General features: G+C 40.0%; 3 protein-coding genes across 3 annotated transcripts; 2 read left to right on the top strand and 1 right to left on the bottom strand.

Annotated features, from left to right (window-relative positions):
• Window positions 1-1,378: 1,378 nt before the first annotated feature.
• LOC111171388 (lysine-specific demethylase 4D) lies at window positions 1,379-3,408 on the top strand. The gene has a single exon (XM_022566950.3). The coding sequence runs from the start codon at window positions 1,435-1,437 to the stop codon at window positions 3,406-3,408; it is 1,974 nt and encodes a 657-aa protein (XP_022422658.2). The 5' UTR covers window positions 1,379-1,434.
• An 18,021-nt stretch (window positions 3,409-21,429) lies between these two features.
• TRIM77 (tripartite motif containing 77) lies at window positions 21,430-28,863 on the top strand. Its single transcript, XM_089915388.1, has 6 exons — window positions 21,430-21,840; window positions 22,539-22,634; window positions 24,904-25,134; window positions 26,158-26,180; window positions 26,906-27,003; window positions 28,341-28,863. Exons 1-6 carry the CDS (start codon window positions 21,430-21,432, stop codon window positions 28,832-28,834), a joined length of 1,353 nt encoding a protein of 450 aa, XP_089771514.1. The 3' UTR covers window positions 28,835-28,863.
• An 8,911-nt stretch (window positions 28,864-37,774) lies between these two features.
• LOC149748757 (uncharacterized) lies at window positions 37,775-54,760 on the bottom strand. The gene is given in 6 exon segments (XM_089915869.1): window positions 37,775-39,024; window positions 40,806-41,065; window positions 41,317-41,614; window positions 41,926-41,988; window positions 53,929-54,274; window positions 54,277-54,760. Coding segments are annotated over 6 exon segments (1,278 nt in total). The 5' UTR covers window positions 54,361-54,760; the 3' UTR covers window positions 37,775-38,797.
• Between the last annotated feature and the right edge of the window lie 17,329 nt (window positions 54,761-72,089).

The following is a 72,089-nucleotide window of genomic DNA, read 5'->3' as shown; positions in this document are numbered from 1 at the left end:
CTATTTCATTCCTAGTGGTTTATTTTCCCCTTCTTTCTTAGGCTCAGTTATGCCCATGTTTTATTGCTATCCTTAATTTCTTCCAAGAATAATTTTGGTCATCAGTGTTTGGTGTTGTATGTGTTTTCTTTCATTAACTTTGTCTTTATTCTTTATTTTTTACTCCTACCCCTTCTTTCTCTTCTTCTATTTTGTAGCTTCTTCAATTGAATGTTTAGTTCATATATTTTCAATCACCCTTCCTTTTCCTTTTGGTACAATGAAAGATATCTGTCTCCTTTAATGCTTTTCACCCTAAACTATATTTTAAAATTTATTTAAATAATTTAAATAAATTAAAACAAATTATTTCACAGAAATTTGTAAAAATCATCATAACGTGATGATTTATGACAGTGAGCCATTCTGATGGCTGTGTAACCAGCACCTGCCTTCAGGATAGAATATTCACATTATTCTAGAGACTTCCTCACACCCCCACTCACAACCTCTCTCTCTCACAAAGGTAACCACTACTCTGACTTCTAACATAGATTACGTTGCCTCCTTTTTCTCTTTATATGAATGGAAGCAAAGAATAGGTATTCTTTTGGGTCTGGATAATTTTGCTCAGTATTCTGTTTATAGAATTATTCTTATATTTTCATGTAGTTCTTGTTTATCTTCATTGCTGTATTGTATTCCATTGTATGAATACACTACAATGTACTTAACCATTCTAATGTTGACTGGCATTTGAGTTGTTTCCAGTGTTTGGCTACTGAAATAATGTTGTTCTGAACATTCTTGGACTTGACTTTCATTGCACAGATATACACATATCCTAGGCATGAATCATAGCACATGGGTAAGTTCAGTTTTAGTGGACACTGTCCAAATAGTTTTTCAAAGTGAATGTAATGATTTCCGTTCTCCTTACCAGAGTACAGGAATTTCCAGCGTTCACAACAACACCATTTCTTGTACTGTCAATCTTATGACATTTTAGCCTTTCTTTGAATATGCAATTATATTCCATGGTGGTGTGTTACTTGTAGTTCCCTAGTAACTATCTCCAAACGTTAGTTTGCAAGCTGTCTGTATTGTATTTTTTCTTAGGTTTTGTTTCCAATACTGCCCTGAAGACACGACATTTGGGATACCCACCCAGGGCTGGGTGGTGATTCACTAGAGCTCAAGAGGCCAGAGCCAAGTGTCAACCAAGGACATCACAGACTTGCAGGCTCAGCCAGCATCAGTCCTGAGCAAGGCTTCTGCCCAGCGTGGAGTCCCCTGCAGAATCAGCAAGCCTAAGAAATATTATCAACTCATTGCACTAAAGTCTACTGGGGGTTCCTGCTGATATACTCCAACCCATTTTTGAAAAAGTAGTGTTTACCAGCATCCTCACCTGTCCAGAACATAAGTAAAAACTTGGGAGTGTCTTGCTTATTAATGAAAGCTATGAAGTCTAAGTCCACCTGGGCCCAGAACCCAAGTTGTAGCATAATGGTATTTCGTCCAACCAAAGAAGAGTTTAATGATTTCAATAAATACATTGCTTATATGGAATCCCAAGGTGCACACCGAGCAGGCCTGGCTAAGATAATTCCACCCCAGGACTGGAAAGCCAGAAAGACCTATGATGACATCGATGACATCTTAATATCCGCTCCCCTCCAGCAGGTGATTTCTGGGCAGGCAGGTGTGTTTACTCAGCACCACAAAAAGAAGAAAGCCATGACCGTGAGAGAGTATCGCCGCTTAACAAACAGTGAAAAACACCAGACTCCATTCTACTCTGATTTTGAGGATCTGGAGCGAAAATATTGGAAAACGCGCCCCTATGGTTCACCAGTATATGGTGCGGACGTCAGTGGCTCCTTATTCGATGAAAACACGAAGCAGTGGAACCTTGGACATCTGGGAACCATTCAGGACCTGCTGGAACAGGAGTGCGGAGTGGTCATCGAGGGCGTCAACACCCCCTACCTTTACTTTGGCATGTGGAAGACCGCCTTCGCCTGGCACACGGAGGACATGGACCTTTACAGCATCAACTACCTGCACTTCGGGGAGCCCAAGACTTGGTACGCGGTGCCCCCGGAGCACGGCCGGCGCCTGGAAGGCCTGGCCAGGGAGCTTTTCCCGGGCAGCTCGCGGGGCTGTAAGGCCTTCCTGCGGCACAAGGTGGCTCTCATCTCGCCCACGGTCCTCAAGGACAACGGCATCCCCTTCGGTCGGGTCACTCAGGAGGCTGGAGAGTTCATAGTGACGTTTCCCTATGGCTACCACTCCGGCTTCAACCATGGTTTCAACTGCGCGGAAGCCATCAATTTCGCCTCCCCGCGCTGGATCGATTATGGCAAAGTGGCATCGCAGTGCAGCTGCGGGGAGGCCCGGGTCGCCTTCTCCATGGACGCCTTCGTGCGCATCCTGCAACCGGAGCGCTACGAGCTGTGGAAACGCGGGCAGGACCGGACCGTGGTGGACCACACGCAGCCCACGGAGCCCAGCAGCCAGTTCCTGAACGCCTGGAGGGAGGTCCGCGCTCCTGGGGGACCCGCACTCCGCCGGAGGCACTGTCCGTCCCGCAGCGCCTCGCACCGCCGTCCGCCCGTGGCCGCCTGCCATGGGACCCGCTGTCGAGCCCCTGTGGATCCTGCGTCCCCGCCCCCCTCGCCGGCCCGGGGTTCTTGCTCTGCTGCCCAGTTCGGGGCTGCGGCTGCCTACAGCTCCGCGGAACCCGGCCTGACTCCGCCGCTGACCGCAGGTCCATCTGCTGCGGATCTCCACCTACCTGGACGATACGGTCCTCGTCGTCGTCCTCGGGAAGAGGGGACTCAGGATCCGACTGTCCGGGCCCGGACTAGGAGGCGCCTGTCCTTAGACACAACACACCCATCATGTCTGGACTTCGAAGCTCAGCTCCCGTTTGCTGGCGGTCCCTTGATGGACAGCCCTGCATTGCTGAGCCCATGGCTGCAGCATCCTTCTAAGCCTTCCGGGTGCTGTTGTGCCCCTGACCTTCAACCCTTGGGTCCTCCATTGGATCCCGAAAATCCGATGCACCCTGGCCCATGCCTGCCATCTCTGGAGGGTATTACATCCAGTGTCCTTGACAGCCTCCCTTTGATTCCTCCCTACGTCCCTGGGACTGTGAGAGTGTTTCCCAGGGACGATGCTGGGAACTGCAGGGCCCCCGTGAGCTTCTGTGAGGATTTAAGTTGGGACCAGTCTTATGCATCTAAGAGCCTTGTCCCAGCCGCAGAGACCAGTCTCCCGCACACCCTTGACTGTGATCCCCTGGGGCTAAAGCTAGAGGCACCTGCATCTCTTGAGTCCTGCGAGGAATTCGTCGCCAATGCATGGTATTCAATCTGTGAGCCCATGACTACTGAAGAATTTGCTAAATGTGACTTTATCTGACCCTCCACCCCAGAAACCACAGAAGCTCTTTTTTTTAAAAATAAATGTATTAATTTTTGGTTGCGTTGGGTCTTTGGTGCTGCGTGTGGGCATTCTATAGTTGTAGCGAGCAGGGGGGCTACTTTTCATTGTGGTGCGTGGGCTTATTGCAGTGGCTTCTCGTTGCAGAGCATGAGCTCTAGGCACACAGGCTTCGGTAGTTGTGGCACATGGGCTTAGTAGTTGTGGCTCGTGGGCTCTAGAGCGCAGGTTCAGTAGGTGTGGTGCATGGGCTTAGTTGCTCCGTGGCATGTGGGATCTTCCTGGGCCAGGGCTCGAACCCGTGTCCCCTGCATTGGCAGGTGGATTCTTAACCACTGCACCACCAGGGAAGTCTCTAAAAGAATAATCTTTAATGGATATGGGCTCAGTCAGAGATTCTAAAACTATGGTCCAGCACCAACAGCAGCATCTCATAATTTGTTAGATGTGCAAACTCTGTGGCTTCACCTCAGATCTACTGAATCAAGAATCTTTGTGGTTGGGCTTCCCTGGTGGCGCAGTGGTTGGGAGTCCACCTGCCGATGCAGGGGACACGGGTTCGTGCCCCGGTCCGGGAAGATCCCACGTGCCGCGAAGCGGCTGGGCCCGTGAGCCATGGCCGCTGAGCCTGCGTGTCCGGAGCCTGTGCTGCGCAACGGGAGAGGCCACAACAGTGAGAGGCCCGCGTACCGCAAAAAAAAAAAAAAAAGAATCTTTGTGGTTGAAGCCTAGAAAGCTGTGGTTTGACAAGCCCTGCAGGTGATTCTGATGCACCTACTAGGCTAAGTCAGTCTTGATAATTAACATCAAATCTGACTAGGATCCCTTCTTATAAAGGAAACAAAGCACAGCTGGGAAGGGCAGCTTCTTTTGCCCTCTCTCGTCTCCTCCCCTTCCTGAATGTGGACAGTGGGCAGGGATACAGAGAATCAGTTCCTGGTGTTGGGGACAGACAAAATCAGGCAACAGGGGTTCCTTGAGACGAAGCATCAACTAGAAGGTGAGAAAAGTGAGTTGTATAAAACAAAATTACCTTGCTTCTGGTTACTGTTAGTTTGTCTTTCCCTGTAGTTTGAATTAAGCCTTTAATCAAAGTTCCAACCTCATCTCTGCCCCTTGCTTGGATAAAAATTAGACCAGGACCATATTATGTGGAACAAACCCACCTGTGGTCACCTTGATGATAATCCAGAAAACCTTCAAAGAAGTGGAATTGGAATGAGAACTGGCCTCTGCACCTGGAGACTCCCCTCCCCTCTTTGGCAGGTTCTGAGTTTGCTCCTATTAATGAAAGAGGCTTCATTATAGTTCATACAAATGTCTGTGGGTACCATAGGGATAACCAACTACATCTCCTCTTCTAATACAATCTTGCACTCATATTTTTGCTACTTGAAAAAAATTTGTAAAGTACAAAATAACAAAATTAAACTATTTTAACCCAGAACACATAAGTAGCCTTTATTAATGATTTTGTTAATATTTTTGTATACTTTTTTTTTAAATTTTGTGTTCCATTGGAGAAAATTTTATTAAGAAAATTAGCCAACAAAATTTACTGGTAAGATTGCTTTTATCTATATTGAAAGAAGGATTGAGGGGAAGAGAAAGAAAAGATCCACATGGTGTGATATCAGTTGCAGTGTTGATATCCTTCTTGGGAAAAATTCAGAAGCAAATCTTCTAGGGATTAGATGATGTTTTCAAATGTATTTCACATATCACAGCAATTTCTGTATATTTTTGAAAACCTCTGAGTGTGTGTGAGCTTACAGGCACACATGCAAATGAGAAGGGGAGAGAAGAAAGTCAGATATTCCCACTCTTCTGAAAGACTTTTTAATCTTTGAGGGGATCTTGTCTCTGGAGAAAAATAGCAAGAAAAAGAGGCCACGTTTTTCAAGGATAAATGAAATTGGGAAATTTTTTTTCTCTTTTATCTGCTTTTTCTTTTTTTTTTTTTAATTGTGAGAAGCTGGTTTCAGGTAAGTGATAGGCTAAGCAGGGGTGATTATTGATGAAAGATTTCATACAATGGCTTTGAAAGGAATAGTACAGATTTTTTTTTTACTGTTATTGTTCACTGAATTGGTTTGTATAAAGGAGGAAATTCATCCAATTTGTTCTTGTGGTTATTCCTTCCCTGTTTCTGTGAGTTTATTACTTATTTCAAGGAACAGAGGGGAGAAGAGCCCCACTTAGAACCTTTGACACCGGGAGGCTTCTTAAATGTCTATTTTCATGTAAACCCAGGATGGGGCTTGTGGACATTCCCATCTAGGAATATTGTACTCATGCTGCAGTGGCCAAATCTCTAAAAGAATGAGGAATGGGGAGAAGCTATGAGAAGCTCTGCTCTGTGTAATAGTAGGGTGCTTGTTCTCAGTGCTAGAACGGCGGCTGTGATGCAGAACTCCCTAATCTAAGGGAGCTGTATTCAGAGACAATTGGCAGGCTATGGCATGATCAAGCAAAAGGAAAGTTGAGTCCTGGTTGTGGACTGAGTTGGGTCTCTGGGGGAAAAGAGGATCCCAGGACTCATGAACTCACTTCTTCATGCTTTACTATGCCTAGACTCCTCACACAGCTTCAGTATGTCTCCCATCTCTTTGTGGCTCCACTAGGAGCCTAAAGGGATCCTGATGTCATCTACCTCTAAGGGCAGCTGAGACCCTCTGTGGCTCTGAGAAACTCTTATTAACAGCCACACCAAGGTTCAAGAGCGTGGTGGAGCAGTCTAGGGATTCATTTTAGGAGGTGTGGGAGCAGGAAAAAGCGTTTTACTGCTACCCTACAAATTGAGAACTAAATGAAAGAAGGTCCAACTAACTAAAGCCCACCTCCTTGATTGTGAGTTCCTTAGCTGAGACCTTTGGCCGTTTCCTACTGTGTCTTTTAACCCAGGTTGAAGGGCTCCAAGTAGAGATACTTGCGATCTGTTACTGTTGTGGGTCATGATGTGGAGAGTGGGGTGGGCCTTAGAGTGCTGAGTGTGAAAAGCAGATGAAATCTCCACTCTGGATAACACACAGATATGTCGGTTTTCCTACATCATTCTTCTACAACAAATTTTAAAGTTTTGAAAATCTTTTGAATGCTTTCCCTGTTTCATCAACTACTGTCTCACATTTGGGTTTTCTCTCTCTCTCTCGCTCGATTTTTATTACCTTTCCTTCAATTCCTGTATTTTTGCTTTTCTCGTGAGTGAGCTCCCTCTCTCTTTTGTTGTCATTTTGTTTATGTACTCAATAATAGTAGTAATTAAACTTCTGCAAGGCACTGATCCAATTACCCCCCTTTGAGATAGGTACCTAGTTTGTTTTACAAATGGGAACATGGCCGCATCTCATCTCAAGTTGACCAGGGCTAGTGAACAATGGGTCTGAGAATCAAACTCAGCATTTTAGCTTCAGGGCCTGTGCTCTTAACCACAGGCCACAGTGCTCTCCGCTGTCTTTTTCACTTTGAGTGTTAAGAAACAGCAGAAGCTTCATGCCAACTCCTTGAAATGGGATTACCACCGAGAATAATTTTGAAATGTGCAGGAAGTTTTGCCTGTTGTCTCCTGTATCCGTATCTCATATTCTCTACAATCCTGCTGATATTCCCCAAGGATTATCTTTCTTTTGGATTTGTTGGCACATCTATTAAAGTAAGGACAGTTTACTTTGATCCAGGCACTGTTTGAACCTCTTTTTCTCTATATCTGCCCGCAGGGTCACAGTAACCCTTTTATGCTAATTTCTTTACAAATGCATCTCTTCTTTTGCACTGCTTTCTCTAAGTTCCTCTCTACTCCTTATGTCTCTATTGTTCTAGTCTCATCTCTGATCCTTTACCTGGACTTTACTTTCCTCTTCCTCTCTTCCTATTACATAATCCCAAATACCCCTTGTCCTGTTAGGCATGACCTCCTCACATGTTTGTGGAATCAGTCAGGACAGGAGAACCTTCACTCCAGCTTCTGGAAATGAGGCCACATCACAGGAACGTGACTGAACATTCTGGAAAACTTCTTTTGCCACTTCCTCCCTTTGATCCTACATCTTTATTGCTGGGTCTCAGGTAAGAACAAGCAGCAGCCATTTCTCACTCTGGGATATTTAGATGATCAACACATCTTTCGTTATGAAAGTGAAGAGCAAGGGCAGAGCCCTGGAATGTGGGTAGAGACATTCCAGACTTTTGTACTGAGATCCGGGCCAGACAGAGGACTGAAGGAGAAGGAGAAAGATTTCAGAGTGATTTTGTCAGACATCATGGTTCAGTAGGGCCAGAGGAGAGGTGCATAAAAGAAGACAGTCAAAAGCCTGTGGCAAGGACAGGGCCTGTTCCTTCACAGCAGAATGGTAATATAGACACTAGATTTTTGCAAAGAGATGCCATGTCTCAGAGCCAACATCAGAAACTTCCACAATCCAGAAGAGTGGGAGGTCACAAGAACTAGCCTGACTGTCCCTTCAGAGTATGGGAGGCACGGGGACTGTGAGAATAGAACAATTTCTGTCTGAGAGTGGGGGCAAGTTTCAGTCTCTTCGGGCCACACTTACTGGTAAAGTCCAGTGGATGACTCAGCTATGGGTTTTTAACATCTGTCTATTAAAGGCAGGATATGCCACCCTCTACTCAGAAATACTCCCATGGACAGAAGTCCACAAGGCCCATATTAATAAGACTTTCAATGAAATATGGAGACATCAGAAGGAGTTTCCTACAGAGGAGAGGTACTGACCTTCTTCACCACTCAGTCCTAGAATCACCAAGTCTTTTCCTGGTGCTCTATGAGGAGATGAACATCTCTCCCACTCAGTATTGTGCATATCTGTGTCAACACTCTTTTACTATGTTGTATTCAGAGTAATTGTCCAGTTGTCCTTGAAGGGCCCCACAACAGAAGAAATATTTACTGTGCCAATTTTCCAGAGAACTAGAGATGCATTTAATAGAAATCTGGAGCTTGAAGTGTGGAGTTATCTCATTGAATCCACTATATCCAGGGCCCTCACTCTCTGGATGCAGATCCCTGAGATCAGCTTCTTAGGAAGAGCAGATATAGCGGGTTTTATTCCTCCCCTCCTTACCCCCAAATAGACTCAACAATATATCCCATCCCTCATTCTCTTCCTACAACGTAACTTCAATACTGCTCCCCGTTGAAAGTGTTCCGTCCCTTTGAACATGGGTAGGGTTGTGGCAATAACAGATAAGGCACTCTGTGTTGCACAAAAAGTAGAATAACTTCCATCTGACAGTAATGGTATCCTTGCTCTAGGAAGCAAACTACTATGCTGTGAGGAAGCCCCCAGGCAACTACATGAAGAGGTTATATGAAGATATTCTGGGCAACAGCCCCAGCTGAGGTAACTCAGAGAGCGTCAACTGCCAGACTAGAGAGTGAGGTCTTCTGTGTTTCCAGTGCATGTTCAGTTACCAAGAGAATGACCACTAGGTGGGTCTACAGACCCAACAGTCTCACTATGCTCTGGGATTTTCCAGAGCTGCATTTCTTACCTGATTCTCATTAGTTCCCAGTCTAACATGAGGTGAGGGTTATGCTTCAGGTCTCCAGGTATCGATTAAATCTCATACCCTGTGTGAAATCTAAATGTATGCATCTTCCCATTTTCCTAATGAACAGTCACTTGAGTTATTAGCCATAGGTCCCTTTGGATTAGGACTGGGTAATCATTACAGTATAGAATACTGTGTCATGGTGTCACAGGGAACTTATGCCTAGGGATGTGGTCACCTCATCAATCAAGGAGTTCTAAGTCTGAAAATTGTCTCACTCCTGGGAACTGGAAAAAAGGATCATTACATTAATTGGAGAAAACAACCGTCTGCCTCCTGATCACATTTTCTTGATTTCTTTTGATTATATCTTAAAGCAGTATTCTTGGCTTCTCTTGTATCTATTCTGCCCCTGGGAATCCTATTCATTTTATTAACCATCTCTGCAATTCCATGTGGGCCAAGCCATCTTGGTTCCTGCTCAATCCTTTCTAGTCATTACAAAAATGCAGTCTGCTGGCATCTGGCAGTTAAATGCCCTATCATCTGAGTGATATCAGTAGCCAAGCTCTGTAAACACTTTTATCATCCCAATCCTGGAGAGGATAGCTACCACTGAACTTCTTTCTGATGCTAGATCCCTCTCACCAGCACATTTGTGATAACCTTGGTGAATAGTGTATTCTCTTTATTGACAAACACAATGCTATGGTTGACCTTCTGACCTCATAATATATCCACTCCAAGATACAAATGCCCTTTTGCCTTTTTTTTTTTTTTTTGCGGTACGCGGGCCTCTCACTGTTGTGGCCTCTCCCGTTGCGCAGCACAGGCTCCGGACGCGCAGGCTCAGCGGCCATGGCTCACGGGCCCAGCCGCTCCGCGGCATGTGGGATCTTCCTGGACCGGGATTCGAACCTGTGTCCCCTACATCGGCAGGCAGACTCTCTACCACTGTGCCACCAGGGAAGCCTCTTTTGCCTTTTAATCCCGTCCTGTCCCATCTTACAGAGCAATTCATGCATTTCATTGTTACTAAGCATGGGCCATTGCTTTTTCCAGGCTTGTAGGAGCCTGCAAGCCACAAATGTTCTAATCTTCTAATATCCTTCCAGAGTGTTATATCCTATATCCTGAGAAGGTGCTCCCAGACCAATAAACTCTCTCTTATCCTGTTTTATGTTCTAGCCCCCTTGATCAGGCATGCTCAAAATCCAGTCCTAAGGGGACTCTCACAATTTCTTCAAGTACATGCTGGATAATTCTCCCAGCTTCTTCAGGATATAATATCTTAATTCTCAGGCTACATGTCTTCATGATTAGGCTTTGCGGAGACTTAAGGAAGCCAGGAGAGGAGGTGGGGAAAATTTTGAGGGGGTTCCCTATTGACTCGTAGGGGAGAAACCTCTGCAGTGTCTCCTTTCATAGTAGTTCCAGGTTTAATAGGAAGAGTGAGACATTTCTGTGATCTTTGTGGATCCAGAGAAGTCTTGTCTTCTGTCTTGTCAGGCTTTTCAGTTCATTTGGATAAATATCTCGGAGTGAAATTGCTGAGCTGTGTGATGATCCTTCGTTTAGTTTTATAAAAACAAAACAAACAAACAAAAATCAACTGCCAAATTGTCTCCCAGAGTGACTGTGCCATTGTTCACTCCCACCAGCAGTAAAGGAGGGTTCTTGTTGCTCTGCATCCTTACCAGCATTTGATGTTGTCAGTTTTTAAAAATTTTATTTTAGCCGTTCTAACAGACATAGAGCAACATGTCATTGTGGTTTTAATTCCAATGCCTCTAATGACTAATGCTTGAGCACATTTTCATATGCTCATTTGCCATCTAAATATGTTCTTTAGTGAAGTTTATATCTCTTGCCCATGTAAAAAATTGGGTTGTTTGCGTTCTAAGTTTTGAGTTTTAAGTGTTCATTTTATATTCTGAATATGAGCTCCTTATCAGTTGTTTGACTGCAAATATTTTCTCAGAGTGTGGATTGGTTTACATTCTTATAATTATATCTTTCAGAGAGTGAAAGTTTTAAATTTTGATAAAGTCAAATTTATATTTCTTTCATGGATTGTGCTTTTGGTGTTTTATCTAGGGCTATTCTTTCTCCATTGAAGTGCCATTACACTTGTAAAAAATCAGCTGACTATATTTCTGCAGGTCTCCTCTGTACTTTCTGTTTAGTTCTAATGATCAGTATGTCTATCCTTTTCTCAATACTGTGTTGTTGTAATACTGTGGAATTCCACTAAGTTTTAAAATCAAGTAATGTGAGTATTCTGATTTTATTTTTTAGGATTGTTTTGGCTATTCTATTTGTTTGGTATACCATAACAAATTTTAAAAACATCTTGTGGATACCTACAAAATTTTTCTAGAGTTTTGTTAGAGATTACACTGAATTGATAGATCATATATAGGAAGATTACCACCTTATCAGTATTAAATTGTTCAATGTATGAACATGATATGCTTCTCCATTTATCTAGATCTTTCTTTTCTTTCATCAATGTTTTGTAGCTGTTGCCATGCTGATCCTGCACATATTTTGTTAAAAATAACTAGTTAATTCACTTTCTTAAAACTTAAAATTATGTGTTCAGACATAATTGACAAAGAATAAACTCCACATACTTAAAATGTACAATTTGACAAACTTTTGATATATGTAAATACTTACAAAGCCGCCATCACAGTCAAGACAATGAACATATCAATACATTACCTGCAAAAGTTTCCTTTGCCTCTTTAATTTATCTTCTTTTTGTAGTATAAAAAACACTTAACATGAGATCTACCCAGTTAACATATTTTTAATTATATAATACATTATTGTTAAGTATAGCTATAATGTTCTATATCAGACCTCTAGAACTTATTGCATTTTGTTAATTCACTTTTTCAAATTATTATAAATATGAGGTTCAAAAAAATCAAAATACAAGTTTTTCATTACTTGTATATGGGAATGAAATCAACTTTTATATATTGACCTTTTATTCTCTGACCTTGTTAAACTTATTACTTCCAGGATTCTTTTAGTAGATACTTTGGAATTTTCTACACTCACAGTCATGTCATCTATGAATACATATAGTTAAAAATATACTTCTTTAAATAAACTTCATCCACCTTCAGTAATACTATATTACTTTTCATGTAATGTAAAATCCTTATAATATTTCCAATTCCTCTTTTCCATTTCTTGTGTCATCGTTGTCATAAGTTTCATAAACACATACATTGTTAAACTATTGCTTTAAACAGTAAGTTATCTTTAAAAAAAATTAAAATATAAGAGCATATGTTTTGTCTTTATTGAATTTCCAGTGTTCTTCATTTTGTAGATCAGTTTTCTTCCCAGCATCATATACTTTTGTCTGAAGAACTTCACTGTGTATTTCTTACAGATTAGGCCTGACGGCACTGAATTCTCTCGTTGTCCTTTTTTGGAAAATTCTAATATTTATTTTACTGTTGAAGTATATTTTCACTGGATATAGAATTGTGGGTTGACAGTTGTTTTCTTTCAGCAATCTAAAGATGTCACTTACCTGTCTTCTTGCCTGCATGGTTTCTGATAAGGTTTCTGCCATAATTTTTATCTTTATTCTTCTGTATATAATCTTCATTTCTCTTTTTTCTATTTCGGTGGCTCCCTTCAAGAATTTCTCTTTGTTATTGGTTTTTATTCAGTTTGAATATGACTTGCCTGAGGGTGTTTTTTGTTTGCTTATTCATTTTGTATTTTTCTGTTTCATATTCTCTGAAAATCGTGGATCTTTTTTTTCTTAATTTATTTTATTTTATTTATTTATTTTTTTCATTCCTTACTTTTTTTTTTAACATCTTTATTGGGGTACCATTGCTTTACAATGGTGTGCTAGTTTCTGCTCTATAACAAAGTGAATCAGTTATACATATACATATGTTCCCATATCTCTTCCCTCTTGCGTCTCCCTCCCTCCCACCCTCATTATCCCACCCCTCTAGATGGTCACAAACAACCGAGCTGATCTCCTTGTGCTATGTGGCTGCTTCCCACTAGCTATCTATTTTATGTTTGGTACTGTATATATGTCCATGCAATTCTCTCACTTTGTCACAGCTTACCCTCCCCCCTCCCCATATCCTCATTCTCTAGTAGGTCTGTGTCTTTATTCCCGTCTTACCCCTGGGTTCTTCATGACCTTTTTTCTTTTCCTCCCTTAGATTCCATATACATGTGTTAGCATACAGTATTTGATCTTCTCTTTCTGATTTACTTCACTCTGTATGACAGACTCTAGGTCCATCCACCTCACTACAAATATCTCAATTTCGTTTCTTTTTATGGCTGAGTAATATTCCATTGTATATATATGCCACATCTTCTTTATCCATTCATCCGATGATGGACGCTTAGGTTGCTTCCATGTCCTGGCTATTGTAAATAGAACTGCAATGAACATTTTGGTACATGACTCGTTTTGAATTATGGTTTTCTCAGGGTATATGCCCAGTAGTGGGATTGCTGGGTCATATGGTAGTTCTATTTGTAGTTTTTTAAGGAACCTCCATACTGTTCTCCATAGTGGCTGTATCAATTTACATTCCCACCAACAGTGCAAGAATGTTCCCTTTTCTCCACACCCTCTCCAGCATTTATTGTTTCTAGATTTTTTGATGATGGCCATTCTGACCGGTATGAGATGATTCTCATTGTAGTTTTGATTTGTATTTCTCTAATAATTAATGATGTTGAACATTCTTTCAGGTGTTCGTTGGCAATTTGTATATCTTCTTTGGGGAAATGTCTATTTAGGTTTTCTGCCCTTTTTTGGATTGGGTTCTTTGTTTTTTTGTTATTGAGCTGCATGAGCTGCTTGTAAATCTTGGAGATTAATCCTTTATCAGTTGCTTCATTTGCAAATATTTTCTCCCATTCTGAGGGTTGTCTTTTTGTCTTGTTTTTGGTTTCCTTTGCTGTGCAAAAGCTTTTAAGTTTCATTAGGTCCCATTTGTTTATTTTTGTTTTTATTTCCATTTCTCTAGGAGGTGGGTCAAAAAGGATCTTGCTGTGATTTATGTCATAGAGTGTTCTGCCTATGTTTTCCTCTAAGAGTTTAATAGTGTCTGACCTTACATTTAGGTCTTTAATACATTTTGAGTTTATTTTTGTGTATGGTATTAGGGAGTGTTCTAATTTCATTCTTTTACATGTAGCTGTCCAGTTTTCCCAGAACCACTTATTGAAGTGGCTGTCTTTTCTCCACTGTATATTCTTGCCTCCTTTATCAAAGATAAGGTGACCATATATGCGTGGGTTTATCTTTGGGCTTTCTATCCTGTTCCATTGATCTATGTTTCTGTTTTTGTGCCAGTATCATACTGTATTGATTACTGTAGCTTTGTAGTATAGTCTGAAGTCAGGGAGCCTGATTCCTCCAGCTCCATTTTTTGTTCTCAAGATTGCTGTGGCTATTCGGGGTCTTTTGTGTTTCCATACAAATTGTGATTTTTTTTTTTTCTATTTCTGTGAAAAATGCCAGTGGTAGTTTGATCGGGATTGCATTGAATCTGCAGATTGCTTTGGGTAGTAGGGTCATTTTCATAATGCTGATTCTTCCAATCCAAGAACATGGTATATCTCTCCATCTATTTGTATCATCTTTAATTTGTTTTATCAGAGTCTTATAATTTTCTGCATACAGGTCTTTTGTCTCCTTAGGTAGGTTTATTCCTAGATATTTTATTCTTTTTGTTGCAATGGTAAATGGGATTGTTTTCTTAATTTCACTTTCAGATTTTTCATCATTAATGTATAGGAATGCAAGAGATTTCTGTGCATAAATTTTGTATCCTACTACTTTACCAAATTCATTGATTAGCTATAGTAGTTTTCTGGTAGCATCCTTAGGATTCTCTATGTAGAGTATCATGTCATCTGCAAACAGTGACAGTTTCACTTCTTCTTTTCCAATTTCTATTCCTCTTATTTCTTTTTCTTCTCTGATTGAGGTGGCTAGGACTTCCAAAGCTATGTTGAATAATAGTGGTGAGAGTGGGCAACCTTGTCTTGTTCCTGATCTTAGTGGAAATGGTTTCAGTTTTTCACCATTGAGGATGATGCTGGCTGTAGGTTTGTCATATATGGCCTTTATTATGTTGAGGAAAGTTCCCTCTATGCCTGCTTTCTGCAGGGTTTTTATTATAAATGGGTATTGAATTTTGTCAAAAGCTTTCTCTGCATCTATTGAGATAATCATATGGTTTCTCTCCTTTAACTTGTTAATATGGTGTATCACATTGATTGATTTGTGTATATTGAAGAATCCTTGCATTCCTGGGTTAAACACCACTAGGCCATGGTGTATGATCCTTTTAATGTGCTGTTGGATTCTGTTTGCTAGTATATTGTTGAGGATTTTTGCATCTATGTTCATCAGTGATATTGGCCTGTAGTTTTCTTTCTTTGTGACATCACTGTCTGGTTTTGGTATCAGGGTGATGGTGGCTCGTAGAATGAGTTTGTGAGTGTTCCTCCCTCTGCTGTATTTTGGAAGAGTTTGAGAAGGATAGGTGTTAAGTCTTCTCTAAATGCTTGATAGAATTCGCCTGTGAAGCCATCTGGTCCTGGGCTTTTGTTTGTTGGAAGATTTTTAATCACAGTTTCAATTTCAGTGCTTGTGATTGGTCTGTTCATATTTTCCATTTCTTTCTGGTTCAGTCTCGGCATGTTGTGCATTTCTAAGAATTTGTCCATTTCTTCCAGGTTGTTCATTTTATTGGCATAGAGTTGCTTGTAGTAATCTCTCATGATCCTTTGTTTTTCTGCAGTGTCAGTTGTTACTTCTCCTTTTTCATTTCTAATTTTATTGATTTGAGTCTTCTCCCTTTTTGTCTTGATGAGTCTGGCTAATTGTTTATCAATTTCGTTTATCTTCTCAAAGAACAACTTTTAGTTTTATTGATCTTTGCTATCGTTTTCTTCATTTCTTTTTCATTTATTTCTGATCTGATCTTTATGATTTCTTTCCTTCTGCTAACTTTGGGTTTTTTTTGTTCTTCTGTCTCTAATTGCTTTAGGTGCAAGGTTAGGTTGTTTATTTGAGGTGTTTCCTGTTTCTTAAGGTAGGATTGTATTGCTATAAACTTCCCTCTTAGAACTGCTTTTGCTGCATCCCATAGGTTTTGGGTCATCGTGTCTCCATTGTCATTTGTTTCTAGGTATTTTTTGATTCCCTCTTTGATTTCTTCAGTGATCACTTGGTTATTAAATAGTGCATTGTTTAACCTCCATGTGTTTGTACTTTTTACAGATCTTTTCCTGTAGTCTCATAGTGATGTGGTCAGAAAAGATACTTGATGTGATTTCAATTTTCTTAAATTTACCAAGGCTTGATTTGTGACCCAAGATATAATCAATCTATCCTGGAGAATGTTCCATGAGCACTTGAGAAGAATGTATATTCTGTTGTTTTGGATGGAATGTCTTATAAATATCAATTAAGTCCATCTTGTTTAATGTATCATTTAAAGCTTGTGTTTTTTTATTTATTTTCATTTTGGATGCTCTGTCCATTGGTGAAAGTTGGGTGTTAAAGTCCCCTACTATGATTGTGTTACTGTCGATTTCCCGTTTTATGGCTGTTAGTATTTGCCTTATGTATTGTGGTGCTCCTATGTTGGCTGCATAAATATTTACAATTGTTATGTCTCCTTCTAGGATAGATCCCTTGATCATTATGTAGTGTCCTTCTTTGTCTCCTGTAATAGTCTTTATTTTAAAGTCAATTTTGTCTGATAAGAGAATTGCTACTCCAGCTTTCTTTTGATTTCCATTTGCATGTAATATTTTTTTCCATGCCCTCAGTTTCAGTCTGTATGTGTCCCTAGGTCTGAAGTGGGTCTCTTGTAGACAGCATATTTATGGGTCTTGTTTTTGTATCCATTCAGCCAGTCTGTGTCTTTTGGTGGGAGCATTTAATCCCTTTACATTTAAGGTAATTATCGATATGTATGTTCCTATTCCCATTTTCTTAATTGTTTTGGGTTTGTTATTGTAGTTCTTTTCCTTCTCTTATGTTTCTTGCCTAGAGAAGTTCCTTTAGCATTTGTTGTAAAGCTGGTTTGGTGGTGCTGAACTCTCTCAGCTTTTGCTTGTCTGTAAAGCTTTTAGTTTCTCCATCAAATCTGAATGAGATCCTTGCTGGGTAGAGTAATCTTGGGTGTAGGTTTTTCTCCTTCATCACTTTAAAGATATCCTGCCAGTCCCTTCTGGCTTGCAGAGTTTCTGCTGAAAGATCAGCTGTTAGCCTTATGGGGATTCCTTAGCGTGTTATTTGTTGTTTTCCCCTTGCTGCTTTTAATATGTTTTCTTTGTATGTAATTTTTGATAGTTTGATTAATATGAGTCTTGTCATGTTTCTCCTTGGATTTATCCTGTATGGGACTCTCTGTGCTTCCTGGACTTGATTAACTATTTCCTTTCCCATATTAGGGAAGTTTTTAACTATAATCTCTTCAAATATTTTCTCAGTAACTTTCTTTTTCCCTTCTTCTCCTGGGACCCCTATAATTCGAATGTTGGTGTGTTTAATGTTGTTCCAGAGGTCTCTGAGACTGTCCTCAGTTCTTTTCATTATATTTTCTTTTTTTTTTTTTTTTTTTTTGTGGCACGCAGGCCCCTCACTGCCTCTCCCATTGTGGAGCACAGGCTCCGGACGTGCAGGTCCAGCAGCCATGGCTCAGGGGCCCAGCCGCTCCGCGGCACGTGGGATCCTCCCATACCGGGGCACGACCCTGCGCCCCCTGCATCGGCAGGCGGACTCCCAACCACCGCGCCACCAGGGAAGCCCCTCTTTTTTCTTTATTGTGCTCTGCAGTAGTTATTTCCACTATTTTATCTTCCAGATCACTTATCCTTTCTTCTGCCTCAGTTATTCTGCTATTAATCCCTCCTAGAGTATTTTTAATTTCATTTATTGTGCTGGTCATCGTTGCTTGTTTCCTCTTTAGTTCTTCTAGGTTCTTGTTAAATGTTTCTTACATTTTCTCTATTCTATTTCCAAGATTTTGGATCATCTTTACTATCATTATTCTGAATTCTTTTTCAGGTAGACTGCCTATTTCCTCTTCATTTGTTAGTTCTGGTTGGTTTTTACCTTGCTCCTTCATCTGCTGTGTGTTTTTCTGTCTTCTCATTTTGCTTATCTTACTATGTTTGAGGTCTCCTTTTTGCAGGCTGCAGGTTCATAGTTCCTGTTGTTTTTGGTGTCTGTCCCCAGTGGCTAAGGTTGGTTCAGTGGGTTGTGTAGGCTTTCTGGTGGAGGGGACTAGTGCCTGTGTTCTGTTGGATGAGGCTGGATTTTGTCTTTTTAGTGGGCAGGTCCACGTCTGGTGGTGTGTTTTGGGGTGTCTGTGGCCTTATGATTTTAAGCAGCCTTTCTGACAATGGGTGGGGTTGTGTTCCTGTCTTGCTAGTTGTTTGGCATAGGGTGTCCAGCACTGTAGCTTGCTAGTAGTTTAGTGAAGCTGGGTGCTGGTGTTGAGATGGAGATCTCTGGGAGATTTTTGCTGTTTGATATTACGTGGAGCTGGGAGGTCTCTTGTGGACCAGTGTCCTGAAGTTGGCTCTCCCACCTCAGAGCCACAGCACTGACTCCTGGCTGGAGCACCAAGAGCCTTTCATACACACGGCTCAGAGCAAAAGGGAGAAAAAATAGAAAGAAAGGAAGAAGAAAGAAAGAAAGAAAGAAAGAAAGAAAGAAGAGAAAGAAAGAAAGAAAGAAAGAAAGAAAGAATAAAATAAGATAAAATAAAATAACGTTATTAAAATAAAAGATAATTATTAAGAAAAAAAAATTTTGAAGTAAAAAATACGGAGGTACAGAACCCTAGGACAAATGGTGAAAGCAAAGCTATAGAGACAAAATCTCACACAGAAGCATACACATACTCACAAAAAGAGGAAACGGGGAAAAAATAATCTCTTACTTCCAAAGTCCACCTCCTCAATTTGGGATGATTCGTTGTCTATTCAGGTATTCCACAGATGCAGGGTACATCAAGTTGATTGTGGAGCTTTAATCCGCTGCTCCTGAGGCTGCTGGGAGACATCTCCCTTTCTCTTCTTCTCACAGCTCCTGGGGCTCAGCTTTGGAATTGGCCCCGCCTCTGCGTGTAGGTCGCCTGAGGGCGCCTGTTCTTCGCTCAGACAGGACGCGCTTAAAGGAGCCGCTGATTCGGGGGCTCTGGCTCACTCAGGCCGTGGGGAGGGAGGGGCACGATGCGGGACGAGCCTGCAGCAGCAGAGGCAGGCGGGACGTTGCACCAGCCTGAAGAGCGCCGTGCGTTCTCCCGGGGAAGTTGTCCCTGGATCACGGGACCCTGGCAGTGGCGGGCTGCACAGGCTCACGCGAGGGGCGGTGTGGAGAGTGACCTGTGCTTGCACACAGGCTTCTTGGTGGCGGCAGCAGCAGCTTCAGTGCCTCATGCCCATCTCAGGGGTCCGCGCTGTTAGCCGCGGCTCTCGCCCGTCTCTGGAGCTCCTTTAAGCAGCGCTATTTGTCCCCTATCCTCGTGCACCAGGAAACAAAGAGGGAAGAAACGGCAGCTCCAGACGCTTTCCCGGACTCCCTCCCGGCCAGCTGTGGCGCACTAACCCCTTCAGGCTGTTTTCACGCCGCTAACTCCAGTCCTCTCCCTGCGCTCCAACCAAAGCCGGAACCTCAGCTCCCAGCCCCGCCCGTCCCCGTGTGTGAGCAGACAAGCCTCTCGGGCTGGTGAGTGCCAGTCGGCCCTGATCCTCTGTGCGGGAATCTCTCTGCTTTGCCCTCCGCATCCGTGTTGCTGAGCTCTCCTCCGAGGCTCCGAAGCTTCCCCACTCCGTCACCCGCAGTCTCCGCCCACGCAGGGGCTTCTAGTGTGTGGAAACCTTTCCTCCTTCTCGGCTCCCTCCCACTGGTGCAGGTCCTGTCCCTGTCCTTTTATCTCTGTTTTTTTTTTTTCTTTTGCCCTACGCAGGTACGTGGGGAGTTTCTTGCCTTTTGGGAGGTCTGAGGTCTTCTGCCAGAGATCAGTGGGTGTTCTATAGGAGCAGTTCCGTGTGTAGATGTATTTCTGATGTATCCGTGGGGAGGCAGGTGATCTCCGCGTCTTACTCTTCCGCCATCTTCCCTCGTAGATCTTTTTTTTAGTGTCCGTCACTAATTTTGGAAGAGTCTCTCAAATTATTTCTTTAAATGTTTCTTTTGCTCTGTTATATCTTTATTTTCCTTCTGGAAATCTAATTACACAGATGCTAAACAATGTTAAACAGCATTTAATGTTGTCCTTCTGCTCTTTGATGCTCTGTTCTGTTTTAATTTTTTACTCTTCGTTTTTCTTCTCTGTGTTTAGTTTTGGTATTTTATATTGACCTACCATTATGGTCACTGATACTTTTCTTTCTTGTATTGCAACTACTCCTGAACGCAAACACAAAATTCTCTGCATATATTATATCTAGCCTATCTGATTTTCTTATAGTTTTCGTCCCTCTCCTGAAATTACCTATCTTGCATGTTGTCTACATTTTTTATAAAAGCCTTTAACATACTAATCACAGTTATTTTAAATTCTTTGTCTGATGGTTCTAACAACTGTGTTGTATCTAAGTCTGGTTCTGATGACTGCTTTGTCTGTTCAGACTACATTTTTCTTGCCTTATGATATGCCTCATAATTTTTGTTGAACCCTTGACGTATCACATATGACAGTAGATACTGTGCTAAGTTCTTTTTTTATGTGGTAGTGAGCACAAACTTTCTTCTGTTAGGTCTTTAGTATAGGGATTTGTGTTAATTTAGTCAGAAATTGGCATCTCCAGAATTAGGTAACTATTGTTCAATGTCATTGTTAAGAACCCAGTTTCTTTCCATCTTTTTTGTTATCCTTAGACTATTGTCTTTTCTCCTTAGGCTAGTTCACGTTGTGACCACAAGATGGCTATGCAAATGGGTATTGTATCCAAAAAATGTCCAGAAACAGAAAAAGCAGTTTTTCTTTAAAATTCCACGCATCTCTTCTGAAGCAAGAAAATCTTTTCTGGAATTGTCCTAGGAGTCTTAGTTTCTTATTTCATTGGCCAGAATTGGAACAAATACCCTGTGCTAACCAATCAGAGAGAGGAAAAAAGGGGAAAATTGTGATAGTTTTGGACACAATATGACCCACTGCCTATGAATGAGCCCAGAACCTCTGATTTCTTTGTCTCTGAAAGAGAGATAATATATGTGAAAAATCCTGGATTTCTAATAGGGAAATGAGAAGTAGTGCTGGAGGCCAATGTAAGAAAATAGTAATGCATTTTACCAGTCTTCAGGACTCTCTTTGTGCCTCGCCATCCTATTCAAAACATGGCCTGTCCTCCTACAGTACATATGTGTATTAGTGAGAGAAGGCTCAAAGCTCAACTCACATGCCAAGGGTAAAGAATGTCCTTTCCTTTTATTTTCTCAGAAACATGGAATCTGCTTTCATGCAGTGTTTCCCCAGTGAGTTCATCTGCTCCATCTGCAAGGACAATTTCACAGACCCTGTCACCATTAGCTGTGGGCACAGATTTTGTACTCCTTGCCTCTGTCTCTTGTGGGAAGATGTCCAAACAGCTCCTTGCTGTCCTGTGTGCAAGGCAGTATCTCCGAAAATGGACTTCAAAAGCACTATTTTTTCTAAGGAACATGTTCTTCCTACCAGAGGATCAGTTGTCTGCCAGTTACCTAGCTCTGCCAAGCAGATGTGTAGGATACACCAAGTGATAAAGCTCTACTTCTGTCAAACTGACAAGAGCCTGCTGTGTTTGTTCTGCTCTCATTCCCCAGAGCATGCCACGCATGAACACTATCCAGTAAAGCAGGTTGCAGAGCACTACAGGGTAAGTGATATCTCTGAACGCACTTTGAAATGTGGACGACCCTGTATCTGATAAGCAATGAGGCAAATACATTGATTGTTATTATTATTTTATGTAGGAAACAAATCGAATTTCTGAACACCACGTGCCAGGCACTATTCTGAAATCTAGGGATAAAGCAGTGAAGAAACTAGACAACATTCTTGTTCTCCTGAAGTTTAAATTCTGTTGGGCTGAAAGACAGGAATGATGATGAAATTGATGAGAATTAGGGTGCTGGTATTTCAGTGTAAGTAACGTGGTGGATAAATCTCTAGTTTCAGGAACAGTCATTGGCTCCTACAACTATGATTACGACGATCCTGTTCTAATTATAGCAGATTTAGAAACACTGGCCAATATTTTCTTACAGTGCCTTAGGAAAACTGAGGGCTAATATTTCACAATTAAATATAAAGCAAGATTCACTTCTGAAAATTGACCAAGTTACTACAATATCAGTGTTAGATTCCTCAGATAATAGATTACATTTTCTAAATTTAGGCATTCTATTTTTGGTTGATCTCTCAGATTTATCAGTTAGTGTTCCCCAGGTAAATCACTGACATCTCTGCTCTCTTTACTGTTTGTCCCATGTTCATACCATTCTGTCTTCTTTTAAGTATCTGAAATGTACTACCTTTGCTTTTCTAGAACTCCAATTTATAGTTATTTTGCAGGAGAACCTTCTGATGCAAATGAAATCTATTTGGAAAAAGAAAAAAGAAAATCAGAGAAATATAAAAAAAGTGACCAACATATTCAGAGTATGGGAGGTAAGCAGTAGACCCTGTATCCACTGGAACCAGCTTGGGACAAATATCCTCGTAACTTACAGTGGAAGAATTTGAATTAAATCATAATGTCCCCTGAGTGAGTGATCAGAGAGAGCTACATACATGACCTTTAATAGAGGATTTCATGTTGAATGAACCCAATATGTAACTAAAAGGTTTTTCCTGATTTTCTTGATAAAGCAATGTCTACCACTAATATTGTACTTTAGCAGGGACAAGAAAATGCAATATCACAAAACAAATGCAATGGTCACTGGGATGGAGGTAAAAATAGAGTTCTGTAGGAGATTAGTAAACTTTGAATGTTAAGAAAAGCTTCTCAAGTAAAAATCATCCCAATGCTAATGTGTTAGTAGAATCTGTAAATTCATGGGTATTTATGACACAGACACCTAAGGGACAAGAAAGCTAAAAATGAGACAAATCATGGAATTGTCTGGGACCTGCAAGTAGCTCCTGTTAATTAGTACATAGGGCATGAAGCAGGCAGTGAGAGTTATGGCTAGAAATGTAATTATAACCATGGCAAGATTGTGAACGTCTACCTAAGGATTTGGGGTTGTATCATTCATTGATGCACATATATGAACTGGGAACCTGAAACTGAAGGTTTAATAAAAATAAACTACATTTTTATTTTCAAAGAACTCAATCACTTCTAAAGAAGGCATATCAACAGGCTATGGTATAGAATATGTCATTGAACAGAAATCTGTATACAGTGCTGTGAAAATACCAAAGGCAATAATAAAATTATCTTGATCATTTAGGATGGATTTCCTAATAAACCACTCATTCATAGTAGGGCATATGATGCATTGCTCACTGTTCTAGGCCCACAAAGAGATACAGAAATGGACAAAAGGAAGAAAATCACTGACCTCAGTTGGTTATAATCTAGTAAGAGAAGTCATGTGACAAATAAAAAAGAGTAACATTTATAATACCTCACATTTGTAAAGTTCTTGGGAGAAAATTAAAGCAGGGATGTGTATAAATAGTACAGGCTTGCGGAGAAAGTATGCTGGTCAGGGAAGACTCATTATGAACGTTACATCAGGGTAGAGATCTAAAGAAGTGAAGGGAGTGAACCAGCAGTTCTCTGAGAACCCATCCTTCTGGAGCAGAGAAAACAGAAGGTATGGTCCAAAAGTTTGGGTCTCCCCCCCGCACCAAGTTCAAATGTTGAAATTCTAACCCCCAAAGTGATGGTGTTAGGAGGTCGTGCCTTTGGGAGGTGATTAGGTCATGAAGGCAGAGTCCTTATGAGTAGGATTCTTATAAAAGAAGCCCTGTGGAGGCTTGGCCCTCCTGCCATGTGAGGACACAACCAAAAGATGACTATCTAGTGAAGACATGGAAGCAACCTAAATGTCCATCAAAAGATGAATGGATAAAGAAGATGTAGTATACTTATACAATGGAATACTACTCAGCCACGAAAAAGGATGAAATAATGCCATTTGCAACAACATGGATGGACCTAGAGATTACCATATTGTGGGAATTAAGTCAGAGAAAGACAAATATATGATATCAATTATATGTGGAATCTAAAAATAAAAATGATACAAATGAACTTATTTACACACCAGAAATCGACCGACAGGCATAGAAAAAAACTTATGGTTACCAAAGGGGAAAGTGGCGGGAAGGATAAATTAGGAGTTTGGGATTAACATATACACACTACTATATATAAAATAGATAAACAACAAGGACCTACTTTATAGCACAGGGAACTATATTCAATATCTTGTAATAACCTATAATGGAAAAGAATTGGGAAAAAACAGAATATAGATATATGCATATATATATGTATGTATAACCAAATCACTTTGCTGTATACCTGAAATTAATACAATATTGTAAATCAACTACACTTCAATAAAAAAGATACATGCATATGGTAAAAAAAAATGAAAACCAAGTATGTGAATGTGCTTTGTAATGTAGAATATATTTTAATCATTATTAAGCAAAAAAAAAAAAAAAAAAGATAGCTATCTAGGCAGTGGCTCTCACCATACACCAAATCTGCTGGCACTGATCTTGGATTTCCCACCTTACTGAACTGTGTGAAGTAAATTCTGTTATTTATAAGTTATGCAGTCTATTGTGCTTTTGTTATAGTAGCCCAAACAAACTAAGACAAGTATTCTATACATAACACGTAGACAATAGATGATAGGAGAAGAATAAAACCATCCAGATACATGATCTAATTAATCCAATGTCACTGCAGGGTTTTGTGAATCTACGGATGGTGATGATAGGAGCTGAATACCCTAAGGTATGTCAATATCTCCAGGAAGAAAAGCAAAAACATTTAGAGATATTGGCAATTGAAGGCAAGATTGTTTTTCAGCGACTCAGGAGAAATGTAGCCAGAATGGTTCATATGGGGAAACTCCTGAGAAGAATATATGAGGAGCTGAAGGAACTGTGCCTTAAAGCAGACGTGGACATGCTCCAGGTAAGGACTAAGGAAGGACGTTAGGGTGCTGAACACCAGCCTGCTTGGAAAGCATTTATATCCACTGGAGTTATATCCTTTTTGGCCTCCATTATTTTTCCGGTTCCAAAGTCCAGATTCTTCTTCTGCCTCTATGATGGCGGGTTTTGCTCCTCCAGTATAATCTGGAGACGAAACATCACTTTTGCCTTATATGGAAGAAGGATAACTGTGTGGAAAGGTTCAAGTAACAGATCCAGAAGAAAATCTCCCAAACCTTCTTGTTCTATTCCTCTACTATACAGTTAGCCTTCCATATCCCTATAGGTTTCACATCTGGGGATTCAACCAACTGCCGATGGAAAATATATATTTTTTAAAAGCCCAGAAATTTCCAAAAAGCAAAACTTTGTCAATGCTGACAACTATTTACATAGCATTTACATTATATTAGGTATTATAAGTAATCTAGAGGTGATTAAAGTATACAGGAAATTGTGCCTACATTATATGGAAATACTGTGCATTTTATATAAGAGATTTGAGCATCCATGGATTTTGGTATACAAGGGGTCCTGGAATGAATTCCCCTCATATACTCAGGGACGACTATATTTACAGTTTCTGACCAGCTGCAAGAGAGCAGCTTGTGAGCAGATAATTTAACTTTGTATGTGTACTTGGTAATATGTGTGAATATGGGATGTATGCCTTCTTTCTGTTGTGAAGTTCTAGCTTTCACACCCTTATAAGAACTTTGCGGAACGCTGTGAATCCTGCTGTAGATTACAACAAAGCACAGCCATTCGTGCACCCTAAGAACATCTTCTGACTTTCAATTTTATCAAGAGTATGATTTTATCAACTGTATGTAAATGTGAGACTGGGTTTCATCTTTTTAAGGATAAGGGAAATGGCAAATGATTTTCCCCAAGGAAGAAAACTGGAGATAGTGAATTTCCCAGTATAATCTCATATCCTCAAACTAGACTAAACAGGAGAGCTTGTGCTGAAAGCTAAGCCTTCCTTTCTTTCTCTTTACAGGGTGTGGGAGACACAATGAAAAGGTAAGTTTGCCCCCTATTCAAATCATGGTAATTGTGATAATGATCAGGCTATTTCTGTTGAGATGGACCCTCCCTTTTTAATGAGAAGTTTCTTTCTGTCTGCTTTTATTCCTTCCTTCTCTAAAAGTCTGCCAGGTTTTATAGTCTACCCTTAGGTGAAAGTAGGGTTGAGGGGAGTGCAGTTTCAGTTGTAAGCCTTACTGTAGAAGTTGCAAAGAGACAACTATTTTTGCTGCCCCCCTAATTTCCAAATTCTAATTATTGATATTTGAGGATTATTCCTGGTCATCTATGGGAAAGGCAGATAAGCTCAGAGAGGCAGCAGGTAGACAGATGCTGAGATGAGGAGGGAGGTAGAATCATCCAGAAAGAACATACGATAGTGCTAAGGATCCATATGTATCAGATGGCAAATTCTAACTATTTGCCACCTATTAGATTTCAGGAATTAAATGAGAATTGCTGTGTGGATCCCCTAGGGAAGCTAGAAGAGAGGAAACAGACACAATTATGATTGAGGTGACATATTCTACTAAGATTGATATGCTAAGAGCAGGGAAACAGATTGTAAAATATAATAGCAACTGTAGTGTTCCTCCATCTGAGGAGTTAAATTCACACCCTTCACACCTAATTATGAGGATTCTGATGCAGCCCCATCAATGGACTGCTAGTGATCCCTTTGGGCCTGTTAGTAAGTGGGTCTTTTTTTTTTTTTTTTACAGGAGTCAGTTAATGCAGCTGTACATTCCTCAGCCTATGGACCCACAGCTCAGTACATGGGCCATCACTGGGATGTTGGAAAGGCTTAACAGCTTCCGAGGTAAGAGGCAGCTCTCTGGGTGAAGGCAGTAATATTTCCTTCACGACTAGATACATGCTGGTGATCTCTCTTCATTGCTCTGTCTGTTCTTTGTAGAGAACAGGGAAGCAGGCACTGCTTTATAACTAACTTTATAATTTATTGTTAATTATCAGTCAGAGAAAGCTAACTGAAGCCTGTCAAAAACAATCAATCGAATATGACAGTTTCTTATATAGTTACTTGTGGTGAGTTAAAATTTAAAAAAAAGAACACTCTGCCCTATAAAACTGCATATCCATTCAGTGTATTTCGTCTTGTAGTTAACTGTGGTTATATGTGGATATTCAGATTCTTAGAATCACCTTAATGTTGTTATTTAAATGTTTATCTGAATATTGAATGTAATAATTACATTTGAAAAATCACAAGACTTTTAAAAAGCTTAAAAGTATTTTTATATACAACAAGTACAACCACAAAACAAACTGAACCCATGATTTTTTGCATAGAGGGCCCCTTAAGACAAATGCAACTGAAGGGTGAGCCTAGCAGACAAAGGAGAAGCAGGCCTGAGATGGGATGAGTTGGATTCTGATTCAGTGGTGGCTCCATTAGAAAACCTAAGAGAGAAATCACTTCTAAAAAAAGGCACAGATGGGTTTTTGGTTTATTTTATTTTTGCTTGCTTAAATGTTAAGCAATGTGATCACTATTTAGGACTAAAAAGAAAAACAATATCATATTTAAAGTATAATGTATAATATATTTATTACTATTTTATTTTGTGAGAGTGGATTAATGAGAGGACTTAAGTGAATTAAGGGCCATTTTGCTATTTTCTTTTTTTGTTTTTTTTTCTTTGTTTTTTTGCTATTTTCTTGACATCTATGAATGAAATCCCCAGTTTTTAAGGAGTTAGTTAGTAAAAATAAGCCAGAGCCTGATATCCCACATCTTTATGTATTCTCAAAATTTTCCTTCATCTAGTTGTACGATTAGAGATTTTCTGGCTCTTTAGATAGACAAGAAGCCCTTCCTGTTCTTTCTCTGGATTTTCAGTGACATACTCTGTCTAGTCACCTTTGGTAAAGGGGTGTTCTGGAGCTAGCTCATTCTGACACACCCATGGGAGCAAACTGTTACAAGTTCCAGAATTTTAGGAGCAATTACTAAATGGCTGGCACCTTGAAAATGGTCATGGTGGGCTGGAATATTCCCAGCAAATAAGACAAACCAGCTTTGCTTTGTTCCAGAGATTTGGTTGCTAGACCTCTGCCACAATACCGCCACACTTGTCTGTCCCTCAGAACTTTAAAACTCTGTTCTTTGACTTTGCTGTTTTCTTTTTACTGAAGTGTATGTTACGTTGGATCATAAAATAAGAAATTGTCACGTGGCTCTGACTGAAGACCTGAGACGTTTGCAGTGCAGTCCTGACCATCAAGATGTGCCCCGTAATCCAGCAAGTTCAGAGAATACTCCTTCATGGGGTGCTCAGACCTTCACCACTGGCAAACATTACTGGGAGGTGAATGTGGGAAACTCTCGTACCTGGATTATAGGACTTTGCAAGGAATCCTGGACAAGTAGGAATGATATGCTACTTAACTCTGAGGATATTTTTCTACTTCTGTGTGTCAGTGTGGAAGACCATTTCAGTCTCTTTTCTACATTCCCACTCTTACCCCACTATATCCAAAGACCCCAGGGCTGGATAGGGGTGTTTCTAGATTATGAATGTGGTATAATAAGCTTTATTAATGTTGCCAGAAGTTCCCTCATTTGTAATTTCCTCTCACGCTCTTTCTCTTTCCCTCTCAGACCTTTCATTTGGTGTGGACCCAAATGATCAGGAACAGCTCACAAACCTGACCAAGGTCTCGGCAATTCTAATAGCTGAGGGGCTTCTATCCTGGTGACTTCTAGAATGGGGAAAATCAATTATACTTCACTGTGTTTAACTTCATTTTACCTTCAGGAGATATCATGGCTGCGTTATTTTTTAAAGTGGTGATAATGTTAACGATGTACATTTGTCTTTTCTGTTTTATTTAAATAAAAGTAATCTCTTTTATTTTACTGGGTAGGATACATGTATTTTTCATTTGCCATCTGAAGTTGCTAGAGATTAAAGAATACATGGGTGTGGAAACTCAGCCAAATGCATGAACAGAAAGCACAGAGGCTTCTCCTTCTAGAGAGTCCTTGTCAAGACTCAAGGGCAGCGTAGAATTCTCTTCTCCCTGCACTCATCTGGCTAAATCCTATTCCTTTTGTAATCCTCAGTTTACCAAACTAGATTAGGTCAATCATGATATGACCTCAAGAACAGCTTATTCTTTCTCTTTGTAAAACTCACAATAGATTTTGGGTCTTCTTTTCTAGTTTGCAGACTGCAAGAAGCGAAGGCCAATGCTAGTCCTCTTCCCAGCCACATTCCAGGGATGAAACACCTGGTTAAGGATATGAGAGACATCAAAAATATATTGGAACAAATGAATGAATGTGTAGGAAAATTATTAAAAGCAAAGGCTATATAACCAAAAAAAGTTACTATAATGTAGACACAATTAGCAGCTCAAGAAGCGATGAGAAATATTAAATAAAGATGTGAATTAAGTTATTGTTCAGGTACATGGCTCAGAAATTCATTTTAACTGGTAAAATATAGACTGTGTATGATCTGATTCCTCAATGTTGCTATTAGTAGCTCTCAATGACGAACAGAGATTTTTAGGAACATACACATATTTTCTCAGAGTGGTAGTAGTAGAGATAATAAGACCTAGATGCTTGGATACTGCAGTACTTTTAAGGAAGATATGTAGAGTGAAAATACCTTGAATATACATTTTCAAGGAGGGACAGTAAACTTTATTTCTTAATGCACAAAACATCCAAGCTGTTAACAGTCACATTTCATTTCAAAGAGTGTCACTGACTTAGATCTTACAACTTTGTAAAGTGATCAGACACTGAAATCAATCTCTTTGGGGATGTGTTGTCCACCATAATGACTCTAGTTGACACTGATGTATGATAGATAGGAAAGCTGTTAAAAGAGTAGATTCTAGGAGAGTTTATCCTAAGGAAAAACAATTTTTTCTTTTTCTTCTCTTTTAGAAGAATCAATCTTTCTCTCCCCACTCCCCTTTCTCCTTCCATCTCTCCATCTTTTTTTTTTTACATCTTTATTGGAGTATATCTCTCCAACTTTTGCTCTCTCTCTTTAAAGAGAAGTTGCTTAGGGAATAATTTGGGGATTATATGTATTTCTATGAAGTTGTGGTGGAAAAGAAATGATAACTAGATTTCCAGATATTTGCTTAGGGATTTAAAGCAATCTAATAATGCCCTCATCTTCGGAAGGGGTCCAATCATTGTTGCATACTGAAAAGTTTTGTATTGACTCTGGCACTGGCCAAAACGGAAGAAATTCTCCATAGTCTGTCTCACCTACAGATTACAACTGAAAACTCTGAACTGACCATAAAAAGTAACCATGTGAGGAATGTGAAAAATTAAAACTAGAAAGTGAAATGAGGAGAGAAGTTAAGACTTGAATAATTACCCACAGTGGAGGTGAGTTGGTGGAATTATTTTTCCTCTTCTCCTTCCTGGCATTGACTGAACTGAAGGAAGACTCAGTTCTCTGATCTGCACAGCATGCGCATGCAGCAGAAGCTCAAACAGAAACACCTGGTTTCTAGTCAGAGGACCAGGAAAAGAGGGTCCCGCAAACAGGAAAGTGTGAGGGGAAATCACTTTTTTCTTTTCATCCTCTCTTTTTCTCTTCCAGTGCCGCCCCAGGATCAGCCACAGTCAGAAAGGCACAGTGAGTGGCAACAGTAAAATGGCAGATGGGGACGCTTTGTCCCAAGAGAGCCCTTTTCTCCTTTTTCCAGAGGAACTGCAGAAACAGACCCCTACTGTCCAAAGTGGGGTGTGTGCGTGAAATCTTCTTAAGTGTTTTCTATTGTTGCTTTGACTTGAGGACCACCACAGTCCTATAGGGGCCAGAAGGTGGTGTTAACTCTGGAAGAATCTCCAGTTTTCGAGGCTTGCTTATAAACGGTGTAAGGAGAAAGCAGAGAAGTCTTTAATCTGGGCTGGATTTTCCCCACCACTGGGACAATACCAACCCCCCTGCTCCCTGAGTGTTCTAAAAGATATGCCCTGTACCGTGAGGATTTTTCACTCTGGATAGTGGGAACTATTCCCAGCCCTGTGTGACCTGAGGTATTGTTCCATCTACCCCTTTGGGGTGGTTCTTTCCTTGATCTTGGATATTTTCCTCACAAGCATTCACTGATCTGTACTCAGATGTAGGCTCCTGCTGTGGGAGCTCTCTGGAGCTCTCTTCTGTGCAACTCTACCCTCGACTAGTACTCAATCCTGGGAACTCCAGCCACCTTGGTTTTACTGAACTTCCAACCCTGTCTCTTCAACTCGGGGAGACCACTGGGCTCTGTCTGGGTTCCCCCTCCCTGTGACAAGTCTAGAAATCTCCAGGCAGTAAAATGGGACTGTCACAAGGCTCCCCTCCTTTGGTCCCTCTCTCTAAGTTTACTCTCCTGTGATGCTTATTGTCAAATGTCTGAAAACTGTTGCTTTTATATGTCACATTTCTGGGTTGTCCTTGTTTAAGATAGAAGAGCAAATCCCATCCCTGTTACTTCATTTTTGCTCAAAAGAGAAGTCTGAGAGTAATTTATTAAATTACAGATTCAATTTTGTTAATGGATATCCAGTTATTCATTTTACTTACTTTTATATTCAGTGGGCTTTAGTAGTGTGTATCTTCCAACGAATTTACCCATTTCATCTAGACTGTCAAGTTTATCAACATTGGCCTTTGCTAGATATTTGTTTTGCTGAATAAATGACGTATGCCAGGTTTTGATGATGTTGTGGTGGGGGCTTCCATTTGAGTTTCTGGAAACTAGATTCTAAGCCCTGGTTGCACTGTAAGCTGTGGGTCCCAGCAAAGGGTGATGTGGGATGAGTGTTCCCCCTCTATTCCATCCCCATGGCAGGAAGTACCCACTGGAAAGAGAAGCTCTTCTGGGTGGTTACTAAGCATTGATCTTAGAAGAGGAGGAATCCCATGACCTTTGAGGCAAATGAGTCAGTGCTGGGTCAAGAAGGAAGAGGGGTGAGAATTCCAGGATCATGGTCACTACGGTCCATCAGGACCCTGCCTTGCTAGGTGACTCCCAGGTTTAGATATTCCCATTCAGGGGCTAAGGACCCCTGGCACTGGACCCAACCCTCATGGGTCCAGTGTTTTAGAAGCCTGGAGTCAGGATTGCTTCAGTATTGCTAAGCACCACCCAGTGCTTTGGATAAGAGCTTTCCTTTGTTTTTGTTTTTTTGGGGGGCAGGGCTGCTAGGCATGTGGGATCATAGTTCCCTGACCAGGGATTGAACCCACACCCCCTGCGGTGGAAGACTGGATTCTTAACCACTGGACCACTGGGAACGTCCAAGAGCTTTCCTAATTCCTTTGAGCACTTCTTAACCCTGGTAACACCTAAGCACTGCCCTATGCAGGAAGGAACTTAAAAGTCTCCCAACATCATGTACTGAACAACCTATCATTTCCTCACTGTGTGTTCTTGGTCTTGTCAAAGATTAGTTGACTGTATATGCACAGGTTAATTTCCTGGCTCTCAATCCTGTTGATCTATGTATTTTTTTATGCCAGTACCATATCACTTTGATTACTGTAGCTTTGGAATATAGTCTGAAATCCGGACATATGACGTTCTTTAATGAGACTATACTTAGATTTACTTAGCCATTTCACCAGTAATGGAATTGAGATTGGCCAGAGTTTCTTTCTTATTATTATTTTGGTGATTGTATATTATGTTGTTATGACCAATTTGTACCTGCCACATATAGCACTTGTTCTTGTCTAGATTATTCAATCAGGATTCTAAATATGTTCAACTTGAATTTCACTAGAGATTGATTTCCAAGAGAATTGTACCAATTTTTACTCCTATAACATGAGATATTTTGGGTTCCTCTTGTCATCACCAGAGCTTAATATTTTTTAAAAAATATTATTTTAATGTTATTAAAATAATATTAATAATATTATAAATGTTATTTTAAAAAATATCTGAAGGTAGTGATTGTGATTTTAATTTTTATTTCTCTGATTTCCTGTGAGTTTGAGCATCTTTTTATGTATATCTGCCTTTCTTTCCTGTGAACTTATTCTTTGTCCTTCTGTGCTTGGGGTAGTGGGCTTATATTGGTCTTATAGATTTTCAGGTCTCTTGGTATATTCTGGTCACTTATCCTTTGCTAGTTTTATGGATTACAGTGTTTTTCCCAGCATTTCTCTTCCATTAAGATGACTTTTGATAACAGAAATGCTTAATGTTTGTAGTTAATTGATCATTTTTCTTATTCAATTTGTGGTTTTTGTTTCTTTATTAGGAAATCACTGTGTAACAAAGGGTCAAAAAGGTTTTCTTTTAATATTCACTCCTTTTAAAATGATGAATGTCTTTCCCATTGAACTCAATCCACATGAAATTGATTTTTGTAGATGGCATTAGGTAAATACCACAGCAGACTTATTGAGAAGTCTATTTTACATCCACATGCAATGCGTGCCTGTTCAGGCATAAATCAGACATTCATACATCAGGTGAGTTTGAGGCTTTCTCTTTGGTTCCTGTGGTCATTTTCTCCATCTTGTGCCAATGGGCCATGGCTTAATTGTTACAGCATCCTGAGATCATAACATCTGCTACTGACATCTCAGAATATGTACTTAAATTATTTTGACCCAGGAAACGACACTGCTCTAATATTGCTGATATCCATGTCTAGTGTAAAATTGCTGATATCCATGTCTAGTGTAAAATTTATATGTATACAGTAATCACTTAGAATCCTGTCATTTTAGGACTGTATTCCCAGAAATTTAAATAATCCAATAATGCATATATGATTACAAAGTCTTTTCTCACTAATCTTCTAGAAAGTAAATTGAACTCACTAATGTTTTACCTACTTGCATCTAGAGTATTTTTTGGCTATTGTTCGTTTCCTGTATTTTCTAAACTAAAGAAAGGAAGTCTTCTTCTTTTTATAGTAAGCAAATGACTCAAAAAATATAACTGTGTATATCTTCCATGAAAATAATCTATTTTCCAAAATGTTTCACTAATTTTCTGAATCCCCAACATTCTACTTAAAATCTTAAGCTCTCTCATTAAACCTTTTTCATTAAGAAGTACATAAACAACCCTTTTGGACCATTTAGTGTATAATATTGTGTAGGGAAGACTAGCCCCTTTGGCTGATTGGAGTTGCTCTGGGACTAACAGGAGGGATGTGGGAAGCCTGGGCTCTGCTTGTGAGGAGTATGTGTGTGCCTGATGGCTCCCCTGTCAGGGCAGAAATGGCAGATTGAAAACTGCCCCAGCACGTGCCCAGCCTGAGCCTAGCGAACACTCCAGCCCCATGAAGCATACTTCACATCGCAGCTCTGCACTGGACCAAGGGCTGCCAGGGCCCGGGGAAGAGCTGGCTGTAGAATGCAGAGGCTTCTTGGACTGGGGAGGCATCTGAGTGGGGTGGGAGAGGCATTGCTGTAGTCTACCCAGCAGCACATCAGGAGAAGTCCTGATCTCTGACAGAGGCCAGACTGCCATAGCCCACTGCTCCGATACATGCGGAAAGCTCACGTGAGCCCGATGGCTCCACAGCAGGGCAGGGGGTGGCAGAGGCTCGGGAGAGTGATCGACTGTCAGGGACAAGAAGACTCAGACCAGAGGGTGTCTCTGAGCAGAGCCAGGTCAGCCTGGTGCTTGCACAGGCGGCGCATCAGTCTAATGAATTATAGTCTCAAAGAACTGAGTGACAAAAATTTGGTTTTCCTATGGCTCTTTTCTTTCCTGGCTTTACTCCGGGACCAAAGAAAGTCCCCAGTCTCTGAACTACACAGCAGGAGCTCACAGAAAAACTCCAAGAGACCCTCTCTTTCCCGTCAGAGGATCAGCAAAGAGGCCCCTGAAAACAGAAAAGTGTGGAGGTGGGGAGTCTCATTTTTCTCTTGTTTTCTCTCCCACCCCTGACCCAAGACCAGGCTCAGTCATGAAGCTGCGCTGTGTAGCAACAGCAAAATGGCAGAGTGGTGCCAGTGGCATGGGCACCAGTGGCCTTGGGAGAGCCCTTCCTTCAGGCCAGAGTAATTGGGAGAAGGGGTGTCTGTTACTTGAAGAGTGCAGGTGGAACCACCTTTAATTTCTCTGTTGTCTTTGCCTCTTTGTGCCACAGAAGGCATGGTTGCACAGGAGTATAGAAGTGGGGTTAACTCTGGAACAAATCTTGACTTTCAAAGCGTGCTTTTAAACTCTGTTAGTGGGGAGAGAGAAGTCTTTAATCTGGGCTTGATTTCCCCACCAGAGGGGCAATCCCCTTCTGCGTCCTCTCCCCTATATCCCATGTAGTTCAAGGATTTCCCATTGTGAATGAGGAAACAACTATTCCCAGCCCTGTGTGAGATGCAGGATTGTTGTACTGGTTCTCTTTGGGTCCTCTTTTCTTGACCTGGAATATTTCCTCACAAACATTAATTGACCGGCATTCAGCTGCACACTCCACCTTTAGGGCCCCCTAGAGATGTCTGTCTCTGTCTGTCTCTGTCTCTCTGTGCAGCTTTACCCTCAAGCAGGCTTCAGTCCTGGGAACTCCAACCACCTTGACCTCCCTGAACTCGCATCTACACTCAGGGTGCCCCCACCCTGTGCTGTGACCTAGAAATCTTCAGGCAGTAAGGTGGGTCTATCACTGGGTTTCCCTCATTTGTTTCCTCTTTCTCAGGGTTCAGTGTCCTGTGCTGCCTATATAACAGGTTGAAATCATCCCTTCATACCACATATACTCAGAATTTTAAGTACAAAATAACATGCCTCCAAATTATTCCAATAAAATGTTATTCCAAAAATAACATTCCTACAAATCTGATTGTATGTCTTTTCTGAATAATTTTCAAGAAATAAATTAAATTCATTAGTTTTATACCTAACTACATATGGAATTTTTAAAAATATTGTCTGCTTCCTGTATTTCCCCAGACCAAAAAACAAAAAGTGTAGTTTAAGTAGTCAGCAATTCAAGAAATATGACTATGTGTGTTGTCCACAAAATAATCTGTTATTCAAATTTATTTTTGGAATCCTCAACATTCTCTTTAAGAACTTAATCTTTGGGCTTCCCTGGTGGTGTAGTGGTTGGGAATCTGCCTGCCAATGCAGGGGGCACGGGTTCAAGCCCTGGTCTAGTAGGATCCCACATGCCCCGGAGCAACTAAGCCCGTGCGCCACAACTCCTGAGCCTGCACTCTAGAGCCCACGAGCCACATTTACTGAGCCCGTGTGCCACAATTACTGAAGCCCCTGCGCCTAGAGCCCGTGCTCTGCAACAAGAGAAGCCACTGCAATGAGAAGCCTGTGTACCACAAGGAAGAGTAGCCCCCGCTCGTCGCAACTAGAGAAAGCCCCCTGCCCAGCAACGAAGACCCAACGCAGCCAAAAATAAATAACATAAATTTAAAAAAAAACTTAATCGTCACCTTTATGCTTTTTTCATTAAAGTATAGTTAATCAATGGTAATGAATCAATTTGTGTCTAGTGATACTTTAGATCTGAGAAGTAAGAAATTTCCTAAGTCTTTGTTTCTTTGTAAATCAGCCTAATTCAGTGTTTCTCAAACGTTAGAAGTCATCAGAATTACCTGGAATGACTGATAAACTACAGATTTCAGGTCCCACTCACATGACTTTTGATTCAGGAGGTCTTGGGTGTAAGCCAAGAATTTGAATTTCTAACAAGGTTCAGGTGATGATGATCCTGTTTGAATTGGAACCAAACTCTGAGAACCACTGGCCAAAGTAATTGTTTTATTCCATATTCTCTTCAACATTTCCTATTCTTCTGATTCATTTTATGTCTTTTTCAGTGGCTTATAACATTTCTTTTAATGACTATTCTCACTTATTAATCAGAAATTTTTGGTATCATTAAGTGTTTCAAAACTACGTTCCTTTCAGAAATGTAATTTGGAAGGAAACTGTATATTATGTAAACTGTAGGAAAGATTATTGAGTAGCACACCGTAATCAAAACCCTACTGCCAATAAGACAATCATCTCATCTCATTTATTAATTTATTCACTCATCAAATACTTTAGTGCCCAGACGCTGGGCATTATCTGTCTTTATCTGCAGATAACGACATGATCTGCTGGGAATATGGCACTGAACACATCCTTTATCTCTTGCAATTTAAACTATTATGTAAGAAAAGACCAGAGTTTATATAAAGAAAGACCTATTCTGGTCCTGAGGGTCAGTGGAGATTTGCCTGTAAAATAGATTTTTTTTCTCTCTGAGGGTGAATTAGTGAGTGGGCTATACTAGAACAAGAGTAGGGAGAAGGTTTCCAACTGATATGGGGATTGTACGTAACCAAGTCTGTCCACGATGTGCAACCCTGTGTTTCTTGCCAGACTGCCATCCAGCCCTGCTCATCAGTTAAACGCCACCTCCGTCCCTCCCACGCTTACCTTGAACTCATTCACTGCGTAAAGCCCCATCCCGTTACAGGCAGGACATTCAAGTTGTAAAACCAACGAAGAGAGTCCTGAAAGTGAAGTGCTCAGAATCTGGAGAAAGAAGCAGACAGCAGCAGTGGTGACAAAGCACTTCAGTCTGCAGGAACGCCTGGGCTGGGGTGGGGCAGGAAGGCCTCATAAGAAAGGCGAGGCTTGAGCCTGGGTGAAGAAGGGTCACTTCACTGAGAGCAGGAAGGAAATGTGAGACAAAACTCAGCCTGGTACCCAAGGCATGAACTGTATGAAGCAGGACCTTTAATTGCTCTTCAATCAATCAATCAATCAATCAATCGTGGCTTCAAAAATATGTATAGGTAAAATCTCTGAAGAATTGAGGACTGGGGCTTCCCTGGTGGTGCAGTGGTTGAGACTCCTCCTGCCAATGCAGGGGACACAGGTTTGAGCCCTGGTCCGGTAAGATCCCACATGCTGCGGAGCAACTAAGCCCGTGCACCACAACTACTAAGCCTGCATTCTAGAGCCCACGAGCCACAAATACTGAAGCCGGCGCTCTAGAGCCCGCGAGACACAATTACTGAGCCTGCGCTCTAGAACCCGCGAGACACAACTACTGAAGCCGGCGCGCCTAGAGCCCATGCTCCGCAACAAGAGAAGCCACGGCAATGAGAAGCCCGCGCGCCACAATGAAGAGTAGCCCCCGCTCCCTGCAACTAGAGAAAGCCCACGCCCAGCAACGAAGACCCAACGCAGACATAAATAAAAATAAATAAATAAATTTATATTAAAAAAAAGAATTGAGGACTGAATGAAGTGTCTGAGAGTGTGTCTTTAGTAATAAAGCTGAGAGTTAAAAAAAAAAAGAGCATTAAGTTGGAATCATACACACCACACATATATTTTTGTAACTACATCCAGCTCACAAAACAGGTGAGCAACCACAGCATATATTCTAGATGATGGGCCATGAGAGATGACTTTACTTTTAAAAAGATGGAACCAACAAAATTTATCTCATGGTATCTTCATATTAAATAGCAATAAAAGGAGGTTAAAGTAGAAAAAGCTTAAACGACAAAAAAGTATTATTGATTTACTTCGACTGGGAAGGTCTTCTCAGACAGGGAGTTGCTGGGTATAGTCAGGTTCCTGATTTATCCCTCATTATATGTGGCCAGTGTTTAACAAAGGGCTGACAGGAAAATGAAGGATCAAGCTGGGCACCTCCATATGAAGGAAATTTTAACAATATTAAAAAACCTGACCTTTCCACTGTGATTATCAAGGAACACACAAACCCAATCCAGTATATAGGTTTCTCTATATACTGCCAACACTGGGGAAGTGGTCAAGAGACAGTCATGATTATCTTCCCCCTCACATAAAAGAAGAAATACGTCCTCAGATTCAGTGTACCATTCTTTCTTACCTAGGAATCCTTACAGAAGCCTAGAGTCCCAAGAGTCACCCACATCCGGCTCCCAGTAATGGTTGCCAGAGGTCAAGTAATTCCCACTACATCAGTGACGCTTTTCTTTTTTTTTTAATTTTGAGTAAATTTCAAACTTTTAGAAGATTATTTTTGAAAAGCCAGGTAAAGATGGAAAACATTCACATTTCCAACTACTTTCTCTTTAAAACAATAATAAATAAACATGAGTTTGCATTAGTAATAACCAAATGAGCATCAAAGTTAGTAGGGTAGACACTTACGAATGTTCAAAAATGTTTGGTAGGTTTCTCTAAGGTGGCGATCTATGAAGGTGTGGTGGGAGGAAATGTGCTGCTTTCAGACCCTCAGTGAAGCTTTCACGTTGCCGTTCAGTAGTAACTGGCCCACTTCTGACTCAGGCCAAGTTCTGTGCTGGTTGGTTTTCACTCTGTTCTCCACAACCGGCACGAAAACAGGAAAGTTTAACAGTTCATTTCTTTGGCACAATCCACACGCTGTCACAGTGGAGGTTTTGTCTCTTCAAGTCTTGTTTGGTGACCCCCCCACACACACATTCGAGTCATTACTATTCTAATCCACCAACAAAAGACACCACTTCCCCGCTCTCTAATTTCCACTAAAGGCCTTTGACATAATTTCTGACCCACATTGCTAGGTTCTAACGTTCTCAGCATGTGTGATTTCACTAGGAACTTCAAACACTGAAAGGCATTGAAACATTTCACTGAAATTTGCTTTCCCATCACACTGTGACTGGGAACGTGAATTTTCTTTTATTTATTTATTTATTTAATTTATTATTTATTTTTGGCTGCGTTGGGTCTTCGTTGCTGGGCGTGGGCTTTCTCTAGTTGCGGCGAGCGGGGGCTACTCCTTGTTGTGGTGCACGGGCTTCTCACTGTGGTGGCTTCTTGTTGCGGAGCACAGGCTCTAGGTGCGCGGGCTTCAGTAGTTGTGGCATGTGGGCTCAGTAGTTGTGGCTCACGGGCTCTAGAGCGCAGCCTCAGTAGTTGTAGTGCACGGGCTTAGTTGCTCCGTGGCACGTGGGATCTTCCCGTACCATGGATCGAACCCGTGTCCCCTTCACTGGCAGGCGGATTCCCAACCACTGCACCACCAGGGAAGCCCTGGAACGTGCATTTTCAGATGCAGAAGACTGACTGATTGACAACTGTAAAACAAACAGACGCAGAAGGCACATGAGAGGCAGTGCAACACGACCAATGCAGGATATTCCTTGTTTTTGATAAAGCAACCCTTTAGAATAGGAACTTTCTGGAGACACTGTGTAATAAATTTTCCTTGTAAAATTATCATCCATCTTCCACACGTTTGATGAATATGTGCAATCTATCTAGGATCCCCAGATGTGATGGCTGCATCAGAAAAAATAATAATAAAAAATAACGGTACCAGGTGCCGTTCCTGGGCCTTGTCCAAAGGCAGCCAGTGGAAGAGTCTATCTTATTCTCTTCTCCCCTCATTAAACAATAACAGCGGCAGAGGAGGGCATTTGGATTTGAACAAATGACATCCAATATCTAACAAGCGAAGCTACTCTTTCAAGCGTTAGATCCTAACTGTCTGATGGTCCCAAGGATCAGGATGGCTTATTTTTCTTAAGACGGTTGGCAGCAGGATCCCCTGTAGTCACCATCCCAACGCTTACGAGAATGCGTCATTATCCAGTCAGCAACTGGGGGGGGGGTCCTCTCAGCTGGGTTCTTCATCACCGCCTGGCGGAAGCTGTTATCCACATAGGACACCATCTGCCCCCGCGGCTCGGGTCAGGGTGTCTCTGCGCCCTCGGCCGCCGCCTCCGCCCTGCGCGCTCCGCCCGCCCGCCTCGGCCCAATCAGCCAAACCTCGGCGGCAGCGGGTCGGCGGGGCGAGGGCCGCGCGGCGCCGGGCGGCCAGGAGCTGCTGTTTCCTCCGCCAACTTCGCTCCGCGCGGCCGGGAAGGCTCCCTCCGGACCCTGGCTCTACACGCCTCCCCGGCTGCTCTCGGGGACTGCGGCTGCGGCTCCTCCCGGCCCCAGCGGGCCGGAGTTATTTTTAGAGTTCGGTGAGAAGGTAGGCTGGGGGGGTGGGGGGCACCAGCCTCCCGCTCCTCCGCGCGCAGGACCGCCCCCTCCTCTCCGGGACTCGCGCCGCCGCCCGGGGCCCCCGGGAAGCACTCGGGCCCCGCGGCTGCTGTCTGAGGACCGGCTCAGGTGCGGGCGCCGCGAAGTCGGGTCGCCTCAGCCGCCGTTCCAGTCGCGCCGAGGATACGTCTACTGCGTTCGGCCAAGCCCTCCAACTGCTGCTGCCTCCCCTCGGGCCGCGCCGCCGCCTCCCTCAAGCGGCGCGCGCAGAGAGGCCAGAGCGCCGCCCCGCTGCGCCCTCGGCCCGCTGTTTCTCGTCAACTTTGTTCCCGGGCTGCAGGCGCGGGAGGGAAGGGGCCGCGGGCAGCCGGGTCCGGACTCCCGGCGGCGGGCGTCGCGCACAGCCCCCCGGAGAGAGTTTGGGAAGCGGCGACTCCCCTCCTCTTCCCCGCCTCTTTCTCCTCCTGCGCCTCTGTGCATCCCCGCCGCTCCTCGGGGAGCACATTAGTGATGTTTTATGATGTTTCACATACATTAAAATATTTAGGTCCTTATAGCACGCGGAACCATACCGAATATTTTGTGATAACCTATAAGGGAAAAGAATATGAAAAATTATATATATATATATATGGCTGAATCACTTTGCTGTACACCTGAAACTAACACTGACATTGTAAATCACCTATACTTAAAGTAAAAAAATAATAATTCTTTCACAATACAGTGGACCATACCAAAAAAAATTTAGATCCTTCAGAATTCAAAGATACATCTTGATGGTCATGACTACACGTCAAACTTCTCACATTGTCAAACAGCTAGATATTGTGATTGCTTATTTCTTTACTGAAGGAAATCGTCTCTGTGGGAAAAAAGAATATTCCAGTCAAAATCAGTTTTTAAATTCCTATAAAGGTTTCCTAACCAAGAGTCATCCACCTCTCCAACAGTTTTCCTTCTGTATATAAGAAAATCAGTTTTGTTGTGGTGTTAGTTTCTTCCAAATAGCTTGGACATCTGGAGTTTCATTCAGTTTATAGCTCCAGGCGGTGTGTCCTAACTGGTCTGAAAAATCAATCAGTAATAGTACCAGCCAGTGATTGACTTAACAAAGCGTAGTTAATTAAGCTTTTCTACTTTCATTATTTCATTTAAGTGTCACAACCATTCTATCAGGATTTCTTGTTCAAAATTACCCTGCTGGTAAATGTGGGAGCCAGAAATCACACTTTTGACCAAATTAAAATCCACAAGTCATAAGTTTCCAAGATGAGACAAAATGCAAGCAACATGTTCTCTAAGTAACTATGTTAATTGAGTCAACAAGCATTTTCTGGTAAATTTACAGTTCAAGGAACAATCTATCAGCTTGGGGATGTAATGGCTAATAAAACAACATCCCTATAAGAGATAATAAAAAATTAAAAAAAAAACACGGTTGTAAAAATGAAGAAATGTACACAATGCCACTTCGTCTGTCCCTCACCCATGATCTAGAAAATGCCTTTATTGCAACTCACTGATTAAAATGCATGAAAATGTGCATATACAAGACACAGTCACAAACTAAATAGTCTTTGATATACTTTATCTCAAACAGAAATCACCATTAAAAATCAATTTCTGAATATATGAGTTAATAAGATTAATCTTTGTAAAAGTGGGTCGGATTTCAGTCTTCTTACATGAGTATAGTAAGTTTTAAAATTTGCCCTCCTACCTTTATTATTGACATCCTTGTATTTAAAAACAAAAAGTTAAGGAGAAGGGATTATTCTAAGTTCTTTGGAACTATTATCAAGAACTCCTTCCCATTGTGAAATGATGTAACTCTCATGTAATGACAGTCAACACCAGAAAACAAATAATGCTTTTAAACTTTTATTTTGTAAAAAATATTTATTTGATCTGAATTTCTATACCACATGAATGGTCACTCTAATTTCTGATACTTATGCACAGTTACAAATGTCACTTTTCTGTAGACACATTCATTATTGCTTGCTCTAAGTCAGAGGTTTCTGAAGAGTCATTTACCAACACTCAAAAACAATTTTTTTCTCAGATAATTTACTGCATTACATACTTATCTTTTGCCAAATATTCTCTAACATACACACATATTACCACTTGTAATACATTTATATGAGTAGAACAAGATGCTCCTAACCCATTTTTAGGATCTACACTAAGTAAAAAATTACACAATCCCTGGAAACTACTTTCTGAGTCCTTATAATCTATATAAACAACCAAGGAATTCATAGATAATAGACCTAAAATTAATCATCAAATTATTCCAAAAATATATAGCAAGAGAAGATGGCAAAATAATTCATAAAAATGGTTGGAAGAATGTAGTAATTTTAAAAATTTGACAAATGAGAGCATTACATAGAAATTACCTCAGTTTGCTGATAAATTAAGATTATTATTGTTTGTTTTGGGAAAGTAGCATGGACTCCTCTTATGTAAACTGTGTATTTACCTAAGGAATATATATATGTAGTCTTATCAATGCCTGCTGGGGAAGTAATAATGTGAAGTCAGCTCAAGATCAAGGCTTCCAAGTTTGGTAATGGAAGCTTTCAGAAGTCACTGTAGTCGGTGAGCTCCATCACTCTGTTCTGAAGAAGAATGAATTTGGCTCCTTGAATCTCCTTATACTGAGTCCTTGAAGACCACACCCACTTCTTTCAAGTGAGTGCATTTCAGAGGTCTTTGGGTGGGTGTTAATACGGGTAATTAGATCTCTTAAAATCAGAGGGAAAGATCTATTTAACACCCTGGCTAATCTTCATAAACACATCTCCACAAACATCATCTCATCAAGAGACACAGATTTTACAACAAACCCACCCATGAGTGCCACCTGTATATCTAAATTTCTGGACATCAAGGACTTTTACAACTTACAAAAAAGCCAGAACACATTATTTCATCAGTTAGTGACTTTAGAAAACCTGTTGGAAAACTTGGAAATGTTTTACCTGAGGTTTGTTTATATTCTGTATTGGAGGATGTGCCTTATTGATTGATTTAGTTTTGTATTTCAGTGTAAGACTTTAACATGACAGCATTTTTGGCCACGAGAATGGAGATTTCTCCTGTCCCTCACACTCCATATCAAACCCCCCAAGGCCTCCCAGCAAGAGCAGAACTGGAGATTCTCTGCCTGGCGCTCCTTATGCCAGCTAAGGGGGAACAGTAGAGAAAGGATGAGATGCCCCAGTTCAGCGACCCTCTGGGCCAAGGGAAGGGAAGAGGAGTTGTACTCATGTATGGAGTTTATATCGACTTATGTCTCAGTCCCTTTAGTTCTCTGTTTATGCGGGGAGTTATTTACCACCTTGAGCAAACCTCCATCCTAGTTACCACTGGTTCCAAATATTCTTCGTGCAGTCACGGAAAACCAAACTGTGGATTCTGAAGAATCAGCTCAGAGCTTGGCACAGCGTTCTTAGAGCACTGCCTTGGCTATGCAGAAACCCTTGGGTCCAGCAACAGTCTGAGCTGGATGAGAGATGGAGGGAGGGAGCCCCATTTTCCAGGATGTCCCACTTTATGCATATGCATGATTCCCCTAAGAGGTCCCCATTCCCCTGCTTCCTTTGAGGTCTGGGAGTTTCCCTGGGTTTAGCTATTAAGGGATAGGGCAGGAGGTGCCTTTTAGTTCTGGGGCCATAGGACAGGGCCTCAGCAGGAGGAGACCCAGCTGAGCAGGTAACTATTCATGGGGCAGAGTGTGGGCAAAATGAATTGTTACCTTTTGGAAGCAGCAAGTCCTCCAGTTCTCCTGACCCTCCAACGTCACTGCATGGAGTCAGTAAAATGGGGAAGGTGTGGACTATGGGAATTCGGAAGGAAGGGAAGTGAGAGCCTAGTAGTTGTGGGGATGGGGGCAGAGTACTTTTTCTGTCAAGGTCGCTGAACAGAACATTGTCCCCTCTTTTTCTTTTTTTAATACGTTTATTTATTTATTTATTTGGCTGCACCAGGTCTTAGTTGCAGCATGTGAGATCTAGTTCCCTGACCAGGGATCGAACCTGGGGCCCCTGCATTGGGAGCGTGGAGTCTTGGCCACTGGACCACCAAGGAAGTCCTCCCTTCTTAAATTCAGAGAAAAAAAGCAGTGATGGGTGGAAGAGTTGCCTGTGTCCTGGGCAGTAGAGCATTTCTCTGGTATTCTCCAGATATACCCAATCCAATCCTACAGGTAGAGGAGTCTGCACATTTTTTTACCTCCTAGGATTTCTCCTATCAGGAACTTCCAAATTCCCCACCTGAACCGGGGGCTGCTGAGCTTTTTCTCCCTGGATTGCTTCTCCCCTAGGTGAACCATGTCAGCACCATGACAAGGTCCAACAACTATAAATATCAACCAGCCTTCCATGTCTCTATGAAGTTAAATATTTGCCAAAGTGTGAGGATAAGAATATTTATTAGCAGTTTGCTAGCCGTAGTTAGACATTTTAAATATTTGACATGTGGTATGTGGACCTCAGTTTGTACTCTTGCTCTGACCTCATAAATATTTTTATTTTTTTTAAAAACTATTTTGTATTTTAAAAAATCTTGGTAAAGTATGACAGTCAGAGTAACCAGCTGGAGGTGCCCTGTACAAGTTGTCAAGTGAAGCTTTCCTTTGACACCCACCTCTTCCCATTCTAGTGCCTGCTCCCCGTCCAGCTTCTTTGAAAATTGTTTTTGTCCTCTGTAACTACTGATGAAATAAAATTTATATTTTAAGGCAGGACAAGAGAAATTAAACATAAATTTCCCTTTCAGTGTCTGTTTAGGCCTCCTCTCTCCACAATGTGCGGTGTGCATCTGCATTACACATTAACCAGAGCTTCTGATGCTTCTTACTCACCTCTTCATAATTTTAAGTGTGATCATTTAAGATTAGAGGGTAGTGAATTCATAATTTTCAGGAAGTGAAGATCTAAAATTTTGCATATGGTGGTAATAGGATGTGTTCCTAGTACATCTGAACTTATCACTTGATGTGGTTCAGTGCAGGCCACCCCAAAATGTGCCACTTTGACATATTGGTTATAATTAAGAGACAACCAAGAAGGACACTCTGAACCTTCATTGTCCCCCTGAAAGCAGGAAATAAATCTCCCATACAAAAGGTATCCTCCTGTTAACAGAATGTAGAGAGATATTCTAATCACCAAAGATAGGAAACTGAAAGCTAAGAAGGCTGCATAAACAAACTTTGTTATTTTACTAATTTAATACCCTAAGACAAAACTTCTTTGTTTTGTCAATTTTTCACAAATTTATTGTTTCTTTGTCTGAAAGGTATAAAATCTGCCTACTTGGGTCACTTCTCTGAGTCTCATTTTTCTATGAGCTCCCATACATACGAATTAAATTTGTTTTTCTCCAGTTGATCTGCCATATGTCAATTTAATTATTAGAGCAGCCAAAGAACCTAGAAGAGAAGAAATAAAAATTTTTCCTCCCTACATACCCATTAACAAGATACGTGATGAATTAACTATGACTTGAGTCTGCTATGCTGTGAAGTAATTCCCGGGGCACATAAAGCCTGATCATCACTGAGGTAGAGCAAAGGGAAGAAAAAAACAAATGGTAAGTGCTGATGCCTGATCATTCAAATCTTCCACCTTGAGGTGAGTAGGGGATGTGTGAAGAATTTTAAACCACAGATTCTCAAACTTGCCGGAGCGTTGGAATCATCTGAGGAGTTTTGGAAAACGGCGATGCCTGTGTCCCATCAGAGAAGTTCTGATGTAATGTTCCGGGGCATAGCCTAAAATTGGGGAGTTTTAGAAACTCCCCAGGTGATTATAACGTGCAGTGAAGTTTGAGAACCATTGTCCAGATTTAAACCTAAAATGTTCCTCCGTTTCTATATGTACATTCACCATTCCACAGTTTTTGAAATTAGATTACTCAGAACTGGATATATTGATAGATAATATGTTATTGATTAAACAGAGTTCCATATATACCTATATATGGCATGGTCTGGCACAATATTTCTTTGATTATACATCTAATTTCACCTGGCACACATATGCATTATTCTTTTTGAGTTGAAAATGTGGCCCCGTCCTGCCTGTGTTGCCAGATTGGCATTGACAGTAGTGTGTGTATTAAAGCTCTCTAACTTTCATGTACTGGGATCCTGACTCATTAAAATCAATAATTTTCATGACTCTCAGAGAGAGGGCTAGGTAGCATTGGTGCTTAAATCTTTGTCCTACCACCTGAGAAGCAGATTTTGCTGTCTGAGAGTAGGATACTGGTCACTGTAAACTTTGCTAAATATCCAATTTAACCTTAATTTTTAAAGTGTATTTATGTTGAAATGTGCTGAATAAGAATGAGAATTCTATCAGAATATAAGGCCACTGCTTCTAGGTTTCATCCCATTCCTGCTATGTCCCCTTACTGAATTAATGAATTTAGTTGACCTCCATTGTCTATTGAAGGTCAAGTATGTGCCCAGGATACCATGTTCCTCTCCATTTCTCTCATCAAATTGGTGGATGCTTACATGCTTCGATACTACTAGACTGAAGATACTAAGAAGGTAAGAACAGTATTTTTTTAATTACTATATTCCCACTATCTTACACATGCTTAAAACATAGAATACTATAAAAATGTGGTGAATGAATGGATAAATAAATGAAAGAGCAAATACAAACAATATTTTTCTGGCATTAACAAAGTTTTCCAAAATACAGGTAACACAATAGGACTGAAAATAATAAATCATAATGTCAACAAAATGTAAGAAATAAACTGATTTCCAGATTCATAGGCCGAGGAAATTCTATTATTTTGAGATTTGAAATGACTATACTGTAATTTTATTCTATAGGTTGGATTTTGAGATTTCCTCAGGATGGCAAATATATATTAGTGGAAGATAAATATTCCTAGTGATGGGAAACAGAAAACAAGACTTAGAATGAGACAGTCAGGATTTATTTTTATTTATTTTTATTTTTAAAATTTTTATAGGAGTATAGTTGATTTACAATGCTGTGTTAGTTTCAGGTGTACAGCAAAGTGAATCAGTTATGCATATACATATATCCACTCTTTTTTAGATTCTTTTCCCATATAGGCCATTACAGAGTATTGAGTAGAGTTCCCCGTGCTGCACAGTAGGCCCTTATTAGTTATCTGTGTTATATATAGTAGTGTGTATATGTCAATCCCAATCTCCCAATTTATCCCTCCCCCACACTTACCCCCTGGTAACCATAAGTTTGTTTTCTACATCTGTAACACTATGTCTGTTTTGTAGATAAGTTCATTTGTACCCTTTTTTAGATTCCACATATAAGCAGTATCATATGATATTTGTCTTTCATGAGACAGGATTAAATAGGCATATATATAAAATCACTTAGCATGAAGTGATATAAACATCATGCACTGACAAAAGCAAAACCGATTTGCATTTGAAAGAGTAATACACATGATTGAGAATTCACATTTCTAGAAATAGAATGATACATATACCCTGTAAGAAAGAAGAAAAAGAAACTGAATAAAGGAAACAAAGAAAAGAAACCAAGAAAGAAAAACAAAGAAAATACCTTGGTGTATGGTCATGGGATAAATGATGACTGAAATGTGAAAAAATTGCATAAACTGTAATGTGCTAAATTCCGTGAAACTGAGAGTTCACTTCTTTCAGATACTCAGGGCAAGTGAAAATCTCTCAAATGAGTTAGGGGACAGGCTGATTTGCTCTAACAAAGACTGTGACTCAGAGGCTGTTTTTCTTTTTTCTTTCTTTTTTTTAGTGGGGGCTGCCCTGAGTGGCATGCGGAATCTTAATACCCTGACCAAGGATGGAACACTGAAGTGGAAGAGGACCGCCAGGGAAGTCCCCAGAGGCTGTTTTTCTTTCACGTGTCCGTTCGTATATAACAGGTAATCAAGAGGAAGATTGATATCTTCAATAACTGGCTTCTTTCTAAGTGCACAAAAAGAGCTTATTGATGCCATCTCTTAGCCATCCTGAGAAAATATCTTGAACCAGGGGATCTAAGTGTAAGAAAATAATGTACTGTGTTCCAAAGCAGTTGTGTTTCCACCCTATTGGGTCAAGATTAGGCACACGACACACTAAGCTTCAAAACTTATCTGGAAGTGCTGGATGCACATTAAAAGCTTTTGTTTGTTTGGCTTGGTTTGGTTTAGAAGACAAAAATTCAATGACAGGAACAGCAGAAGAAATATACATGAGGTTATGTTCCATGAAAATAAACTGATCTTCAACAAGAACGATGTCATAGTGTTCTGGGTTAGAACCAGGAATGAGTTCTTCAGAAGAGTAAACTCTGCTTTTCACCGTCGTCAAGATGTCGAGTGTTTACCTTTTCAGCATCTGGCTTCTAAGGGTCATGGACAAGGAATATCTACTTACCTTTGAATCTCTGAAATAGAAGACTAAGTCAGAATTGATTCTCCAAATTTGGAAATACTTATCAGAAATGTGCCCTCATTCTGTCCATCTATATTACCTAGCTTTCATAGAACACGTTCTCTCTACTCTTCTCCCCTGTTTCATGTAGCCCTTCATTAACTAACAAATTTCTTTATCTGCTTCTTTTGACAAACTGCATCTCTCCAGGTGACCTCAGGTTGTATAATTTTACTTTATTTGCCTTCAACTCATCACTTCTTTCCATTTCCACCTAAAATTCCTGAGTGCTTTCTGTTGACACTAAAATTTCAGGGAGCAACAGTCATTACACCTTGAATTTCATAAGCTTAATTTTGCTCCTTTTCAAAGAAAGTTTTATAGTTAATATTCTTCTTATTTAGTTTGCATTTAGTTGTACAGACTGGCAGAATTAGCTACTATGGGCCTTTGGACTTGTCTTTGATTGGAAGGTGAGGAAAATGTGTACTGGATACATTTTCTTAGCTATAATATCAAGAATTTCTTATTCTAAAGACGTTTCTACATCTTTCAGTTTTGATGACCTTTATTAGAATTAATGTCATCTGGGTCATATTTACAATTGAGTAATGAAATCAAGGTGAGACCACTGGGAACATTGCCAGTTAAACCCATCATGTGAGTCTTCTCATCCCCAGAAGAGGTTATTTATTTATTTAGCTGGTCACTTTTTTTTTTCTTTTTTTGTGTCAGATTTTTCAAAAGAAGATTCTTAAAAAAAAAAAAAAATTCTTCAGAGAAGATTATCGATGGAAATAAAAAAACTGATACAGAAAATTCAGTATATGTGTAGTTTAAAAAGGGAGATAAACATGTAAAACAGAGAATGTATAAAGTGAGAAGAGAACATGGCCCATGATAAATTCCTGGGAAAGCTATAATTTTAAAGAAACATTAAGGAAAATGAGAGGAATTATGGCAAAATAAAGGAAATAAATGGTACTTTGAAAGCATAAACTGAGTGCTTACCATGTGAGCTCGATTTTACCAGCACCATATAGTTGACCTTTATCACTGCAGCTAAAGATACGAAGATTTAGCGGAGATAACTGCCCACGTTCTCCTCCTGTCGGCTTTCCTTTGATCCCTTGCTAGTGACTAAGGATTCAAGATTATGTTAAATATAGTTCCTGTCATTAGATAATGAAAAATGCAGAAAATATGATTTTCGTCCGCAGCTCAACTCCTCATGTGTGATTTTGGTCAAATTTCCTCATATCTCTTTGATATTTTATTACATTTTTAATAGAATATTTTTAAAACATTTTATCTCTTAATTTTCTATCTTTTTATAGGATTTAATTTCTGTTCACCTAAAACATTTGTCTTTTAGATCATGAAAACTTTCAAACTTTGGGGGACTCTGAATTGTACAAGCATGCCACTGTTTTAAAGGGAAGGGCTTAAGTTTATTGTTTTCTTACTAGAGAAAATCATTAGGAAATACCTTTTTTTGAAAAGATAGGAAGAAAATCTACAAAAAACTGGAAGAAGACAGACTTGTTGCTATGTGGAAAGGAGATTAGTAGCAATTGTTCCCTTAAATCCCATTTTAGGAAAAGCATCATTCACTCTGTGTTACTTTTATCTCCGGCCACGAGGAATTCTTCCTATGTGAGTCTCTCCCCTCACCGATGGTTCATTTCCAAAATACCTGGGAAACATCCACAACTAACCTGCATCAACATAATCCTTTTAAGTAGAAAAATCACATTTACTGAAAGGAAGCAGGCTGTAAAAATCAAAAAAGGATGATGAAGAAAAATTTGTCTGATTTGTAGAGCCTTGTGCTTGGAAGATCAGCACAGCTTCTAGAGAGTTAGAGTCCAGGGAAGCTTCTCATATGGAGTGAAGGAACCATTGCCTCAGTAAATGTTCAGACTAATCTGACATCATTTCTCAACAATTCTGTAGTAACACTGTTCTTCATCAACCAGGTAAAAACATACCATAGAGTCTATTATTCCCCTCAACATCCTATCCTTGAACACAAATCTGTAATTCTGTATAAATCAAAAAGTGTGTCCTTTTTTAGGAAATGTGTGGCAGGACTGTATAAATATTTTTTTTTTTGTATTTCTCTTCCATATTATTATTTATTTATATTCTTATAAGCAAGTTTTCCACTATCTTCTGTGTTACTGCCTTACATGCTCTAGATTTTATATACAACTTTAGGAATCAGTTAGCATATCTATATAAACTATTTTATGGATCTTATTGTCAATGAAAATTCAATTAACAATCAAGATAAGGGAAAAAAAGAGCATTTTACTCAAGCCAAACTGAGGAGTATAACCCAGGAGAAAGACCCTCAGAAGCTCTGAGAACTATTCCACCTGTTAGAAATGGAAGGAACAGTCACATAAATTTTCAGAACAAAGGGATCATACATCAAAATGACATATTGATATTTTATATAAAGTTCACCAAAGATATACAGTCCGGGTAACACATACAAAGTTAGCAGCAAGTCGTTATGATCCCTTACAGAGTTGAGAAAGAATGCTGTTCTTCAAGAAGTTACATTGCCAACATTAGAAGAAAGGGAAGAAAACGATCTTTATGCTCGAGTGGGCACCCCCATCTTTGAGGAGGTCTAGTTAGTGTGGAATGCAGATGCACACTGCACATGAGGGAGGGAGAGATGAGGCCCAGACAAACACAGGAAGGGAATTTTATGTTTAAATTTTCTTGTCATACCTAAAAATACAAATATTATTTCATCATTATCAATGTCTCATCTACTTTTTTCCATCAACTAGTGCAGTGGTTTCAAATGGGGGTGATTTTTTTCTTTCCGAGGGCAATTGTTGATATGTGGAAAAATTTTTGGTTGTCACAATTGGAAGTTGCCATTGATATTTCATGGGTAGAGACCAAGGATTCTGCTAAACATCCTACAAGGCAGACCTACAAGAAAGAAAAAACCAGTCCCAACTGTCAATTGTTCTGATGTTGAAGAAGCCCTGAACTAGAAAATCTTAATATAGATTAATAGTAAGACTTTTAATTAGCCAGTAACAGGAGAGAACAGTCAGGAATAAATGGAAAGCTAAGAATGAAAATATAATGTTGTCGGTCTAAGATTTATATGGGATTCCCTGCAATCACTCTAGATGATTAAATTCATATCTACTAGCAAACAATATTTTGACTTGGAATTTTGTCACTGTGATTTGAGACTTTCTGCCTTTCAATCTGTAAACATATTTTCAATACTGTGAATAATACATCTGAATACATTCCTTGATTATTTTGTTGCTTATTTATTAACACTTGTTTTAGGTACTGAGGAGTAGCCATGAACAGGACAGACATCATTCCTACCCTTATGAAGGCTATAGTCAGGGAGCAAGGAACTGAATAAATGCTACAGGAATTGTAGTTAAAATTTGGGTCAGTGTATGAAAGGGGAAAAAAGGGAGTATATTAAAGGAATATAAAATGAAGTATAAACTTAGGCTAGTGTAAGGGAGTGGCATTTGAAGACAGACTTGAAGGGTAAATAGGGTGGGGTAGGTGGAGATCCTGAGGTGGGAACGAGGTCAGGTACAGGACCTAGAGGAAGACTGGCAGGACCGGAACAGGTAACCACATTTCCCTATTCTGCCTCACTATGGACCAGTTTTAGAAGATTCCACACTACAGAACCACACACCATCAGGGAATCATAGATCTAGGGAAAGGAACAGGGTTTTACTGAGCATGGCTAATTTTCAGGTAGTTTGGCATCTTGCAGCAGAATTTGGATGTAGTGATGCTCGCTGCCTGCTGATTCCAATGTACTGTACCTTCCTTCTTTGTCCAGAGCCAGGAAACCTGTATCCAATGGAAAAGACTTTTTGCACTTGTAGATTTTAGAGACAAAGACTCTTTCTCAAAATGAAGGCTTCATAGAGCCTTGAGCATAATAATGTATCACCCAAATAATTTCAATTAACTTTATCACCCAGCCATTGGATACAAGTTCCATAAAGGCAGGTATGCTGCAGGATTTTCTTCATAGCTTTGTCATTGCTAACTAGGTCTGTACCTGGCACTCAGTAAAGAGAGGGTTTAATCATCATTATGATCATAATATCCTTTTTTTAAAAATATTTAATTTACTTATTTCGTTGTGACAGGTCTTAGTTGTGGCTCGCTGGCTCCTTAGTTGTGGCATGCGCACTGTTATTTGGGGTGTGCATGTGGGATCTAGTTCCCTGACCAGGGATCGAACCTGGGTCCCCTTCATTGGGAGCATGGAGTCTTAACCACTGTGCCACCAAGGAAGTCATGATTGTAATATCCTTTTAATCTCTTAGCTGTACCATCCTCCAGCTCTCTAAGTGCTTGCACAGACATCACTCACCCAGCATTCCTCAGCAGCCTCTTCCGTGGAACGGTGTCTGTGAGCCCTGTGCTCCTGACCTTGAGAGCAGACCAAACAGAGCAAGCTCTTGTTGGCTTCACAGAAGATCTTCTTTGTCTCCTTATGGGTCCCACACATATGTCCCTCAGAGTTCAGGAATTGCCCGAGATTTGCTTTTCTGGCAATGGACACCAGATTCTTCAGAAGAAAATTGGTTTTGAGGTTTGTCTGCTCTGATCGTTGCCTGCACACTGGGCAACTGGCAGGATCTTTGGCTTGCTCCCAGAAAAGACAGAGATAGGACCTACAGAAGCTGTGTCCACAGCTTCTATGGTGACAGGGTCTAGAAGGTAATTCAGGCACATGAGGCACGTGAGCTCTTTCTGGAAGGCTTCTGGGATGTCTGAGCCCATTTTTCTGAGGGAAGGAAATCAGGAGTTTATTCCTCTACCCCAAAGACAAAAAAGGCCCAAGGAATATCAGACTCAGATTGTCACTGAATAATACACTGCTTTAGGAAGGATTTTTCATTTGACAGAAATGGAAAACTGAGACACAAAGAGAACTCTCAAGAGCTGCAGAAAATTTTCTCAGCTGCCAAACCAACACAACTTCTTGCCCTCCTTTCCCCTACCTAAAGGAGAACCTCAGGTTTGTTGAGATCTTATTTTCCTCTAGATAACATGAGCCGAGGAGTTTGACCTAATTTATAGCTCTGTGTGGTGGGTCCTGATTGCCCTAAACAATCAATCATGATACTCAACGCCAGTCATTGATTTAGCGCCGCATACTTGACTAAGCTTGTATTTTTATTATTTCGTATTATTGTCAGGCAGTTTTCTTTGGATGTCCTTTTTTATCTCATTCTGAATCTAGATCCACAAACACTGTTTTTCTTTGCAAAACACTTTCTGAATAATTCAGAGATAATGAAGAGGACCCTAAACATTGTCAGATTGGATCCTATTCTAACCAGAAGCAACTTACATGGATATACTAATCGGTTGAGTTTGCCTTCCTGTCTTATCTGTAGCACACTCATCAATCAAACCAAAAATGAAAGAGAATGGTTATATCTTCCCAGTCTTTAAAACTGTTATCAAGGGGCTTCCCCGGTGGCGCAGTGGTTGAGAGTCCGCCTGCCGATGCAGGGGACGCGGGTTCGTGCCCTGGTCGGGGAAGATCCTACATGCCGCAGAGTGGCTGGGCCCGTGAGCCATGGCCGTGGAGCCTGCGTGTCCGGAGCCTGTGCTCCGCAACCGGAGAGGCCACAACAGTGAGAGGCCCGTGTACCGCAAAAAAACAAACAAAAACAAAATAAAACCAAAAAAAACCTTACATGGGATTTCTAATATGTATTTACAAAATAAAGTAATGAAAAGAACACAATTTTAAGAGCCAGCTGAGGAGTCTGTATATCCCTTCATCAATGGATACCTGCAAAGAAAACAGAAAATAGCCAACAAGTTGCTATTTTCTTCCATATTACACAAATCCAAACTGTAACAGAACTAGATGCAGATTATGCATATTTCCTGAAGTCACAGCTAGAACTCTATTCTTACATGAGAGAAGAATTGTTATGGGAGTCTTGAACCTGCTCACACACACACAGAGGAGATCATTATTAGACTTTATTATTGAAACTGAGTCCCCCTAAAACCGAGCTCCCCTGCCAAGTGTATGATTAACCTCTCTAGCCAAAGCTTTATTCTCTTTCTCATTCTGCCCCTGGTCCTCTCAGGATTAAGAGGTATCAGAGAAAAGGGGGGACTGAAACCAAGCAGTACCCTGCAGGCCCCTTCCAGGTACAAGAGCCCCTCAGTGTCCCCCATTTCTTTTTTGTAGTAAAAGGCTTTAGTCTTCTAGGCCTTCCATGGGTTCCAAAGAGCAGACTCAAGCAGTTACTAATTAGGGAAGTGAGGGAATAGAGAAACAAAGGAAAAGCGGTCAAGCAAGACAGTAATGATAGCTTAAACAGTATAACAACCTGATGCACATCTTTGGGCTGTTCTGCAGAAACTAAGAACCCCACCCAGGTGGAGGATGCTGACTACATGCTGACCGCAATCACACAGACCCTAGACTAGTTGGAACCAGAAGGTTGATGATTCAGATTTCCAAAACATCACCCTGTTACCTCACCACCAACCAATCAGAAGAAAGTCCATGAGCTGCAACCCTCACCCCAAATGTTGCCTTTAAAAACCCTCCCCTTTAGATAGCTAGGAAGGAGTCACATAGCACAGGGAGATCAGCTGGGTGCTTTGTGACCAGCTAGAAGGGTGGATAGGGAGGGTGGGAGGGAGGGAGACTCAAGAGGGAAGAGATATGGGGATATATGTATATGTATATGTATATGTATAACTGATTCACTTCGTTATAAAGCAGATACTAACACACCATTGTAAAGCAATTATACTCCAATAAAAACGTTAAAAAAAAATCAAATGGGAAAAATATTTTAGGATCATCTAAAGTATTTTGCCTATAAAAATAAAGGAGAGGGCTTCCCTGGTGGCACAGTGGTTTAGACTCCGCCTGCCGATGCAGGGAACACGGGTTCGTGCCCCGGTCCGGGAAGATCCCACATGCCGCAGAGCGGCTGGGCCCGTGAGCCATGGCCACTGAGCCTGTGTGTCCAGAGCCTGTGCTCCACAATGGAAGAGGCCACAACAGTGAGAGGCCCGCGTACCGCAAAAAAAATAAATAAAAAATAAAGGAGAGAAGGAATTATATATAATGCTTTAAAAAAAAAACAAAACCCTCCCCTGAAAGCCACCTGGGATTTCTGGTCTTTTGAGCATAAGCTGTCTGTTCTCCCTATTTGACGCCCTACAGTAAATGCTGGACTCCTTCACCTCAACCTGGTGTCAGTAGACTGGCTTTGCTGCACAGCAGGCTAGCAGACCCAAGTTTGGTTAGGTAATTATGAGTGAAATTCCTGGTAAAAGCTTTGTCATTACCCACCAAGATGCAATGGTGTTCTATGATCAGGTTTAGAACCCACTCATTTGGAGCAAAGTTAATCCTGAAAATGATGAGTAGGAAAAAAGATTTGTTTCCAAGGATAAATAAATCAATTTGCCACAAAATCAGTGTATTACAGGTTTTGCCACTAACTTGTTGTGTAATCCTGGCCATGTCTTAAATTTCTCATCCATACATGGGGAGAATATTGCTACCTCACTAATTCACAAAGATTTGAGGCTCAATTAGACAACTGCTAAGAAACAGAAGTTCATTTTTTTTTGTTTTAATCAATTGAGAAGTGTGTCACACTGTCTTGATTCTGTTAGAATATTCAGTTATTTTCTAATAAGAAGAATAATTTACAAATTATCCAAAATAGCCAACAACATGTATTAACAAAACAAATAGGCTCATACATCTCTGTCTGGCTAGAAAAGTTTATATATGTTCCAAGTATCATTATGTTATCTCAATTAATAAAGGGAGCTATTGGTATTACTGTTTTCATACATTGCATCTGGTTTACAAATGCACAGTGCTTGGAGAAGTTAGATGACTTAAAGACAGCCAGTGAAAGATGGAACTGGTATTCAAATGTAGATCAGTGAAAACTAAGACACTCTTCTGAAATAATCTTGTCTTTCAGAACAGGGTGGAGAAGGAAATTCCCTCTAAAGACATGCAAAAGAGTGAACAGATCTGAGAATTTAACTAGATGTTACAAAACAAAAGGGAAAACAAAGGACAACCTTGCACCCCAAGGGAGACTGAAAAGGCAGCCCCTACTTAACCCCACCCCCAGCCACTATTGAGGGTCAGGTGACTTAGAAGTAGTAGAGGATTTTTAGTAGTAAAGCAAAGGATTAGAAAGGGGAACAAGACAGAGGATCTGAGGCTTTAATGACCCCTAACCTAAGGGTCTAAATAGACTGAAAGCACTCTGAGGGACAAATGGCAAATTGAAATTCTGGAGAGTCCAGGAGGCTTCTGGAGGTTCTGTGGTCCTTGGAGGGGTGAGTGGGGGGTTCTGTTAATCTCTTTCTTTTGTTTGTTAATGATGAAAACCCTTGAGTTCTAAACACTTAGAGGAGCTTGGTCAAGGCTACGGAGAATAAGCAAGAAGCTGACGGCCCAGAAAGTGAGCTAGAGGCAGGCATTCATTTTATTTCCTTGCTGGTCACTCCATCTCACAGGTTAGAAAAGGAAAAATGAAGCAGAGGCAGCACCCCTGTCTAGCAGTGAAGATTATATCTCGCCAGACTTCCACTTTTATTATACCTATTATACATAATTATAGTAAAAGAAGTGCAAGAGGCAGAAGGATTTCCACAAAATTTAAGCTTCTGGGTCTCTCACTTGAAATGGCCCTTCCAAAGACTTGATAGGTGCCCTAGCAAATTTTATTCATAGTTTTAATTCTATCATAATTAAATAGACATATGTGTTTGTATGACTATGTGTATGTACATCTATATATTTACTTGACTGTTTTTACATAAAATTATAACTTGTATTCACTAAGGAGTCCTTTAATCGTTAATCAGGACTTCAAGTATGTCACTTTGAAAAAGCTAAGTATTCCAATCAATTATTCAATAAAAGGGTTTTATTTTTAGTTGCCTTGCAAAATACTTTTTTATATTTACTCATTTACCTCTTTTTCCCTACACCAGGGGTAGCTATTTCAGGAAATAGGGAGCTGGTTTTTACACTAGGTCACATATATGCTCTCTAATTTCATGCTCATCAGAACAATATCACTATCCCCATTTTATAGAGGTGAAAATGATGGCTCAGGAAGGTTAAGTATTCACTCAAAGTTACTTTAATATCAGTGGGCGAAGATGGAATTTAAACTTGTGTATGTCTGACTTCGAAGTCCAAAATTTATTCTTTTGACTAAAATAGACTATCTTCCTCTGAAACAGGAGTCAGCAAACTATGTTTCACTGACCAAATCCAGCTCACTTCCTTTCTTTGTACAGCCCACAAGCTAAGAATGGTTATCACATTTTAAATAGGTGAAAAAAATCAAGAGGAATAATATTTTGTGACATATCATTTATATGAAATTTAAATTTCAGTGCCTACAAATAAACTTTTATCGAAACTGTCACACTTATTCAACTACGTATTTACTATCACTTTTTGGTGCTACAATAGCAGAGCTGAGTAGTTGGGACAGAGATCAGCTGGCCTACAAAAGCTGGACCTTTACAGAAAAAGTTTAGTGACACCTGCTTTAAAACATCTATCATGATAAAGTTCAGCTGAAGGTACAATCCTCTCCAGATGAAACATGATACAAGATCTTCAGTAATAAAACCCTTTTTAAAAAGTCAGTTTCTGTTTATGAAATATTGGATCAAAACTTCTAAGCAGAATAATAAACGTTTAAGTATATGCTTACTACAGGAACGTCTTCATGTTCTCTGCTTTCAACTCATCCAAAAATGCTTTCTTCACATTATGCTGTGGAATGTTAGTAGCTTCACTGGAGGATTTTATCAACCATCCTGTAAAATACAAACAAATATAGGAATGAGATATGAGCTTATAGACAGAGCCTACCTTTCCTTATTATTGTATTTATCATATATAAAACATCAATGACCTCTGGTATTAACTGAGATTTTCTGAAGTTTCATTGCTCTTGCCTACTTCCATTGGAAAAAAAATCATGCAGACAGACTTAATTACAAATCAGTTGCAGCATATTTTTTAATCCAATTTCAATAAGTATTGCTGTTATTCTAAGAAATGTTTTATGTAATTAGCACTAAAATTGAAGATGGTTCAACTGATGGGAAAAATGAAGGCAAAAAGGAGATCCACCTTCTTTCTCCTTAAAGCTTCTATCCGCAGTGACGACGCCTCTGCTGACCCAGAATAAGCATTTAGTAAATGTTTGTAATGAATTAATTATGAGTATATTTCAAGTACATAAATTATTTCAAAGAGTTGAAGGCAATTCAGACTTGTAATTTGTTCTGGTTCTGAAACTAAAGCAAAATATGCTTAAATATTTTGTGCTTGCAGTTGAAGTAGGCTTCAAAAGTTCAACTTCAGAGAGCTACAGTGAAACTCCAATTCACCCAACATCTCTGCAAGACACACAGTAAACAGAGACTAGAGGCAATGGGTAGCCAGATCGCGTAGAGCCATTAGTCCTGGTAGTTGGCTTCGTGACATAGTTTATTTAGATAAATGATATGATCTGTGCATAAAATGGTTACCGAAATCACCCAGCTAGCTTTCATGGAGCTTTCCAGTTATTAATCACATACACACATGCATATATACACGCATATTGAAATAAATGGTTGGCAGCAAATGGAAATACAGTTCCACCAGTATGTAAAATAAAGGGACTTGGATTAGACCGTAGGATAAGGGCACTCGGAGGATGAAATGCTTGAATCGAGATCTAAAAAATGAGCTGGATGAAGAGGACGGAGGCCTGTGGGAGGGAGGGAGCCGAGAATCCTAGGGAAAAAATGAACAAACATTAATAAAGAACCCACAGCCATTGAGCAGTGAATATAAGGATGGGGCTGAGGGCAATACTGGGACGAATAAAATGCTTTTAAAAGATGCAGAAGATCTTAATCCTCAGGCTACCCTTGCCCACGTTGTACAGCTGAGAAAATTGAAACTCGAGTTGAAGTGTGCCCTTAACGAGCACACTTATCTAAGCCCCACAATAACCCTAATATCCACATGCTAGTTATGAGCAGAGTGTGACTCAAAGTTTACACAACAAGCAAGAAGAGGCTGAATTTGAGCCAGCTTAGTTGGTCTATGCCCTGGCCTTCTAAATCCCAGAAAGTGGACCCAGAATTCAGAGTAGGGCCGAACTACCAGGCTATACCTTAACGCTAGTCCTGTGCATTAATGTCCAGTTAGAAGCATCTCCTCACCAGGAAAGACTTTTTAAAAAGTGCCAATGCCCCAGTACTGTGCCAGGAGCTTTAGATGCTATTTCGTTTACGATTCCCACTAAGTTACAGATAGTATTCTTACAAAGGTTGACAAACTGTGGCTCAGAGAGACTCGGTAACTCGCTGAAGGCCACAGAGAAGTTGCAGAGTTAAAATTAGAATTTAAAAGAGTCTCAGCGAATCAGTGCTGCCCCCTGGTTATCATGGAGAGTTGGGTTAAATCTGCAAATCAGTACACAGGGGAAAACGCTAAAGAACTATTAAGGATCTGTTCAGAGCACTGACAATGTCAGCCGGTTAGCTCCTAAATGTTCCTCTTTATTTACTCCCCAGGACGAAAGAATGAGAGAATAGGGCTCCCACGCAGCAGTGCCCTGAGTTCTACCTACTGTATACACGAAGCAGGTCCAGGCACAGGCACTAGATAAAGACCCCAAACAGGTAAGAGTCGTTTCTTGCAAAGCTCCTTGGACGACCTAGCAAATGCCCCCAGAGATCCGGCGCTCCTGCTAAAACGTACCGATTGCTCGCAGGGCCTCAGCAGTTGGAACTTTCTCAAGTTCAGTTTGAGTCTCTCCGTTCTACTCCTTACCCTGGGTGACGGTCCTACAGTAGCCCGTCCAGAAGCCAGCTGTGCACCGCCCCCAGCAACTCCCACCTAACTCGCGGGTGCTGGTCCCCACTTTCCCCCACCCCCCGGGAGACCGGGAGACCAGCAGCTGGCCCCACGCGGCAGCTGGCCCCACGCGGCAGCTGGCCCGGGAGTCCCGCGAACCGCCGAACAGCTGGGTAGGCTCGGGGTTGTGCGTGGCGAGGGCGCCCGTACCGAAAAGGAAGCCGAGGACGAAGAGGCAGGCGGCCAGCACCAGGGCCCCAGCGCACAGCCAGCGCGGGCGGCGCCAGGCGACAAAGGTCGAGTCGGTTTCGCGCTGGGGATTCCACATCTCAGCGTGTGGCCGGCGGGACCTCCGGGGACCGGTGCCTCTGCGGTGCACCACCTGCTGCCTCGCGGGCGGCGCGGCAAAGACTTCTTCCTTCGAGAGCCGCTCTTGGCAGTTCCGCAGCCTAGAGTCCACTCGCACTCCCAGGGCACTCCCAGTTTCTCCGCCCCTGAAGGTATTTCTAGTTTACTCTCAACCAATCCCGGAGAGCAAGAGGCAGCATCAGTCCCCAGAAGAAGAAAACCCGGCCCCTTCGGAGAGGTGATTAAAAAAAAAAAAAAAAAGTTCAACTTGAAAATTTCTAGCCCTTATTTTAAAATAAAAGGAAAAGAAGGAAGAAAGGGAAGGAGGAAGCAAAGAACAAACTCTCCTCCTTTCTCCACTTCCAGACCACAATCCGATTCACAAAAAGAACACTAAGTACCCCGTAATTCAATAGAACGATCCTCTTTTTTCTGTCTAGGAAAATCCATGTTCCAGGCAAGTTGGTAGACTAAACTATTCCTGAAGAACTTTTTTCAGATCCGAAATCCTATTAAATACTATTATAGCCCTAAGAGGAGTAAAATCAAGTAGAAAACGGTGGTGTCCAGTTCCGGCACTGCTTTGGATATTCAGGGAGTGAATTTTGGTGTCAATGCCAGTTACCACTGTGCTCTTTTTCCTAATGAAGATCATTGATACTTATCAATGATTAGGGAATTATTCCTCCCTTTACATAGCACAACCATTTTTAAAGAAATATTATTGGAATTTGCTGAAGGCAGAGAGTACATCTCCTTTTATATCAGAGCTGCCCTTGGCACTCTCTTACATTGTGGGTATGAAATCAGTCTTTGTTGAGTTAACCTGAAGAGTCAATCACACATAAATCTACCCCTGTTATAAATTCTTAAAAATATATAACAATGATATCTAAAGGAGGACAATAATGACATGCTTTATAAAATCAACGATGTTCTTATAATCTGTAAGGGAGACTGCATGCATGGCCTCTAGCTAGGAGTGCTTTACTGAAGCATTGTATTTAAAAGAATCGTGAAGTACCAGCAGAGTTTGAACCAGGGGAGATCAGAAGAAACTTTGGGTCTGGGAGCCAGAGGGATAGTCAAGGAATGGCAGGTAGTTTGCTTTGGGAAAGGGAGCGAACAGGGAGAGAGCGAGGAGACACGGGGCTACATCATAGAGAATGTTGGGTACTTTGATAAAGAATTTCTGAGCTGAGTGAAGAGATGTGGGAAAATTAAAATGGTAACAGTGAACCAAGACAACTACTAGATGACTTAGAACAGGAAAGGAAGGAGTTTCTTCAGCCCTTTCTAACAATAGCTTATATTTATTAAATGTCTCCTAATGTTCCTATTGTGAAATCTAACCAGGAATGGTGGAAGAATAATACTTACTGAGCACTTTCTAAATGAGCCACTTTATATACATCAACTCGTTTAATCATCGGTACCCTTCGTGGTTGATACCATCACCCTTCCCATTTTACATGTAGGAAAACTGAAATTTAATAAGATGAGATAAATCACTCAAAGTCACAAAGCTAAGGCAAAATCCAAAGTGTGCCTTACTCTAAACCACTGTACTGCCTCCCTTGAGCATGGGCTGCATTTGCTAAGCTCTTTGCTTGTATTGGGAGGAACACTGGGCTTGGAGTCGGAAGACTTGGACTTAAGCTTTGGATCTGGTCCTGTCTAAGCCTTGTACCCTGGAGAGTCACATGTTCGGTTTACTTGAATGTATCTTATCATTTGTAAAATATAGGATCATCTAATAACATTATTAAGTACCATCTGTTAATAAAGATGTTCTGAAGGTCAGATGCGAGTATAATTGAGGGAAATTATATTTATTAAATATAAGAAGGGTTTTGAACAATGTTACACCTACCTAACAATTTAATTAATACCCTTATGGTGAGCTGGGCTACATTTGAAGAAATCAGAGAACAAATGAACATCTGTCAAATCTTATTGAAAAGATTCGTTCTCTCCTCATGAAGCTTACAGTTTAGTGGGGAAAACATAGCTTTAAGAGTAATTAATGACTGATTAATATTATGAGCACATTCTACATGGCAGGCACTTGCTATATGCTTTACAGAATTATTTCATTTAATTATCAGGATTTAGCCCAAAAGAATTTGAAATCTCTAACAGGTGGTTTTGCAAGCCACACTAGATTTTTCTTTTCTTTTCTTTTTTAAGATGCTCTCTTATTTTTTTTTTTATTTTTTATTTATTATTTTTGGCTGCACTGGGTCTTCGTTGTTGCACGCGGGCTTTCTCTAGTTGCGGCGAGGAGGGGCTACTCTTCCTTGCGGTGCACAGGATTCTCACTGAGGCAAGCCACACTAGATTTTTCTGTTGCTACTATTTCTCTTTTACAGCTGAAGAAACTAAGCTTTAATGAAGTTGATTAACACCCACCTTCCCCCCAAAAGAACCTGACACATGTTTCCTTTGATAAGCATTAGATCACACTATACTTCCTTCTTCGACTATTGAGGAAAGATTGTAGATGACTCTTCATATAAGGACTTGTAGAAGAAGAATGCCAAACCCAGTAAGATACGTTATTTTTCTTGATTGAAACCTTTATCATACTATATTGTAACTGTGTTTACTTGTCCATCTTCCTGGATATTGTGAATTTTGTTTTGAGGTCAAGGACTTTATTTGATACATATTTATACCCATAATTCCTGGCACAAGATAGCTAGGAATGGCTATTTGTTTCAATTAATGAACAGGTGAATGATTGAACAGAAGAACAACTTTAGTGTTAGAAAGGAAAACTATTTTCTTGATAATTCACTATGTATTATGTCACCTAATGACAAATGAAAAATCTGACATCCTTACACCTTGCCTGGGTTGCTATCTGAGATTTCAAAAGCATTGATTTCGTACAATACTCTCCCCAACCCTGCACCATTTACTTCCTTCACACATTCATTATGACTCATAAACTCCCAAGGAAAAATGAATACAACATCTGTTTAATAATGCTTTATTTTTGAAAGTGTCCAAAATTGCAAATGTACTCATCTATGTGGACATCTTATTTCCACTTTCATATGCATAACTTCTCATATGGACATATTATTTCCACTTTCATATGCATAATTTTTTCTCTCTTTAAAGATCCTGCTTAAAAATACCTATGTTGTGAAGTCTTCTTGATATTCATAGACATTTGGTACTAATACACTGATCTCTACTTTTCCTTAATTTTGTGTCAGCCTTTTGTTACACATGTTACTCTCTCATTCCCTTTCAGATTTTAAGCTTCTTGGTGCCAGGAACCATATCATGTTCCTGTCTATTTTCAAGAGTTATCACAATGCCTTGCATATAGAAACCTCCTTTTGAATGAATGGATGACATTATGCTAAGTAAAGAAGCGATTATGAGGTATAAGAGATCATTACTGTTACTGAAGAACTTTACTCAAAGCGGGAAGACAGGACCTAAATGGAAAGATAAATAACAATACCAGAAAGCAGAGATTATAGCCAAAAAGAACAGCAATAGCTTGTGCTCAGGAAAGCATTTTGGGCTCCTTGTTTGTACCTAATGACTCCTATTAACCTCATTAGCTTTTGTTTGAAGAACACCTTGAAATATTTCATAGTGCCATACGCCCATCCATACACAAAACATGTGTGGCTTTACTTTGTAGGTAGGTAGATAAGGTAAAATGTGACCTGATCATCCTCTTCCTCTCCCAGTGCAGGAAATAATAGATTCAGAATAGAAATATTAAACAAAGGAAACGTAATACACTTGTATCTGCTACTAGTTATCAGCTCTTACAGAATCTCTAGACTGAAAGCTCCAAAGAGGAAGGGCTGTGCCTGACAGAGCACTTGGCACATAATAATTACACGATAAATACCTTTAAATGATTGAACAGTACAGCAACTATTAGATGATGAATAGTTATTACCTAGTTACAAAACTCTTTTAAACAATAGAACAGTATAGTACAAAATAAAACTATTTAACTTTAATTCAGTAAAGAGAGAAAGCATTTTTGTCCTTTACTAATATATACTCATTTAGATATTTTATTCAGTCTGAAAGGCATTTCTTAAAATTATCAACATGGGCCAAGCACTGGGCTGGGTCACAGAAACACCAAATAATAAGATCTTCTTTTGCTTAAGCTGCGATTTCTGACTCTCTGGACTGTAAGGTTTGGTAAAAGCAGATGCTCAATAAATAGTAGCTATTATGATTCCCTACCTATGACTGGCTAGAATTGAATATATATAAGTCAGTACAAAATAGTTGTGCTTGTTAACCAGACTTGGAGAGAATGTGTATAATCCAACCTTGTTAGGCTGAAATGATTTAAAACAGTCTTGACCAAGAAATCTTGGAATATTGCTGTCAACTCAAGTGGGAGGAAGCTTGAGAGTTCAAACAGAACAATGTTGTCAGATTAATTTTCCAAGGTCTCTACTCTGTTTTTGATTTCCCAACTCAGAAACCTTAAGTGGAAACCAGTGCACTATATAGTGATTCTAAATTCCTTAACAAAGCAGTGCAGGCTATCTAGATTTTGGATTCTTTTTGGCAACATCCTCCATTAACCTCCCTGTCGTGTACTCTAATGTAATGTCCTTAGTCTTGCTAACCTTCAGTTTACTCATCTATAAAATAGTAATAATACAAGTTCCTGTTGCACGCGGTGGTTAAAAAAGGTTAGCAGACAAGCCTGGCACTTAGATCACTGTAAGTGAATAAGAGATGCTGTCGTTACGTATTTCAAAAAAATCATGTAAAATCATTATCTTATTTGATCAGATTATTTTAAGTAAACATCATATATGTACTTAGAAATCTCCTGTGTTTGAAACCAATACACTCATTACGCTAACCTACACTTAAGAAAAAACTATTCTTATGAGAACAGTAAAAAAATATCTTCCAAAGAGTAAAATGAGATACTCTATGCATAATACTAATATTTCTTTCATAAATTGAAAGTGATTAGATCAGTCAATATTGCAATAAGGACAAGATAAATCTGTCTTTGTACAGACATGAACTAAATCAAAGAGTATTACACTCTTCTCTGGAATATGTTTGAAAGAAAACAATTAAAATTATTTTAGCTCCTTTATCCCCAGGCTCTAATACATGTTTACTTTTTTAAAAATACTTTAATGTTCTAAAAAAAAATACTTTAAAGCTCCATGACAAAGGAAACCATAAACAAAACAAAAAGGCAACACACAGAATGGGAGAAAATATTTGCAAATGAAGTGATCGACAAGGGATTAATCTCCAAAATATACAAACAGCTCATGCAGCTCAATATCAAAAAAACAAACAACCTAATTAAAAATGGGCAGAAGACCTAAATAGACATTTCTCCAAAGAAGACATACAGATGGCCAAGAGGCATATGAAAAGATGCTCTAACATCTTTACTAACTATTAGAGAAACACTAACTAGAGAAATGCAAATCAAAACTACAATGAGGTATCACCTCACACTGGTCGGAATGGCCGCCATCAAAAAATCTACAAACGATAAGTGCTGGAGAGGGTGTGGAGAAAAGGGAACCCTCCTACACTTTTGGTGGGAATGTAAATTGGTACAGCCACTATGGAGAACAGTATGGAGGTTCCTTAAAAACCTAAAAATAGAACTACCATATGATCCAGCAATCCCACTCCTGGGCATATATCCAGAGAAAACCATAATTTGAAAAGAAACATGTACCCCAATGGTCATTGCAACACTATTTACAATAGCCAGGACATGGAAGCAACCTAGATGTCCAACAGAGGAATGGATAAAGAAGATGTGGTACATATATACAGTGGGATATTACTTAGCCACAAAAAAGAACAAAATAATGCCATTTGCAGCAACATGGATGGACCTAGAGATTGTCATACTGAGTGAAGTATGTTAGACAGACAAAGACAAATATCATATGATATCGCTTATATGTGGAATCTATAAAAATGGTACAAATGAACTTATTTACAAAACAGAAACACAGTCACAGATGTTGAAAACAAACTTATGGCTACCAAGGGGGGAAGGGGGGGATAAATTGGGAGATTGGGATTGACATATACACACTGCTATATATAAAATAGATAACTAATAAGAACCTACTGTATTTCACAGTGGACTCTACTCAATTCTCTGTAATGACCTATATGGGAAAAGAATCTAAAAAAGAGTGGATATATGTATATGTATAACTGATTCACCTTGCTGTAGAGCAAAAACTAACACAACATTGTAAATCAACTATACTCCAATAAAAAAACCTGTAATAAACATTCTTGAACAAAAAAACAAAAACAGAAACAGAATTCCATGACTTCTACTTAATCTGTAAACACAGAACCCTTGCACTCTAAATTACACATTAAATAATGTAGCTTGGAAAGACAAGAACTCTCTTCTCCAAGTGATTTTCTATCTTTTTAAAATTTTCAATCTTTTAAAGTTGGAGGGTGGTTATATGAACATATATATTTGTAAAACTCTTTTCACTATACATTGAAAATCTGTGCATTTTATTGTATATAAATCATAAATCACAAAAATTGATTTAAATAAAAACATAGCTGTATAGGTAAATGAGAATATTTCTTAATGATTCCTCTAAATTCCACTCTTTTAAACTAATTAATTCTCATTCTCCTAAACTAGGAGAATCTTTGCAGACAAGTTTCTTTGCTTTGAAGTTTTGAGAAATAGAATATTTAGCTTTTCAATCAAATGATAGAATGGGATTGTAAAAGGACATGTTTTAAGAAAAAATATAGAGGGTTTTGGTTAAATTTTATTATTAAAATCAAGCCTGTTTATCTTTTTAAGAAATGTATATAGAAGTATAGGAAATAAGAAGCTCAAAGTAATCTTTTACACCCTTCTTTCCTTTCCTACACCATATCACCCTCCAGAGCTAAGTATTGTAAACATTTTAGTATTAATCCTTCCAGACATTTTTCGATGCATATACACAATACCTTTAAAAATACAAAATGATATCATGCTATGCATTTATTTGTTTTTTTATTTTAAGAAAGCTTTCAATTGATGTGTACATACTTACAGAAAAGTACACAAATCATAATCGTACAGCTTCATGAATTTTTAGGAGGGACAAACAATGATAATTCAGCATCAGGATCAAGAAACAGAACTTTACCAGGAACTCCAGATGCCCTCCTCAATCCCCTTTACATCACAACTCCTCACATTGAATAATATCCACTATTCTGTCCTGAATTCTAACACCGACGTTTACTTTTGCAGTTTCTATAAATAAAATTATATAGTATATTTACTTTTGTGTTCGGCATCTTTCGCTCAGAATTACATTTGTGAGATACTTTCAGTGGTGTACTAGTAAATCAGCTCTGGCAAGGGAGGGGAAAGCCCTGATTTGTGGCATCTCAATTTCCATGATGCAAATACTCCCACAGTGGTAGAGTTAAAGCGAACAACGTGATGTATGTGAGTTGGAGGGAGATGCCCGTAATTGCCCTTTTTGGGGTTGCATTGGGTCTTTGTTGCTGTGCATGGGCTTTTCTCTAGTTGCAGCGAGCGGGAGTTACTCTTCATTGCGCTGCGTGGGCTTCTCATTGCAATAGCTTCTCTTGTTGCAGAGCACAGGCTCTAGGCACATGGGTTTCAGTATTTTCAGGGCACGGTCTCAGTACTTGTGGCTCGCAGGCCCTAGAGCACGCAGGCTTCAGTGGTTGTGGTGCATGGGCTTAGTTGCTCTGCGGCATGTGGGATCTTCCTGGACCAGGGATCGAACCCGTGTCCCCTGCATTGGCAGGTGGACTCTTCACTGCTGTGCCACCAGAGAAGACCCCCATAATTGCCTCTTGTAAGCTGGTAGGAGCAGGCTCCAGCATACTACTGGGCCGTATTTTTTCCATGTACCAATCATTCACTCATTCTCTGGGCTATGAACTAACCAACTGTACAAATATGCCACCATCTATTTATCCATTTTCCTCTTGATAGACATCTAGATCATCTCCAGTTCTTAGCTGTTAGAAACTGTGCTTCTACGAACATTTGGCAATTATATGTATTTATTTCTGTGGGTATATATCTAGAAGTCACTCTTACCAGCAGTGTATGTGAAATTCTAATTCCTCCATATGCTTGCCAACTAAATTGTATTTCCCTGACAGCTAATAAAATAGAACAGCTTCTCGTAAGTTTGTTGCCCCACTTGTATTCTTTGAAGTGACTGTTCAAGTGTTTTGTCCAATTTTCTGTTGGGTATTCTGACTTTTTCTTTTGGTGTTTTTGTAGGAATTTTTTTGTACTTATGCCTATAATTTTATAATACGTTTGTTTTACTCAATAATGCAGACTTTCATGTTAGTACATAAATTTTTTCCTTTATTGTTTCTGGTAGCCTTATAATATTTTAAAGAATAGATGTGAAAAATAGATTTTTTCATTCTTAAGCATACCAAACATTTCTATGTGTATCTGATTCATATGAGAGTTTAATATATTGGATCAAAGCTGAAATCTGTCCTGGAAAGTAGCACCAGGAATTTTGTTATGAATAAATATTTAAAAGGAAGAGTGGCCCTTAAAGAACTTGAAAAATGAAAAGGTATTCTCCGGTCTGATGAAAAAGAAAGGGCCATTTTATTCCACACACAGCAGAATAATCACAGAATGCTGGTGATTCTAGTTTGGTAAGAAGCAAGGCAAGTGTGATTTGGATAGGATAAAGTAAAAATTGTTGAGATTTGTTTGGAATATAAAAGTAAGAGCTCAGCCAGAAACTCACTAGGAATAACTATTGGCAAAGGTCACAGTTTTGAAGGTCTGTAGTGGGAATTCTGAGAAAAAAATACATTATTAAGACCTAGACTAAAGAGAATTAAATTAGTAAGTGTCTAAAGAAATATCTTCCTCAGAGTTCTTGAGAACATATGGAGAATGGTAAACTAAAGATTCAATTAAATGAAATTTTATTGGGAGAGGGGAGGAGTGTTGACTAGTGGGATGTTTCATTGTTTAAGCTAGAAACTAAAAACTCTGTTTTTTGGAATTTTGGTTTTGTTTGTTTTCTAAATAATTGGAAGTCTTTTACACTATTGTTGGGAATGCAAAATGGTGCAGCCACAATGGAAAACAGCATGAAGGATCCTCAAAAATTTAAAAAGAACTACCTTGTGATCCAGCCGTCCCACTTCTGGATATTTATCCAGAAGGATTGAAAACAGAACTCGAAGAGATATTAGTACTTCCATATTAATTGCAGCCATATTCACATAAGATAAGATGTAGAAGCAACCTAAATGTCCATCAACCAATGAAAGGATTTTTTAAAAATAAAGTAGGTATACATAACATAGAATACTATTCAGCCTTAAAAAAAAGGGAATCCTGCAATATGTGACAACACTGATGAAACTTGAGGACATTACGCTAAGTGAAATAGGCAGTCACAGCAGGGAAATACTGCATGCTTCAACCTATATGAAGTATCTAAAGTAGTCAAACTTGTAGAAGCATAGAATAGCATGGTGGTTGCTAGGGAGTTGCTAATGAAGGGCTATAAAATTTCCGTTATGCAAGATGAATAAGTTCTAGACATATGCTTCATCACACTGTGTCTACAGATAATACTGTGCAGAATAGAGAGCAGTGTTGTTTGGAACACTTAAAGAGCTGTTAAGAGGTCAGATACATTAAATATTCTTACCACCATTAAAAAAAAGAGCAAAAAAACTAGATGGCAATTCTAAAACTAAAGGACGCTAAAAGGCTCCAAATATAACCAAAACAATACATTAACAAAAATTTAGTTTTTAAAATGTGGTATCTTAGATTCATTGAGAGTATTCACTTTGAAAATATTCACAAAAAATATTATTGAAAAGACACAAACATTCACACATACAAATATGCCAAAGTACATATTTTCAAAGTCATGGCTTTGAAATCAGACATATTTGATTTTAAATCTACCTCAGGTGTTCACATACACAATTATAGGTAAATTGTTCAGTTTTACCCCTTTTATAGTCTCTACCAACTCCACAGAAAAGGCTCTTCTCAAAGTTACCAAGACGGTGGTCAATTCTCTTTGCTCCTCATTTTTTCTCTCTCTCTATTTCTCTCTCTCTCCCTGTCTCTGTCTGTCTGTCTGTCTCTCTCTCTCTGTCTCCCTCTTTCCCTCTCTCTCTTTTATTAGTGGAATGGACTCCACCTTGGCACTGTATAGCCATGAGTTATCTACACCCATATGGAAAT

Source organism: Delphinapterus leucas, chromosome 7 (assembly GCF_059928025.1).
Source record: "Delphinapterus leucas isolate spDelLeu-1000000601 "Yukka" chromosome 7, BTC_Dleu_Yukka2, whole genome shotgun sequence".
Classification (NCBI taxonomy): Eukaryota; Metazoa; Chordata; class Mammalia; order Artiodactyla; family Monodontidae; genus Delphinapterus; species Delphinapterus leucas.
The sequence above is the reverse complement of the archived record's forward strand: the minus strand, read 5'-3'. Positions and strand labels throughout refer to the sequence as shown.

What these genes read in the sequence shown, in the direction of transcription:
- LOC111171388 (XM_022566950.3), top strand. Translation starts at nt 1,435, where the DNA reads ATGAAAGCTATGAAGTCTAAGTCCACCTGGGCCCAGAACCCAAGTTGT.
- TRIM77 (XM_089915388.1), top strand. Translation starts at nt 21,430, where the DNA reads ATGGAATCTGCTTTCATGCAGTGTTTCCCCAGTGAGTTCATCTGCTCC. An exon ending in ACATATTCAGAGTATGGGAG is followed by an intron (nt 22,635 to 24,903) that starts GTAAGCAGTAGA and finishes ATGTCACTGCAG; the next exon opens with GGTTTTGTGAATCTACGGAT. An exon ending in GTGGGAGACACAATGAAAAG is followed by an intron (nt 26,181 to 26,905) that starts GTAAGTTTGCCC and finishes TTTTTTTTACAG; the next exon opens with GAGTCAGTTAATGCAGCTGT.